General features: G+C 45.0%; 1 protein-coding gene across 1 annotated transcript; it reads left to right on the forward strand.

Moving 5' to 3' along the window:
* The first annotated feature begins 14920 nt into the window (after positions 1–14920).
* Positions 14921–22243, forward strand: EN1 (engrailed homeobox 1). Its single transcript, XM_060272483.1, has 4 exons — positions 14921–15214; positions 15296–15869; positions 21382–21758; positions 22199–22243. The coding sequence occupies exons 1-4, from the start codon at positions 15056–15058 to the stop codon at positions 22241–22243; spliced, it is 1155 nt and encodes a 384-aa protein (XP_060128466.1). The 5' UTR covers positions 14921–15055.
* The last annotated feature ends 49846 nt before the right edge of the window (positions 22244–72089 follow it).

Consider the following 72089-nt stretch of genomic DNA (forward strand, 5'->3'; position numbering starts at 1 on the left):
AATGGTCAAAGGCCTGGAAACGATGCCTTATGAGGAACGGCTTAGGGAGCTGGGTATGTTTAGCCTGGAGAAGAGAAGGTTAAGGGGTGATATGATAGCCATGTTCAAATATATAAAAGGATGTCATATAGAGGAGGGAGAAAGGTTGTTTTCTGCTGCTCCAGAGAAGCGGACACGGAGCAATGGATTCAAACTACAAGAAATAAGATTCCACCTAAACATTTGGAAGAACTTCCTGACAGTAAGAGCTGTTCGGCAGTGGAATTTGCTACCAAGGAGTGTGGTGGAGTCTCCTTCTTTGGAGGTCTTTAAGCAGAGGCTTGACAGGCATATGTCAAGAATGCTTTGATGGTGTTTCCTGCTTGGCAGGGGGTTGGACTGGATGGCCCTTGTGGTCTCTTCCAACTCTATGATTCTATGATCTTTTAAGGGAGGGGAGATTTCCAGTCAGGCCTGTAGCTTGGGTGAAGGGTATCTAGGGTTTAAGCATGTACATTACACCTGGCTGTGAGCTAGCACCATCAGGGTGAGGGTCTGGAGCAGGCCTAGGCAAACTCGGCCCTCCAGATGTTTTGGGACTATAACTCCCATCATCCCTGACCACTGGTCCTGTTAGCTAGGGATGATGGGAATTGTAGTCCCAAAACATCTGGAGGGCCGAGTTCGCCTATGCCTGGTCTGGAGCAATCTGCCCAAGCCAAGGTTGAAGGTTGCCTTGCTCACTAGGGGGCGCCTTCGCTCTCCATTCCTACCTTGGTGCTTGATTCATTGGCAGAAGAAATCAATCCCACCTAACAGTGCAACCTAGCCTGCCTACTCAAAAGTAAGCCCGACTGAGTTCAATGGGCCTTACTCCCAAAAACAACAATTGGATGGTAGCCCAGGCCCCCTTGAAAACCCATTCATGTCAAATTACCGATGTGAACATAAAAGTTATTATTTAGTCAAAGATTCCAGAGCCGGACTATATCTTACCTAGGTCCTCATCCTAAGCATCTCGAGTTCAGGGTGTCCAGGCGGCTGAACCCAGTGTGACCCTCGGGAGCTAGCCTAAGGACACACACAAGAAAGAAAGTCCCAGTGGAGGGATTTCTCACATTAGGAAGGTGCTGGAAGAGGAATGCAGCCACGGGATTGTGTTGTGCCTCTTTAGGATTAGGTTGGCCCATTGGCAGACAGAGGGGGCAAGCCAGCAGCATTTGACACAGGAGGGTGTGCTGTGTCGACAAGTTAACGTCAGAATGGGTCCGGCCACTGAGAAGTGGACTGGGGTGTTAAGAGTGCAGACCACTGAACTCAATGGGGAGGGGACGGTACCATTGAATTGGTGAGGTGCAGATTAGTCCTTGAAACAATAACCACTTTCTATAAAACATTGCACCAGATGTGAATATCAATGAAGACTTGCTTTTTTAAAGGTCCTTCCTTATTTAATGCCATGTTGGAAATCACCCTGTCTCAGGCGTTTGCTACCTTCCTGACTGACAACTGTCCATAATTCAAATTGACTCTGGATTATTGCTTAGATACTATTTTCTTTTCTCCCCATCCTTTTGGAGGCCGATCCCGTCACATCGAGGCAATCCCATGGAAGTGAATCATCCATGCCAGTTACTCCCAGTTAAGGGAGAAGGTGGCGCTGTAGTCTGAACCACTGAGCCTCTTGGGCTTGCCGATCAGAAGGTCGGTGGTTCAAATCCCCACAAAGGGGTGAGCTCCCGTTGCTCTGTCCCAGCTCCTGCCATCCTAGCAGTTCGAAAGCACACCAGTGCAAGTAGATAAATAGGTATCGCTGTGGAGGGAAGGTAAACAATGTTTCCATGTGCTCTGGCACTCGTCACAGTATTCCATTGCGTCAGAAACGGTTTAGTCATGCTGTCCACATGACCTGGAAAGCTGTCTATGGACAAATGCTGGCTCCCTCGGCCTGAAGCGAGATCAGTACCGCAACTCCATAGTCACCTTTGACTGGATTTAACCATCCAGTTACCTTTTTAAAAAAAAATAAAAATCTACTCCCAGCATAAGGGTTGCAGCCTTAATGCTAGCACCTTTTCACCTGGAGTAAACTTTGGGGAGAAACCCTCTTTTGCAGCAGATGGGCTCAGCACAGCAAGGGTCAAGGTAGCCCCACTTGCTAAGAAGTGGCTCCTAATCCTAAACCCCACTCCGCATCTGAAAAGGGCGCGGAATGTTCTAAAACAGGCATCCCCAAACTGCGGCCCTCCAGATGTTTTGGCCTACAACTCCCATGATCCCTAGCTAACAGGACCAGTTGTCGGGGAAGATGGGAATTGTAGTCCAAAACGTCTGGAGGGCTGAAGTTTGGGGATGCCTGCTAAAACCTACAAGCAACACAGTTGCAACGCTTCAATAGAAAATGCTACTTTCGCCATAGGGACACTATTGCGATTGAGACACCTACTAGTGCTAGGAAGCCTCTGAAGAGAGGGGCATCCACAAGCGCCCAAAAGAAAAGGCGCTGCTTCTTCCCCGCTCCAATCTTGCTGGCGCACGACGCGAGTTCAGAACAGTATTGACTAGACCTCGCGCCTTTCCGAGAGCGGCCAGCAGATGGCGCTTTCCCCTTGCAAATGGCGTCTGCCCGAACCAGCTCCTAAGTTAAAAGGAAGCAGAGCGCGCTGGGGGCTCAAAGATAATGTCCCTTTGTGAGATAAAACTTAAAACTGAGGATCGGGGAGGGAAGCGAACATTTGATAACACAAGGAAAGTGAAGGAGCAAAAGTGTCAAAGTGTGGGGTGCGGGGAAGGATGGGAAAAGACCCAGTGCGTGTCCGTTAGCCTAACTTTAAATACTTCTAAACAGACTCTGGATCTGCGCTCCGTTTCCCGTGTTTAGGTTGGCTACCCAGCTCAGATTTTAAATGAATGCAAGAAATGCTTCAAACTGACGTCAGTGGAGGCTTGCACCTGCAAAATACTGCGCAATCCCTTTCAGTGTAGTGCTGGAAAAAAAACTACTCCAGCTCCCCCCCTTGTCGTCCCCCCCGCCCACACCAAAAGCTAAACATCCCTCTTCCGTGTTGCCTTTCTTTACTTTTCGTTTCTTTGGGAAATTTGGGGAGAAAGCTATTTCCAATTACTGAAATAATTGCCTGGGAGATGAGTTTCTTAATCGCTCCGTCCCTTATTGACTCTGGCGGTCATATTTAGCTTGTCTCCCTTGTATCGCGCCAAGATCACGTCCCCGGCCTCTTTTGCATAACCATCTCAAAAAGAGGGACCCGTCCCCGCCGTCGAAAAGAGGCGAAGGGGAGGACGTGACTCGAATGCGGCCGCTCTTTGGCCCGATGCAAGGGACCAGCTCTGCGCAGCAGTCCCGGCTCCGGCTCCTTCCGGCTCTCCTCTCCCCCAGCAGAGCTCCGTCGGAAAAGTTCGAGGTTTATTCTCGCTCCTCTCGCGGCTGCAATTTCCAAATGTCCACACCCATTCCTTCTAGTCCAGTTTCATTTAAAAGAGCAATCGCAGCGCTTTCAAAACAGAGACTAAGCGAGATTAAATTATGTTAAACAGTGGAACCTGAATTCAGTAAATGGGCGAGATTCCTCTTCCCCACTGAATACAATCTGCCTGCTTGCCTGCCTGCCTATCCATCCATCCATTCTTCGTCGTCATCATCATCATCATTTATTCTATTTGGCACCAACCCCTGTTGGTTTCAAGAGAAGCAGGATCAAAACTCGGATGTCTCAGAGAGACCCCACTCAGAGGCGCACCCCAAACGCGAACGGAGGGACTAATAGGCAAAACGTTATTTGCATAAGAAACAGGGGGAGGGGATTGTTAAAAATTAAACTTGCAATCCTAGGCACATTTAACTGCCTGGTGGTATGCGCGTTTGTTTATTGGGACCTGATCCCAATATTGCAAAGTTTCTGGGAATAAAGTCCCTTTCGAGTTAACAGGGTTTGCTCCCCTCGCATTGTAATGCGTCCAGTATTTATGTCGAGTTGGTTTCTCGGCTCCAGACGAGCAGAGATAGAGAGGTCTCCGATCTATGGGACACAAATGTGAAAAAGTGCGCTCTGGGGAAGTCGATCGGAATCAGTGGGGTTTGCCCAGCGACTGCCGTGAGAAGAGGAGAGAAGAAGCCCAGGTACCAAGTTGACCGCGCCTGGTAATTTAACCGAGGCTCCGTGGAGACCTCTTCCAAGTTCAGGGAAACTTGCCTTTGCTTGTACCCAAGGCGCTTTCCATCTTCCTTGCCGCTTCACTGCACTGCCGCCAGGCCCGATATAAGGCTGGTCCATTTCAGAACGAGGAAATTCACCTGGAAGATGAGATCTGTTTAACAAGGGAGGAAACGCCACCATCCCAAGCACATCTCACTCGTAGGCACACCTTTCCCTTAACAGAAGGACCCTTCGGTGGGGCAACGGCTGCCCCTTTGAAATCTTAAAGGATCCCCCGGCTGGCGGGTTTGCGGCCCCAACTGAGAGCGACTGGAATCCTCGGCCATTTCTGCGAAAGTCCCCCAGGACAGCGGCCGTCGGGTGGGTCGCTTCCCTCGGCAGCCACACGCGAGACCCCCTCGGGGCTTCTCTCTCTCTCGACCCTCACAGATCTTTCAACCCTGGGGGTTGGGGCGAAGCGGTGGGGGAAACGGGTGCCTTAGTTGGAGTCGATCAATGTATCATCTAAACGCAGGTTGCAAAACCAACCCCTACGAGCCGGATCTGCTCCAGGGAGAACCCGCCCGCCCCCATGCTAAGACACCCTTCTTCCCAGCCCCCCTATGCTTCCTTCGGGAATCGGCCCCGTCTTGTTCAATGGAGTTTCCTTGCGAGTAAGTACGCACATGTACTTGGATGGAAGGATTTATCGTCTTTGACAAGTCTCGTTAGGAGCTAACGGAAAGGAAACGGGGTGGATGCAACTGTGGTTGAGTGTCGCGACTCTGGACAGATTTACTCTGGAGTAAGTCCCATGGCGCCCACTCCTCTGTAAAGAGGCAGCGAGGCGCGTTGCTTTCCCGAGGAGAAATTAATTTGTCCATTAATGGCTGTGTCCGGCTCCCCACCCCGCTCAAAACATGTCTCCTTACGTAACCTCATCAACAACAAATTAATTACAAATCTCGTGAACCTGAATAAGGGAGAGAGGCGACTCACACCTGAGTCCTCGGCAATTGTCTGTATTTCATCCTCTTTTTATTATTGGTGTAGTGTCGAAACTTGCCCCAGCCCTCGTTTGAGGGAAATTAATAAGACACCCATTATTTCTCACATCTCTGGGTTGTCAACTGGCAGCATCTTCCGACGGGGACGGCGATCGAGGGCTGCGGCGAGGCAGGCAGAATAAAACCATCTTGGAAGGAGCCTAGGAAACGATGGGGGGGGTCGGGTGTTTGGGGAACCGGGGGCAGCCTCGGCATAGGCGGGGGGGGGGCGAGCTGGGTCAATGCCCCTGCTCGATGTTTGCCAGTCCACCCGGTCTGAATTAGGGCAAGAAGAAAGGGCAGAGACTAGTTTATCTTTGGGAAGTAATATGGAGAGATTTTGTTTATTTGACAGATTTCTACCCAGCCTCTTCTCCTCTCCCGAAAGACTCAAGGCAATGCCCAGAGGGGTTCCCGGGTGGTCTCTCCCTTCCATGCACTGACAAGAAGACCCGCACCTCCTGAGCTCCGGCAAAGGTGGTGTTACATCATCAGCTCCTCTCAGGACAGCTCTGGAATTAAGGGTCGTATTTCCTCCCCTCCTTGTTTCAAAGGGGTAAAAGCTCAGTAGCACGGCAGACATGCTGCACACAAAGGGCTCCGGGTTCAATTCTGGTGTCCGAAGCCCTAGACAGCCTCTGCTAGTCGGTCCTGAGACCACTCCAAGAGGTCTGACTTCAGGTGTGAAGGCAGTTTCCGATGGATAATGGATGTGACTCCCCATCTCTTCTGTTCATCCTGATGAGTGGAAACACCTGCTTCCCCCCCCCCAAAAAAAAACCAACCCCTGACCTGGCAGCTCCTTTCTCTGCCATCTTGCTACAGCACACCCCCGGGACATTATTTATTATTTGCCGGTTGCACTTATATACCGCCTTTCCGCCAAGGCACCTAAGGCGGTTTACAATGTAAAATATTAGAACAAACCTAACGCTCCACAAATATTCTCAGGCCAACTTCAGGAGTTGATGACACTAGCTTCCTGGCCCGGGCTTCCTCGAGGGCCGGTGACCACCCTTCTCCAGGGGTAGGAGTCCTGCTCATGTCCCAGGTGCGTGTAGAAACAGCCGGGTTGTTGCTGTTTTTTAAGCAGTTGTTTCATAACTGAGGACTGAAATCCAGGATACCTCTTATCCCATCGCTTGTTTTTTGATGGGCTTGAATCCTCTAAATTTCAGTGGAACTGACTTCCAACCAAGCCCAGGGATTTAGGATCAGAAATAGGAAGAAAATATTATTATTATTATTATTATTATTATTATTATTATTATTATTATTATTAGCCTTTTAGGGTTGTTTGTTTGTTTGTTTGTTTGTTTTGTCTCTCTGTATCCCCATCGGTGGCTGAAGGTTTAGGGCACAAGTGAATGTCATCGTCCCAGATGTCTTCCCCTTGGTGGGTGACAAATGGGTGAAACACCAGCGGGCCCCCCCCCCGCACACCCTACCATGCAGAGGAAGGGGAGGGGGAAGAGTTAATTTCGTTTCAACTAACGGGGAAATACAATGATACGATTTGGTGTCTGGGGCTTCAATCTCTGCCCTCCTCTTCTTTCTCCTTCCAAGTCGCGAGCTTCGCCCTCCTGAATGTAGCAGAGCTGTCCAGATTTGCCAAAGGCAGCCGTGGGCCCGCACCAGATCCTGAGCTACGCCTCGCTGGATTCAAAGGGGACTTATTTCCCAGCAGGCATGTTTAGAAAGTGCAGCCTCCCTCAGTCCCGCTCAAATCCGTGACACGGTCCTTACATAAATCCCAAAAAATTGTAGCTGTGGGTAAGGCTTGGGAACTTGAGACATGCAGAAAGGAGGGAGGGAGGAAAAGGCTGGCATACAAAAGTATATATATTTATCTCTCACAATACATCCCTCTAATATGCGCATATTATATCTCTCTCCATTGCTCACTAGATACACAAAAATATATTCCTACAGGACAGATCTCTCTATATCTATCATCTAGCTATCATCTATCTATCTATCATCTATCTACTGTATCTATCTCTCTATCATCTATCTGGGAAGGTATGGAAGTTTTCCACCTAGTAAATAGATTTATTATATAATGAGGGGGGTGTCATATCCGTCAGTCTGTAAGGTGAGCAATATTATCCGCTCATATTCACAGCTGATTCCCTTCTGTATCAATTGCATTCATGGGCACTAATACTTTTATGACTTTCTACCTCCCCGCTCTCTTTATCAAGACAGACAGACAGCCTGGTGGATATATACATGTTCATATTTGGTCTTAAATTACAAGCCAAGACCCATCTCGTGTTGTTGCTGTTGTCGTTGTTGTTGTAGTTTGGGCTAGGGGAACGCGTCCCTAGACGGATGTCTCCATTTTTTTTCCAGCTGTACGGATTTATTGACTGATTCCCCTCAATAAATTAGGTGTACCAACACCCCCGATTGTTTGAGAGCGTCGGCGAGCAAGTAAGGGGGCGCAAGGTTGCTTGTTAGGCTCCTGTGATTTCTGCTTATTATCTTTCTGCCATTGTCCAGATCATAAGTGAGGACCGATAACATGCCAGCCACTTTCGTTTCCTTCTCCCTGTCGCATTTATTTCTGTTGCTGCCGACGAAGTTTCCTAGCGCATCTCTATCCCGTCGAGAGATACGTATCGATGCTCGCAGACGTGGACGGGGAGACGCAAGGAGACGGACTCATTCCATGCACTGAGATAGGCGCAGCGCAGCGCAGCGCCGTCATAAAAGTGTGTATGCGTATATATGTACCCATCAATCCGTCGATCAAAATTCTGCCAACATTACCTGACACATGCTTGCTCTGCCTCCCCACCTCACCCCACATGCATCTGGGAGGCTTTCCCCTCTCCCCTGCTGGCCTCACCAGGAAAAGTGCGGGGGGGGGGAGTGAGAGAGTGTGTGGAAGCCCTGCATTTCTGATGGTGGAAACGCATGGAACTTCCAAGAACCCCACGCCGAGGTGTAAGCTACAAACGTATTATTATTATTATTATTATTATTATTATTATTATTATTATTATTATTATTATTATTATCCCCAGACTCCAAGGGGAGGAGGAGGAGGGGAGGACACATTCTGCTCCTGTCACATAGAAACAAGTCGTTGCAAAAATCCTCGCCCATTATTAAACTCTCTAGACAACCCTTCCATTTTGGGGAGAGAGAGGGGGGGAAGGGAGGGAGGGAGAGAGGGAAGCACTCATCTGTAGCGCTTCTCCCCACCCCACCCCTCAATAAGGCACTACAATGATCAAAGCTTCCACATCTAATCAACACCCTCCAGTCCGGAGACAAAAGCCAGTGAGCAAAATAAAAAGAGGGCAGGGTGGGGGGAATTCTAATTCTGTCGGGTGCTCTGACTGGGCTCCCCCAACCCATCACCATTTTGGACCAGGATCCCACTTATCCTGATGCTCTCAGGCACCGTTAGGATTCTATCTGAGAATTCCTAGACACACACACACACACACACACACACACACACACACACACACACACAACCAGGGTTAAGCCTCGCAGGGATGGATGGGCACTCCTCCCCAATGATCAGGGGTGGTGGTGAGTTTGAAGAGTGGGGAGAGGGAGGAGGAGAGGAAGTATTTGGCCGCCACGGTTAGGAGCATAGCTGCCAAGTTTTCCCTTTTCTCGCGAGGAAGCCTATTCAGCATAAGGGAAAATCCCTTTAAAAAAGGGATAACTTGGCAGCTATGGTTAGGAGCGGAGCAGCTCCGGGACCTGCCTGTGCAAACCTTTCTTCAGCCGCCGCCCCCCCCCCCCAACGTCTCAGCGTTCCTCCCCACTCCCGCCAGTAACTTAAACCAGATTGTCGGGATGGGTGCGGGGTGGGTGGGGAAGGACGCCGAGCTGCAGAATGCTACTGAGAGAGGGTCGGCTCGGCTCTGGAGAGGAGGATGTCGCCGTGGCCGCTCCGGACGCCCTCCCTGCTGGGTACCTGGGAGAGGAAAAAACATTTCCTGTGCCGGCGGTGAGGTAGCTCACTCAGGTGGCTCTGCCTGCTTCCGGACAGAGGTAGGGAGAGAAAGGGAAGGAGGGAGGGGGGCATCTCTCTCCCTCTCTCTCCTCTCTTTCTAAAACACACACACACACACACACACACACACACACACACACACAAAATGGGGCTCTGTAATTCACTTCACTGGGAAAAGACGGTGGAAAGATGTTATTGTTTATTAAAAATAAATAAAAATTGCAAACATACAGGCACGCCTCCCTTTCCATTGAAACTCCACCTTCCTTCTGTTGTTGGGCGGAAAATCAGTAATCATTCCCTGAATCTTGCCCTCATCGCCTTCGGTCCTATGAGAGGGCGAGGGCTGTATGTGTGTTTTTGTGTGGGGTGTGTGTGAGAGAGAGAGAGAGAGAGAGAGGATCGCACGCGCGCACACGCACAGATGCCTTGTTTAGAGGGTCTTCCTTAAAACGTGTTCTGAATTCACTATTCGTTTCAAATCATTATTCCAGCCTGTTCTCACATATAACTTCGGAAGCGGGAGAATTAACTGCTCATAACAAAATAGGTGCCGAGGAAGACTGGATAAGGACTGGGACGAGAGAGAGAGAGAGTTCCGTGTATGTTTTATGTATGATTGTACATGTTACAATCCGAATTGCAACAGTCTTAATTCCACGCGGGTCCGAGTCTTGCAATTAATCCGCCGATGGTCCCCACAGTTGGTCCCCCGAAAAGTTGATCTGGCCAGGGCTGTCTCCCCCCCCCCCGCTCCCTCCATCGCCCTCTCTTTCTTTTGCCTTTGCAATGAAGACTGAATCCCCCGAGCGCTAATTGAATTAGCCTATTGAAAAGATTGTCAGGTACAATGACGTGGGATCCCCCTGCATTTCTCCGGGTCTATAGGCTTTGGGGACCCGGAATGTATAGCCTGACCTTCCCGCTCATAATAATAATGCCGCACTTGTAGGAGAAATCTATTCGCATTCACTTTTAACAAAACCTCTGGTCAGCCAGTCCCTGTAGGAAGGATGAAATCTATTGTATTGCAACAACTCATTTATGTCCTTCACCAAAGGCCCCAATGAGATCTGATCTGGCCCTAGAAATAGGATTATCAGCGTGTATATTAAAGGCGGCGATATATACTTCCTAAACGGAAACGGCGAAGGCCAGCCTGGCGAGAGGCGCAGGGTACACACACGTGTGCAGGGGAGAAGGGGTATCTTTTTAAAATCTGGCAATCTGGCGTTGTCTTGCCCTAGAAATCTATGCAAGCCTGTGCAGGCCGAAGGAATCACATAAAATATACATCGAAAAAACAAACTCTAGCCATCCCTCTCTGTTTGGTTTTTTTATCCCCACTCTCCCCTGATGCTTTTTTATTATTATTATTAATCCTTAAAAATTCAAAGCGTGCCACGTTTTCGAATTTATTTTTTATTTTTGGCTCATTTTGGTTGCAGCAGACTTATTTTCCATGAAGAACTCGTGGTTAATTTAAAGAAAGCGGGGGTGGGGGTGGGAGCAGAGGGCAAAAGGGGGAAGAACACCGCACTGAAATTCTTATTTTAATGAATGCACCATAGATAGCTAGATAGATATAGATCGAAAGAGCTGTGTTCATTTAGTCTGATTTTTTCTATCTTTGGACAAAAAAAGGGTCTAATACTGATCAATGTAGGAAGAATCAAAATACCATGCAAGCCTCTGGAACTGAGAGGATAACAGTCAACACCACCTCCAATTTCTCTTGTGTTTGGCGATTATAAAAAAAATGTACAGAATGGGGCCACGAATAAGGAGCCATCCGAAATTCAAAGCGGGGGAGCAGGCTTTTGTGGTGGCCGTGGTAGTTGTTGTCCCTTTCCTACTTGGCGGGTGGAGTAGGTGGGCTTCTCTTCGTTAACTCACAACAGCTCTGTGTTCGAGAGTGTCAGATGAGCAGCCATAAAAAGTTACAATCGTTAGTTTCCCGCACCCCACCCCTCCTTGGAATCTCCTCCTCCCTTCATTTGGCCACCTATCAAACCCCAAACCCAGCAGATGCCTGCACAAGAAGGAGAACCCCTGAATTCTCCAGGACGACCCTCCTCCTCCTCCCTCCAGGAAGGACCGGAGGAGTTTCAGCAAACCCCTGGACTGGAGCTATGCAGGTAAGCGGAGGCTCGCTCCTTCCTTCCTTCCTTCCTTCCTTCCTTCCTTCCTTCCTTCCTTCCTTCCTTCCTTCCTTCCTTCCTTCCTTCCTTCCTACCTACCTTCCTACCTTCCTACCTTCCTACCATCCATCCATCCATCTAGCGGCCAGCCAGCCATCCTTCCTAGTGGCAGGTCGGGGCTGGTTTGGCAAGTTCTCTAGCTGCCCGGTTTTGGCCCATTTCGGGATGGCGCGAGTTTGAATGTGCGTGTGTGTATTCCAGTGCCTAATCAAAGCTATGGGTCCGCCAGCGCATTTATCATCCCATTACTGTAACAAATCCGGGCTCCCACTCCATGAAAGGTAAAATGAATTACCGACGTTAAGCCGTCAATAAAGTCATTTCTGTAAATGGTGTCTCCGAAGGACTGCAGCATTATTCAACCAGCTTTATCAGCAGCTGGGAAATTACGTGGAGAGGCGCGCAGCGTGTAATAGGGGCCCTGCTTACTTTGATTAAGCGCCGTGCCAGGGAATAGTGACAGTGCTTTTTGACCAGGTTTTATTCGCCGTCTTCTGATGAACGCCAAGCTGATCAGGCGGAATGAAGAGTAATTAAAACCTATAAATTATCTTTCGCAGCCCTTCTCAAGGCGTCTCTTTGCAGGCGAGATAAGGCGGCGGGCCCCCATTTACGACTCTGAAAGGGACTGAGGCGCACAAAGGCTACGCAGCTAAATGGGATATTGATAGTGTCCTAATTAGAATTTAATTAAGTACCCACGCTCGCTTTTGGGATAAAGATTTCAATTTTTTGTCCTCCCCCCTCCTTTGGCGAACTAAAATATAAATAAAACCCAAATTTAGGGAAATGGGGAGGGGGTTGGCTAAATCCGAGGAGATTTGGGAATAGCGAGATGTGGCTAATTTAATGTTGGGGTTTTTTGTGGGCTTGCGTCGAGTCTCCTCTGCCAGGTTGTATATGTATATATACATGTACATGTACATATACATGTGCTTGCAGTTGCTTTGAAAATGGGCCTCCTCGCAGGTCTTTCTCGAATAACGGCGATTAAAAGTCGTTGCGCTGTAGAATACTCTAATCCAATTCTTAAGAAACAGATACTCTTTCTTGGAGTTCCTTCCGGGGGCTGGTGAATCTCCTAGTTTCAGTGATTTTGGAGTTTTTAATTTTTGTTTAAAATAAACGTACGTGTACCTACATGCACACATATCCACATTGATTTGCAATGGACGCATCCCATAATTTCCATTCTCTTTCTCTGTGCGTATACATGCACACACACAGAGAGAAAGAGAATGGAAATTATGGGATGCGTCCATTGCAAATCAATCTCAAAAATAAAAAAGGAGAATTAAAGGGGTGGGGGAGGGATGAGAGAAAAATAACATTCAAGTCACGTGACTCCGATCTTTTTTTCTCCTTTCTATTCTGTGAACAGGTTTTCAGGCCTTTCCACCTGCAGCCTCAGAATGTTTATGAACACCTGGAATTGATGCGGAGTCACTGAAAGGTAAAGCATGTGGCCTCATAAATCGCCACCACGGGGACCCAGTGAATCCTTCTCAGCTCCTCTCCATTAAAAACGCAGTTTTAATATTTCATAACAGTGTAATGTTATGTTTTGACCAGGAAGGGGAAGCGAGTGTGTGTCCGTGAGAGAGAGGAGAATGCGTTGCAGACAATAAATGATCCATGCAAAAATGATTAAAGCAAGGATAACATTATATTAGAGGGCAACGTGGTGCAAACGAAAAGCAACAACAGACCAATCCTGTTTTGTCTGCAAAAAAATAAAAATCCCAGGGTGCGAATAGACTAAAGGAAGCCAGTTTGGATTATTGCTATTAGTTTTTATGAGGATGATTTGTTTTTCAATGTTCTTTCATATCACGTGTGTGTGTAACATTGGCCCGTCACTATCGTGTAAACGAACCAGCTGATAAATTGGCCGCTTTTGTACCTGCACGTTCAGCAGCAGGTTAGGCTAAGATTGAATACACTACTCTTTAAACCGACACTCAGCTCTCCAACTATTTTCCTGTTCTTCTAAATGCCACCTGTTAATGAGTGAGGACATTATGGGGGCATATGCACGCTGATAGAATTATCTGCAAGAAAGAAATATTGATAAATGTTCTCTGGAATTGACAAGCGTGCTTGCCCAAAAGTCAGCGTTTAACCATCGTGTTTGGTTTCGGTGCTGTTGTTGTCTAAAAAAGTGAGAGGGGAGCATGTGCTTAAGTCTGCAATCCTATGCACACACATACCAGGAAAAAATTCCACTGACCTATTCCTGAATCCACCTATGCTCAGGATTGCGCAGCCACTTTCCTATTTAAATAAATGAATCTGGAAAGTGTCGAGCCCTTTTAGTCTTTCAGAATCTCCCTGCATGGTCTTTTTGAAAAAGCTCTTCTATGTCCTTTTTCAAAGTTTATAACAAAAAAACAGCGGACACAAACCATAACTGCCACCGCAAACATACACAAAGTACTGATAAATCTGTTTGGATTGGAACAGAGATTTCATAGTTGGTGTTACTAGTCATACTCAGAATACACTTCCACCCCATAAACGTGTTTTGTTTTGTTTCGAATTTAGAAAACCATTCTATAAAGAGTTTAGCATCCTACTCTTTAGAAATAATAATAATAATAAACGCAGGAAATATTCCGAATTACTTTTCCGAATCTCAGAAGATACACACACAATCATCTTGTGGAGTTTCAACACGTTATTTGTGGGGTGGATTTAGATATTTGCTTTTTGAGAAGCATAAGTAAATAAAAAGTCCTGGGGAGGAGGGAAAAGGGAAGGAGAAGCAGACTCTAGAAAGGATGCGCCATGGAAATCTCTCTCTCTCTCTCTCTCTCTCTCTCTCTCTCTCTCTCTCTCTCTCTCTCTCTCTCTCTCTCGTTCCCTCTGAATCAGCCAGCCCCTTGGATAATGTAACTGCAAAGTTCCAATGCAGCTCATTGGACGACGTCAGGGGCGTCACAGAATTCCCGGGCTGCTCATTGGCTCTTTCCACGTGCGGGCCATCCTCACGTGCTTCCGGTCGGAATGAAAAAAAAGTGTGGCTGAGAGATTTTTTAAGGAGAGTTTGTTGCAAGATCGGAGCTGTCAGAGATTTTTGCTTTCTTTTTTACCTTTTTTTAAAAAGGAGAAGTGGGGGAAGGAAAGGTGGGAGGAAAAGATGCACGTGCGAGCTGGCGATTAAAGCATCTGCCAAGGCTGATCCGTGGGCAAAGCGGACTCTGACATTTGGGGAAACCCCAAAGCTGCGGCGCTCGGAGAAAGATGGGTAGATTGTGAGAAGACTTGGGGGGAGGGGGGCTTTGGGGGGGTTGGTTTTGTTTTGGTCTCTCTCTCTCTCTCACCCCCCTCTCTCTTTCGGAAGAGGGGTGAGAGAGAGAGGGAGGGGGAGAGAGAAAGAGAGAGAGGAAATATAAAACAACTGCCCCAAAAGCGCGAATCGTTCCAAATGTCTGAGCCTGTGGATATCTCTCTCTAGATTCCTCTGCGAGCCAACAAGTGGATTTTATTTTGCATTTCCCCCATCTTTCCAAGAACAACAGTAACAGCAGCAGCAGCAGCAGCAGCAGCAGCAGCAGCAGCAGCAACGAGGACCCAACTGCCCTGCCACCGCCCGGAAAAGTGAGGCGTGGTGGTGGTAGGTGGAGGGGGGAACCTCGAGTGAAGAAGTGGAAGACGAGCCAAGACGCCCATCTGCGGAGCTGGCAGCTGACTATGGAAGAGCAGACGGACAGTAAAAGTCTGCGAGACTCTGCTCCGACTCCCGGCAGCCGCCCCAGCAGCAGCAGCCCCAGCGCCAGCGGCAGCGATGGCGAGAGCGTGCCGCTGTCTCCCGGCAGCCACGCTCCCCTGTCCCCGGCCGCGCCGTGCCTCGTGTCACTGCCTCTCCACCCGCACCACCACCACCACCCTCCGCACCAGCAGCACCATCTCCCGCAGCAGCAGCAGCATCAGGCGCCTCCGCAGCAGCGGCCGCCGCCGCCGCCTCCACAGCAACAGCAACAGCATCGCACCACCAACTTTTTCATCGACAACATCCTGAGGCCGGACTTTGGCTGCAAGAAAGAGCAGCTCTTGCTGCTGGCCGGGACTGCGGCCGGAGGAGGAGGAGGAGGCGCCGGCGGCGGCGTGGGCGGCGGCCGGGACAGGGACCTTGACCGCGCGGCCAGCTCAGGTAGAGAAAATGTCAACCCTCTGCTCGGCAGGCCCCCCAACCTTAGCGCGGAGTCGCACGGGAGCCCCGACAGCTCCTCCACGGCCTCCAAAGCCAGCCCCGCCGCGGCGGCCGCAGCGCTAGGGACGGCCAAGCCCCCCATCTCCTCCTCCTCCTCCTCTTCCTCTTCCTCCTCCTCCTCCTGCTCGGAAGGGAGTGGAACTAACCCGGCGAAGTATGGGGAGCACGCCAACCCCGCCATCCTGCTCATGGGCTCCAATAATGGAGGAGCTGTTGCCAAGAGCGATTCTCAACAGCCGCTGGTTTGGCCTGCCTGGGTTTACTGCACTAGGTATTCAGACAGACCATCCTCGGGTAAGAATCCTCTTCCGTGCCTTCAGCGTTGCCCCCTTCCCCCTGTCTTATATATACACCTGCCATTTCTATATATCTATCTCTCTGTGATATGAGTGTAATCCTGCGGGGAGCGTTAACCATCCCACCCCAGCCACCCCAACCAGCCAAGCCCCTAAACCTGCCACTCTGACTTGAGGCGCAGAGCGCGCCTAGGGGATCCCAAACTGCACTGGATTAAGCAGATGGGAGGTGGCGGCTTGAGAATATTTAGGGGTTTTGTGGAGCTGAGTCGGCGTTTCCCCTCCCTCGCCCGCCCCCGAACCCTGCATTTTCTTAGGGTGCCCCACTCCGAGGTTTGCTGGGCTTCTGGTGTTCAAGAGCGTCTTTTGCGCCTCCCCGGCCAGCCTTGCCCTTCGGAGATTGCAGTCTTAGGCTGCAAAAGAGGGGGGCAGAGGCTGCTTGGTGATTTCCCCCTCGGCCCGAAGCAGCTTGCGGAGGAGCTGCGACCGAAATGCCCCCGGGGGATTTCAGCAACCTGGGCTGGGAGGTCCGTGGAAGTGTCTCTAGTGGAGGTAGAACCTGGAAAGATCGCAGGGCCCACGCCGCCGCCGCCTCTCGCTCTCTCGTTCTCTCCTTTTCAGGCCTTGAAGGGTGGGTGGGGTGCCTCTCTCTTTCTTTCTGTAGTTAGGAACGGGGGGAACCATAGTGTGCTTTCTAAAACTTTTTTTTCGGATATATCTATGCTGGGAGAAAATTAGTGATTTTGGTGTGGGACGTAGCTGCAGACAATCAGTGCTTTTGTTGTCGTTCAAAAACATTCGCTGGTGAGCAATTGAGGAGTGAAGGAGACAAGTGCTGCAGTGTGAAGGATGCGTTTTTGAAGGAACTGGCACTGGCGGGGGCCGAAAAAGAAAGAGGAAGTGTGTGAGAGGGACAGAGAAAGAGAGAGAGCGAGCAGAAAAGGAAAGGACTTTCTTGGGAAATCCGCGGAGGCCTCCCGGCAGCGGAGCACAAGAATCTAGGCCCCTAGGCCTTCATTTTTCCATTCCCGTCTTCCAGACCAGTTGGAGGGGAGCAATTTCCACCCCGTGGCCGGTATTTCGCGCTTCCCAGCAGCCGGTTCTCCCTCCCGCCTCAGATGCTGCAGTGAGAATAAAGGTGTCCTCCCCCTACTAGCCCCCCACACCCCCACCCCAATTAAAAAAACAACCCAGAATCCTCGATCCCGCTCGTAGGTTGCGGAATCTTCGGTTTCCAGGGGAGGGTTTAAATTCTTCCGGGAAAGGAGGTGTGGGAAAAAGAGTGACGAGAGGAGAGGAAGAGAAAGGGGGGGTCCTGTCTCTCTGAATCAGCCCCTCCAACCCGTAAGGGCGAAGGAGTCGAGCGAGGGAGCCGCTGCGGGTCAGCGCCCGCGAAAGCGCCCGAAAAGGGCGACCGCTCGCCTTTGCGCTCCTGTCAACTTCCAGGGCCGAGAGAGAAAGGCAGGCTGCGGAGCTGGGCGGTGGGAGGCTGTTGGCGAAGGAGCTCCGGCCGGGTGCGCTACCAGGTCGCCTTCTTCGCCCCACTTCACCCACCCCTCTCTCCTTTCGCCCCCCAACCTGACCAGCCCCGGGTCGGGGCTCTTTATGAACTCCTTTCTGCCGGCGACTGATCAATCCTCCGCTATCAGCGCCAGCCATCTCGATCACGCCGCTATTGACACATCCCCGCTCCTTGGAACTCAGAAAAGCCACTTTGATTGACTAAACGGATTGATTGAGTGATTGAGCTGTCAGCTCTACCTTCCGCGGCCAACTGCAATGATTTTATTACTGCTTTCCCAGGGCCGCTGTCTTGCAAAGTGTGTTTTGATAGGAAGGCTCCCCACCACCACCGGCAGCAGCACCCTGCAAAGACAGCGCCCCGGCTCCTTGGGGAGGCCAGGACGGGCCTCTCCTTGAGAGATGCTGCAGCGGCGGCTCTTGCCGGTGGGCCCTCTCCGAAGCCCTCCTATTAGCCCACCTTTCCCTGGATGTGAAATAGGGGGTGTTGATCTCTTGAGACTGGTAGTTGACCCCACAGCCTCTTGCTTCCTCACGCCCCCCACCCGAGACCTGCCCGCTTCTTGGAAACGGCTCGTTTAGAATCTGCTCCCCACAAAACAGAGAGATCCGAGGAGCGATCATCCATCCCCCGGCCAAAAATCTCAGCCCTCAAAAGAGCTTTTCGCCGCTAGGAAATTTCTTCTGGCTGTTGTTATTTTCCTTAAATGAGAGAACTGGGGAAATATCTTAAGATTTATTCAGCCAGCTCTGTTTAATCCTTTTCCGTAGTTTATTCAGCCGTCTCTCTCTCTCTCTCATCCATATATTTTAAAGCCTGGTTTTGAAAGCAGCCAGGCTTCTCAGAACCACTTTTGCGGCCTGCTGACAGAAGGTTTTCCTCACGTTCAAGCGACTGACCCCAAAGTTGGCGATCTTTGGAAGAAGGCTAAATTTCCATTTTGTATCCTATTTAAAAAATCTTCGTGTTTGCGTAATTTTAAAAATGGCGTTTTAAGGTACTCTTTTTGAATTCCCTTCACGATATAAATTGCTTTGAAGAGGAGAATCTTACCCACGTATGAATATATTCCTTCCCTAAAATAATTTGTATTTGATACATTTCTCAACAAAGCAAAAACAAGGCGGCTTTGGAAAGACGATGTCCGGTCTGAACGACAACGACTTAAACTAAGGATATGTCTAGATTTATTCCAGTACTTATTCGGGACACACTGTTTCGGAGTCCTTGGCTAATGCCTAAAGTGCTCGTATTCTATTTAAGGGAACGATCTCTCCCCCCCACTTCTGCAATTTTTTAAAAAAGTTTCCCACCCATTTCCCTTGAGAGAGAGAGAGAGAGAGCGCTTAGAAACGGGAGGGATGCAGAACAACTTGCCTTAATTTCCGAGGGCTCCACCAAGGCCATGGGTCTAGTTTTGGAGTTCTGCGAGGCCAAGATGTGTTGATATTAAATTGCTGGGAAGGGCTTCTAAGCGGAAACGCGCGGACTTCGAGGAAGCAGCCTTGTGCGCGTGTTCGTTAGTTTAAAGAGATGTGCATTTTGAACGTGAGGACACAGTCTGGGCCAGATCTCTCAGAGAAAGATAGTGTAGGACATAGCTGCCAAGTTTTCCCTTTTCTCGCGAGGAAGCCTATTCAGCATAAGGGAAAATCCCTTTAAAAAGGGGATAACTTGGCAGCTATGGTGTAGGAACGCCCTCCACTTGGAAATATATTTACCCGCGGCTTTTACTGGAGGGGTTTTGATGGAGTGGAGACCAGCGGTTTCAGTGAAATGTTTTCCCAGTCATTGTAGGAGATGAGGGTTTGTCTGGCATTGCGTGTTTGCGTTTGCAGAATATACATTTGCGGCAGTAGCGTCAGGCTTCAAAAAATGAGCATCTAGCGCGATTTATTTTCCATTATTATTATTATTATTAGTAGTAGTTGTATCTAGTCGTTCGGCAATAAGGCCTTTGGACCAACTTGCAATAGGGGCTGCTTAGTTTCCCAAAATAAGAAATTTATTTTCTGTCTGTGAGGGGAAAGATTTATGAGTCTACAGCTGAGCACACATTGAAATAGGTATTTATAATCCGAGAGCCTTGCCTAAATTTATTGCCTGGTGTTGTTTTTTAAAAAGAAAATAATGAATTTCAAAATTAAAATATTAAATATAAATTAAACACACACACATACAACTTCTCAGGCTTGCTTTGTCGAGGGACGCCTTGGGTTGATTTGGAGGAGGAAAGTCTGGGTCCCGCTGCGGATCAAAACAGATTTAAAATCCGGTGTTGTACCGGCGCATAAGAACCTCTAGCGCCGTCTGAGCAGCTTCTACTCCGAAGCTGATCCTGCCGAATTTAATGGGGCTTAATAGAATTCGGTATGACTTGCTCTCGAGTAGACAGGGTGAGACCTGCGCTATTACTCTCCGTGCCTGCTAGTGGTACCGTTAGGCCCAGCCCCATGGAGCAACAACAGAACCCGCTTCGTACACCGCTTGCAGTGTTTGTTTTGGGTCCAGTTTTTAAGTCTGTTTACCTCGATGCTTATTTATCCTTACAGTTCAGCGGGAACTTTCTGGTTGCGTTATTTCAAACGTGTCCTTGTAGCAAACCTTTATGTTGAGGATGAATGACGTTGGGAAAGGTTTCCTGGGGTGTTACCTCTAACACGTACCATTTAACTCTAGCAGCGCCGGAAATGCTGTATGTTTGATCTGTGGGCTTTTAAAAAACAAAACAAATCCAGGAACCCCGAGCTTTTCTAAATAAATATAAACTGCAGCGAAGGCCCATAAGCGAGGAGCCCGCTTCCCTAACGCAGCCATCTGCCGAGGAAGCTGTGTGTGTTTGTTTGTTGTTGTTTTTAAAAAACTTTGATACTTTTTACTTTTTTCTGAAGCTCATAACTAATTGGTCAGACTTCTCCCCCACTTTCAAAGTGTTTGCTGTAAAGTTAAGACGCTTTGCCTTTAAGAGATGAGAGCTTTTAAGAGGAAGAGGGCCAAAACACCGCCCCTCCCATACGTATATTTTGTGTATTAGAAATGTGTGCGTGATTCCAGCTGCATCAGACTTGATAAATCCAAATTAACTGATTGATCTACCTCTCAGTCTCTTTCTCAAACTGTCTATCAACAGATAAAGATAGATGGATAGGCAGATAGGTGGTGATCAATAGAAAACTGCTTTAGATCTGGTGCGATCAAACAATTGAGCTTGGGCCCAGGCGGGGAAAAGTCAGCAGAAGCATCCCCGTACTTGACCAATACCTATCTTGACAAACGTTTCCCTTTGGATTTTCTGCCCCCCTCCCTTTGTTTCTTTGCTTCTATCTCGCCCCTCTCGCCTTTCTTCCTTGGAGTATTCTGGGCGATGCTGTTCTTCTATGTACTCGCACAGAACTTGGGACTAAGAAGGGCCTAGAGCCCTTGTTGTTGTTGTTTAGTCGTTTAGTCGTGTCCGACTCTTCGTGACCCCATGGACCATAGTACGCCAGGCACTCCTGTCTTGCACTCCTGTCTCCTGTCTCGCCTAGAGCCCTAGACTGTTTTGAAAAGCGCCGGGGTGGTGGTGGTAGTGGAAACAGGCGTCCTGAAAAATGTGGGGTGGGGGAGAAATGGATTATGGACCCACGTTTTAAACAGTGGAGGAAAAGACGTAGGATATATGTGGGTTTGGGGGGGAATCCAAGCAGACCGCCCCCCATCCATCACGGTTGCCGGATGTCCCTTTTGGAAAGGGGAAAGGAGGCGCCCCCCTTTCCTTCAAAACAGAGTCTCCCCATTTCCCGGAACGCCCGGCGTTGTTCCCTTGTGGCAGGCTCCCCTTTATGTGTGTTGCATGTGTGTGTGCTTTGGGAACGTTTCTGACCTGGCAACTGCTGTCCCCTTTTCTCTCTCGTGCCCCTCACCCCCTCCTCCTTCCCCTTTGTGTGTGTGTGTGTTTTCTCTCTCTCTCTCCCTCCCTCCTCCATCCCTCACACCCCCCTTTTTGTAGGTCCCCGCACGAGGAAGCTGAAGAAGAAGAAGAACGAGAAGGAGGACAAGCGGCCTCGCACCGCTTTCACGGCGGAGCAGCTGCAGAGACTCAAGGCGGAGTTCCAGGCGAACCGCTACATCACCGAGCAGAGGCGGCAGACTTTGGCGCAGGAACTCAGCCTCAACGAGTCGCAGATCAAGATCTGGTTCCAGAACAAGCGCGCCAAGATCAAGAAGGCCACGGGCATCAAGAACGGCCTGGCGCTGCACCTCATGGCGCAGGGACTCTACAATCATTCCACCACTACCGTGCAAGACAAAGAGGACAGCGCACCTCATGGCGCAGGGACTCTACAATCATTCCACCACTACCGTGCAAGACAAAGAGGACAGCGAGTGAGCCCTCCTAGAGAGCACAGACCTTGGGTTTATTTTGTTTTCGTTTTTTGATGCTTAATATTATTATTATTAATATTATTATAATTATATTATTATTATTATTATGAACCTGATCGCCAGGGAAGACAAAGAATAACCATACAAAGCAAAAGAAAAGAAAAGACAAGAGGAACAATTAAAAAGAGAGAGCGCGAGAGGACAATTTGGGAAAAGACAAAACACACGACAAACACAAAAGGACTTCTTTCCTGCAGTGACACACATTTGTGGGGGACTTGGAAGGGTGCTATTTAAGAGAGAGAAAAGAATCAAATTTATTGTCTATTCATAGTTATAAGGATTCCGACTTAAAACAAAACAAAAACCCCGAACACTTACAAACAAAAAGTTATCTATATAGCCAAACATCGTATGATCTTGTATATATTTAATTTCAGGTAAGAAATTATGATGATGATGATGACGATGATAATGATGTGTAGCGTTTTTCTATTCGCTCAGCCGTTGATCTCCCCCATCCCCGCCCACCAGCTCCACTTTGGTCTCTCCCCCCCTCTTCTTTTTCTTAATTATAGCTCTCAACTCCTCCAGCCCCCCCCTTCAGCCTCCTGATTTTGAAGAATTTGTCTAGCTCTTCCCGACTTCCCTGCTCCCCCTTTCTTCTTTTCCCTGTCGCGTTTTCGTGTGTGCCTTTCTCCCTCTCTTTCATTTCGTGCGTGTGCGTGTGGTGTTTCTTTTTCTTTTTCTTCCTTCCTTCCTTCCTTCTTCTTCTCTCCCCACCCCCACCCTACCGAGTAAGAACAATAACACTATGACCCACAGACTGCGAGACTGAACCCCTTGCTGCAAGCCAAAGATTTTTTTCTTATGTTCAGAAATCTGTAGTCTGAAATAAAGTGTAGATTGTGTTCAGGATATATACCGATTCTGTAATTCTTCTCTGTTCTCCAACCCCACTCCCCCTTTAATACATTAATATATTAAAATACCCTGTTCTTCTTATTCTTTATATACATTTATCTCTAAAACTATCTGGCATATATGTCTCCCAGATTATTGTTATTAACTGAGGAGAATTTTATTTTTTTTAAACCAACGTCTTGTTTCCCTTGCTTATTTGCTCCCAACTTCTTTCTCTGCTATTGGATGCCTGGGTGGGATAGTAGGGCCCCAATCCAATGAGCTGTAGTCCTACTAACTGCCCGGCTCTGCGCATGTTTACTTAGAAATGAGTGTTACTGAGTGCAATGGACCTCCCCCCCCCAAAAAAAAACCCACACCCAACAACAACGCAAAATCTCAGCCTTAGTCCCTTGGGAAGAGAAGGGACTCTTATCTTCCGGGCTAACTTGTTTCAATGGGAAATGCTCAGACTGAGCTAGTCCATAATATTTGTGGAGGAAGCCTGAACACCACCAAAGATCTAGAAATAGGTGCTTCGGTTCCAGAGATGATATATTTGCGTGTTTGTGTGTGTGAATATGAAATGAATGAAAGCTAATAATGTCATGAAATTTCCTGGCTCCTTCGAGTTCCAGGATGGGTTGGAGAGAAATTTGTCTGACAGCTCCCTGCCTCGCATCCAAGATCATATTGAATTTCTACTGAGGCGCTTTTTCGCCAGGAAGAGCAATAGAGGCAGGAGAGGGAGAGGGGAGGAGGGGAGGGGAAATGATCGGTACTTTGCAGACGGTTGCTTAGCAGCGCGGCATAATGAATGGCGGGGCGGGGGTGTGTGTGGCTTTCCCTCCGCGGCCTTCTTCGAGCAGCCATTGCCTTTAAAAATGTTTAAGTAAATTCGGCCTTTTAATGTTAGGGCTTTTTTTTTTACTCCTCTTTCCCCCCCACCCCCAACACTGAGATGGAGCAAATGGCCTCGCTTTCCAAGAGAGTTCCTCCGTGCCCATGAGGACGGCCACTTGAACTAACAGTTACGAGCAGGTGGATAAATCCGCCTTCTCTGGCAGGCCAACATTATTAAGAACAGACACCATTTTTAATTTGATTGGAGATACCGCGGTCGTAGGAGCTCAGTATTAATTTTGTGTTCTGGTGACTCTTCCATGAAATTGTCAAGTACCTTGTGGGCATCTGGGCGTGACCTAAAAGCCGGGCGCTTGCTTTCTTTCTTTCTTTCTTTCTTTCTTTCTTTCTTTCTTTCTTTCTTTCTTTCTTTCTTTCTTTCTTTCTTTCTTTTTCTTTTCTTGTCCCGGATCCCAGTCGTTTGCAAAGGGGCACCCTAAGCACAGCCATCCCCACTACGTTCAGGAACAGAGCTCATGCTTTGCCCTCAAAGTTCCCGAGTTCCTTCCCTGGCAACTCCAGGGTAAATTTTCAGGCAGTGCGTACAATTACTGAGCTACAGTACGTAGACCAATGATTCAGAGAGTTTGGGCGGCCTTGTTCCAAAGTATACCCCCCGATTTCAGTGGGCTTTGCTTTCAAGGAAAACATGGCTAGGACGGCTGCTTAAATTCTGCTGGGTGGGTATGATTATGGTTAGCCGTAATGGTACTGTGGTGGTGGTAACAGCGGGAATAGTGGACGTAGCATTCGGTAAAGGGCCTTTGCTCAAGGGTAGGACATCTGATTTTGGTGCAGAGGGTCCCAGTTTTACTCTCCAGTTAGTATCACCAGTTTGGGCTGGAAGAGGCTCCCATCTGATACCCTTGGGGAGAGCTGCCAGCCAGTAAGTTCGGTGCCCCAATGGTCTGACTCAGTATAAAGCAGCTGTCGATGTTCCTATGTCGCTTCCCTTCCACTCCTTCATTTATTCATGTATATATTAAAAACTGACCAATGTGGAATTCAGTTCATGATGCTTCGCTATTAAAGCCATCCTTTGTTTACAAGCGTCTATTTCTCTCCCCTTGAAATGCCCGGGATTTGTAAAAATAAATTCTGACTTAACGCAGAAAACCACCCACCCCGAAAGAAGGGAATGCACTTCTCCACCAAGGCACTTAAATGCCCTTCCTTCCAGTGGGAGAGAGAAGGAACTATTTAAACTTCTCCCCCTGAAATCAAAGGGCCTCGGCGCCTGAAGGTGCAGTGCTACTACAAGCGTGTATGTATCCCGGAGAAAGTCCCATTGAGCTCAGAGGAACTTAAGAGGATTGCGCTGCTCTTTTGGTCCCGGGCCACGCACGGAAAAGATAAAAATTTAAATGTTTGTTGTTGCTGCTGAATGGCAACGTTGGCACAGCAGGAAAGTCACGGCACTGAGTTGGAACGAAATCTATTCCCTTAAGATAGCATTAACCCAACCCAACCCCGCCCCCCCAAAAAAACAACTTTAAGGGAAATATTGTAGTTTAATGGAACTGTTGGCATGTTGACTCACAGTCTTGCTGCGGACAATGGAACTAGCTCTGCACAAAGCGTGTTAAGACTTATAGCCCAAATTCAAGTGCGCCCAGCCTACGAATATTCCGCTACGACCCGTCCAGACTGGGGTGTCTTGGATGCATTGATAAAGTCCAGTGACTGAAATTCTGGAGACGTGTGTGTTTGCGTGTGCGTGTCTGCCGTGGCTGAAAAATATTTTATTTTGTGACACACACACACACACACACACACACTGACACACACACTGACACACACACAAACACACAGCCTCTGTTGCTCACCATTAATTTTGCATGCCGTTTCACACTGGCCCAAAGAAGTGTCCCCCCCCCCAGTCCCTCTTCTGCTCCATTTCCAAGTAAAGTACAATACTTGCAATGCAATCCTAGGCATGTCTACTCAGGAGTGGACCCCACTGAGCTCAAAGAGACCTTCTCCCAAGTTAAGTGCACATAGGACCCGGGCGGGACCATTGAATTCAGAGCGAAAGGATTCAGCAGCGCTTTCCCTCTCCCTCCAAACAGGGCATCCTCTACCCTCAGAGAATGACGTGGAGCAGCCTTCCCCAATGTAGTGCTATAGCTTCCTTCAGTTGCTTTGGACTACAACTCCCATCAGCCAAATGGGAGTCCAAAGCAGCAGGGTAGTGGTGGCAACGGGTTCAGGAAGGCTGGGGACAGCGTGGCCCGTGAAACTGATGAGAGTTTTGAGGTCTTCAGTTTTGAGGTCTTCCATAAACGTGGCGGGGGGGGGGGAAACCCCATCTGAATGAGGCGATTTAGATTCTGGTCAAAGCTTATCCAACCTTTCCTTCCACTGAGTTTACGTACATGCGCGCCCTGCCATGTTCCCTTCACAACAATCGCATAAGGTAGGTCAGGCCGAGAGATGGCCATTGGTGAACTCACGCAGCGGATTTCACGGCTCAGCAGGGGAACCACGAGGCCACCATCTAGCTTATTTGTGCTGCTTAACCTTAAAAGAGGCTAGAATTGGTCTCAGGTGACATCGGGGTGGCAGTGAGAGCTGTACTTCATAGAAAAAACAATACTAAAATTTGACTCCCCCACTTCCTCCTCCTGTAGGAAACTCCACTCCTTTGCCTGTAAAGTTTGATCTTCTAGCCCCATCTTTTTTTTAAAAAAACTAACTAACTAACTAACTAAACTAACAACACCCACAAAAGCCAATGGTCTAACACACATTATGCTTAACTTTCTTGCCTTTTGTTTGTTTCGACCCAATTCCATTTCTCTGTGGAAGGGACGTAGAACATGTCGCCCTCCAAATGTGGTCAGGATACAGCACCCCTGAGGTTTGGCGAAGCTGGCTGGGGCAGGCGGCACTTGAGCCCAAGGACATCTGGGAGGGTCACAGGTCCCCTGACCCTGCTCTATGGATTTGGCACCTAAGCTTCCTAATCATGGTCTGGGCCTTGGTTTTTTTAAGGTGCACCTCACAGCTGCAGTCCTAAACGCATCCACTTCCGGTTAGGCCCTGTTTCCTCTTTCTGGGCACTGATAGTCTGCAATCTTATGCACACTTACTTGGGAGTAAACCTCAAAATTGGGACTAAATTCATGTAAACCGTTTAGATCTTTGTTGTTGTGGTTGCTTCAGGGGTACACATAGGAGCCAACTCCTAGGGGCAGTGGGGGCTTCGGCCCCCACAATAAAATATTTGAGGGGACTGGGCCCATGAAAAGTTGATTGCCACTCTCATTCAGATAGTGTGCGCGCGCACTGCGTCATGTGATCAATTATATGAGGCGGTCTTACCTAGGCCCCCACAATATTTTATTCAAGTTGGCACCCCTGGCGGTATATAAATCTTGTTAAATCATAACTAAATAAATTCCCAGTTAAACTCTCCTAGGATGAGGCTGCCCTGCTCTTAGCTTTCAGCTTCCAGGCTGTTTCTGCATGGAGAGAGAGATATTGGGCAAAATCACGCAGAAGGTAATTCTGAAATACGTAATTCTTCGGAGCAACCTCAAAAGGATGGACTTTCTTTTTTACAGTGGCAATGGCCTTAGAACTGTGATGAAGGGGTTTAAAATAAAAATTAAATTAAAACAAAACAGTTGAACCTGAAGCATCAATTCCTACTCAATCGCTTCACAGAAGGAGAAAGTTAAATGGAGTCTGGAGTTCAAACATTATCGATTAAAGTCAAATGATGCGGGTAAACAAACAAACAAACAAACAAATATTAATTTCTGTCGGAGCTGCTGCTTAGTACTGCTTGCAGTTTAAATCATAGCTGCCAAGTTATCCCTTTTTTACAGGGATTTTCCCTTATGCTGAATAGGCTTCCTCGCGAGAAAAGCGAAAACTTGGCAGCTATGGTTTAAATAGCCGCCCTACCCGCTCACACGAAAACCGACGGCCTTTTGCAAATAGGAGGTGGGGCGGTGCTATTATTGCTCACGGAGAGATATGCAGGCGCTTTAATTATTTCTCTCCTCTCATAGCCTCAGGCATATTTATAGAAAGGTAAGCCCCACCCACCTGCCACACCTTCCCTTTTATTTGCTGAACTGGGAGGAAGAAAGGGAAAAAATAACTACTTGCTGTCGTTAAAACGCCGAAGAGAAAACCCCTTCCCCATTTTGGGACTTTGTTTTTTTTTTAAAATATATATAATCCTTACAAATCCAGCTCTCAGTTTCTTCCTGTCGACTGCCACGCCTTTTTCCTGAAGCTGTGAAGGAGACAATGCACTTTCTTTTTATTTACTCAGAAGCCAGGTCCAGTTACCAACACAAGCCTAATGCGTGCAGATACATAAAAATGTAAGGTGGCCGTCATAGCAAAATGCCCGTTGATTTTAAACAGAGCAAGCTTATGTATCTAATCAGAGAAAATTTTGCTATTGACTTCAGTGGGGACAGAAATATATTCATATCCACAAACATAGATCTTTCTCTCCAAAGTACCATATGCGCACATGAATGTATGCAGGCGAATGCCCACTTTATAATTTAAACTCTTTACATTTTTTCAGCACATGAAAGTTATCTTATATCTTCTTCTTTTTTAACCCATCCCATGCACACGCCCTCCTATCTCCTCCAAGGAGCAGAGATGCGTTGACTCATTTGTTGTGAATCGCGGTTGAAACGTGCTAATCACTCAGGGCTTCCCCTCTTCTTCTGTAGCGGCCTGCACACATGGTAACAAAGGTTTCTATTGCCCATTTGTTTCTCGGCATGTTGATCGACACCAGGTTTTTGAGAAGACACCATGACAAGGTTTGACTCTGTGCCCACTCTGAATTTGCCAGAAAGCTGAATACCAAAGGGGAGAGCTTTCTTTCCATTGAGGAGGAGGAGGAAGGGGAAAAAGAAGGAACCATCAAAGCCCAGTTGAAAAGGGACACGTCCCCGGCCGGGTTCGAATGTTCGTAAAGTTCCAACATTCCACCCCCGAATGTTGGCAAAGTGGAAATGATCAGTGGAATTTTCGACTCGGGCCTGTGCAAAACTGCAGGGAGGCGGAGTGTGGCCGCAGGACAATCGAAATGCCACGTCTTTGGACATGCTAAAAAGAATGTTCGAACACACCTCTATACAAATAGTGTGCAACGTGCATCCTAATTTATTTTTAATGTTAAAATCCTTCCCAATGGTTTTAATGGACATGTGCGTGAGTGATCGGAATCAGAGGAGGGTAGCCCAGTGTTTGTCCTCCCTCAATAAATATGGCTAACACACACTACATAAATCACGAAAATGTAGACCAGTAAAGAGGACTGTTGCATCCAAAGAGCCATTCGGAAAGGGGCGAGTGCACTTTGCGTCCTTATTTGGTCAAGCTCACGTCCATGAGAGGGCAACAGAACACAGGACACGCAATAGATACCGGAGTAAGAAGCAAGGCCAAGCGTTGCTCACGTGAAGTGATCCTGGCTGACCTTTTGCTTTGGACAGGGTGCAGCAGTTTCTCTAGCTTTCGAGGGCATAGGGAGGCCGGAGGTGGCCCGTCGCTGCGCGTGGCAAGTTAGAGAAAGAAGGCAAATGTTGTCTCAAGTGGCGAGGCCTGAAATAAAAGATCAGGGCGCACCCGGCGAGGCGAGGCGAGAAAGCGGAGTGAGCATGGCCTAGTAGCCCCGGGATGTCTGCTAGGCACGGCTCTCCGGTGGTGATTCCTCGCCAGCGGTTCCCGTGGACAACTGCGGGCGATCAATCACACCCATCTGCGTGTGAGACTGGTGAACACACACGCACGCGCGGGGTTGTTTCCTGTAGCTCGCAGAAATCCATTCCCGAGAGTTGTTAACAAGTTTCACGGCAAATAGTTCTCATAGCAGAATAAGTCTAACCCCCCCCCCGCTTTAGCAGTGGACGCAAAGCAGTTGCTGATGCTGAAGGCGGAGTCCCGTTTGCTAACATTAGCCAAGCAGGTGGGAGGAGGGAGCCGCAGAGGCTCATGCGGGGACAGCAGAGCAGCCACAAGACCTGATCTTCCTAGCTTTGTTTGCAGGGAAGGTGGGGGGAGAAGGAAGGAGCGGGAGGCACCTGCCCTCTTTGCCACAGTCTTTCCCCCTCAGGGTCACAGGGAGCCAGGCTCACTCTTGGCAACCTTCGGAATGCTTCACCTTGAATAATGCACCCCTCCCCCTCCCCAAATTGCCAGCTCTAACAAGCAAACAGGAAGATGAGCAGCATCTCAAGAGCCACGTAAAACCAACTGAACTTCAACCACCTGCTGTTTCCACCTCCGGCGCTGTGCTCGCCTTGTCCCGTCTTTGCTTTCCGGAGAGATGTTCCCTCCCCTCCCGATACCTCATCATTTCCAAGAGATATTAATTCCCGTTCACCCCAAAACAGCAACGTTGTGTGTGTGTGTGTGTGTGTGTGTGTGTGTGTGTGTGTGACGTTGCAAGCTGAGAGTGAGAGACCCCAAAATATCACATCGCCAATGCACGCTGATCCCATCCTCTACTACCCGTTTACACTGTGTGTTTGTGTCTGAACTGGGAAGCTGACACTATTTCTTTCTCAAGTCAAAAGGCATGTAGGAGAATCACTTCTCAAAGCGGCTCGTGGAATTTTAACTGACCCGTCCCATCATCTACCAATCAAAGGCAATGAGTTTTCAGGATATTCAACTGGGTGGTATAATAATAATAATAATAGTCTCAGGGCGATTTATAAGCACAAGGTAAAAATAACTAAAAGGAAGTTTAAAAACACCACAGAAAACGACCACAATTAAATCTGAAGACAACAAAAAGCGGCATCATAGGCAGAGACCTAAAAACAAGCACCTTTCTCTCTCAGCTGGAAAAGCTGGCGGCAACAGAAATGTTTTCGGTGGTTCCCACAAATTACAAATAGTGGGTGTCTGTCGCAGCTCAGCAGGGATGCTTTCCCACAAAACAGGGGCAGCCTTCCTGAAAGCCCAGCTGTTGTGATATTTTAGGGACTTTAGAAGCTCTCCTGATGAAAGTAGTGACCCCCTGGGTTTATAGGGGTCTCTCAGGTAACCTGGCTTCCTGCTGCACAGGGTTTTATACGTTAGTAAAAGAATGTTGAATTTGGCCCATAGTAGACTGGGAACCAGTACAGACCCCGCAGGTAAGGTGTCAGCTCCTGGAAGTAGTCTGTTCCCACAAGCAGCCCAGCCTCAGATTTCTGTAGTGGCTGCGGCCTTTGGGCCTTCCTCACATTGCAGTAATTCAACTGTACCAGGGTCACCAGAGCAGGGGCAACTGTGCTCAAGCCATCCCGGTCCAGGAATGAGTGTAGCTCTCTTTACTAGCTGGCAAAAGGCAATCCCGGCAACGGAGGGCAACTACGCTCTCAGTGTCACAGCTAGCGCCATGACACCTTGCGTTTCACGTCAGGTGAGAGAGGGAAACTGTCAGCCCTGTACTGTGGGGAAGCACCCCAAATTCAATGGGCTTTACTTCCTGCTAAAACGGTACACAGTATAGCATTGCAATCTAACTTGATGAGTCCGATTGCTTTTGGCAGCAACATAAATTAAGAACCTTTTTTTTTTGCACACTAGGCAAAATAAGATGGCGAATTAATATGGTGGGATTGTGGGCATCTGATTGCAATTGCAGGAGCATCTTTCTCAACATTTCCCCGCGTGAGGGCAAGTTCTCAAACGAGCACTGCGGGGAGAAGGCGAAGCCAAATCTGTCCCACCCCCATGCCTGTTTACAACATTAATGGACGTCTAGGGTTGAGCCTACACGTGTGAACCAGCCATTCTTCAGATTGGGTACTCTGCACGTATCCTTCAAGACACCTATCACTCGTCTCTCCCTCCATCTCATGCATCCACCTCGCCCAAGTCTCCAACACTCCAAGCGCCCCCTCCTTCCCTCCCTCCCAGCTCTCCGGCCTTTCTGTCCTTCCTTGGCAAGAGGTTCCTGCGTGGCACGGAGCACAAGGTCGACCAGTCCGCCGCTATTTTACATATTCAGATCGGGGACTGACTGGCCTCGGCCGGGCCCTTTGGTCTTCCCCGGGAAGGCCACGCGCTCATTTGTCCCCGCCGCCCCCTTCCTCTGGAGGTGCCTCTACCGATGACTTCTGTCAAGGAGCTTGTTCCTTTGTCCCTCCTTCCAGGAATCAAAGCAGACACTATTGTGAGCTCTGTCTTCCCCGGTCAAAGGTCAGATTTCACCGTCCCAATTACAATGATTTGCTAACGATGTTTATCTTGAGCGCGGCGGCTGTTTTGATGGCCAAACAATGTGAGGGAAAGGTGCGTGTGTGTGTGTGATCTGAAATATTGCTTCCCCTCCTTTTTAGTTTCTTGTTTTTAAGCTACAAAACGTTTCTCAACACAGATAGCAAAAAGGGGGGAAAGGATTTCCTTTAACCCCCCAAAATCACAGAAATAAAAGTTTGCGTGTGTGAGAGAGCTGGGGAGCATGAGTTTGAGAGTCCCTGGGTCTACTGCAGCGGGACATGGAAGAAACCGAGAAGGTAGAGCGAGTTGTGAAGGCCGGCGCTTTGTCACCATCCCTAATGACACCCCCGTGTTTGCTTAAGGTGCCCCACCCTGCCCGTGCCTTTGAAAACAGCTGCCTGGTTGACCTTCACCTCTAGCCTGTATTTATACGCTTCCTTAAGAGGGAGGGATAAGGAAATATTTCCTAGGAAGTTGAAAACTTGATGGCTCCTTAAGAGCCCGAGGACATGTCAAAATAAACCTTTCTTTCTTCGCAAAGAAACAACTCGTTCCTGATTATATATTTTCTCCAAGTAAATACCTTACATGCAGGATTTGAAAAATCCTCCTATATGCAGACATATAAGGAAACAGACCTGGACTTTAAAGGTGGCTGTTGGAGTTGTTGTTTTTATTTTTAAAAAACCCATGCTACGTATGGTTGTTGATTTCTTGTGCACTATAGCTATTACAAAAGGCTGCAAAATGCAGCATCTATCTATCATCTATCTATCTATCTATCTATCTATCTATCTATCTATCTATCTATCTATCTATCTATCATCTATCTATCTATCTATCATCTCTATCTATCTCTATCTACCTACCTACCTACCTACCTACCTATCATCTATCTATCTACCTATCATCTATTTATATCTATCATCTGTCTATCTGTCTGTCTATCTATCCTATCGGTGTCATGGAAAAAGCTGTTCACTGTATAAGGAATTATTTGTATATTATTATTTTTCCCTGGTAATGAAGATGGGCAGAGGTGAAAACATACTCACACTGCGTCTCCGAAACGGAGGTTAAATTTGTCTGAGTGTGCAGAAGGAGAATCGCTTTTTCTTTTTCTTTTTTAAAGTTTGCCCGGGTTAAGAGATTTCACGAATTGATTAGGTGTCAGCACAGTTTTTTAAAAATAACATTCGCTGAGATTAGGGTGGTGTAAATGCAACTTTGCGCAAACTTTGTGCAAAGTCACCAGGAAGTGGAGCAACACAAGAATATATAAGCGTGCCTTGTATATTCAGATCATTTGCCCATTAGTCTTCTCCAACCGGCAACATTTTTTTGCTGGTTTGTAAAGAAATTTTATTTTACCGAATCAATCAACGACGGTCACCGAACAGGAAACACGATTTTGACTGGACATGAGCTTGAAAAGAAGTTTTCAACTGAAGCCTGAAAACGTCGAGGAAAAGGCTACATAGGAGAGAATGGACGTTTCAGTACCGCCCCCCCGTAGTACTCTTAAGGCTTAAAGTTTCTGTGCTAAGTTGTTAAACTCAAGCAAAACATTTAAACATACCCCCCCCCCACACTTATTCTTGGAATTGTCAGGAGCGGGACGGGGAACAGTAGCCTACATTGGGTCCTAAATAAAATGCCTTCAAAAGAGGGTATGCAAACTTGCTAATGAAGCCTTTCTCCGGTTGAGTAAGCCGGGGAGCTGAGACGCTGCTGGAACTCAATGCCATTTGCTCCGAGATCCGAGGATGACCAGGTGAGCAAATCTTCCATGTAAAAGGAGCGCGCGATTCCCCATCTGCCTTCGAAGGAGCGTGTATTATTTACATAATGAAAGTTTTGATGGCTGGAAGCGACGTAGGGCCAGGAATACAAAAGAGTAACTTGGATCGCTTTGGAAAAGGTGGCTTTCAGCATTAAAAGATGGGACGATCGCTAATGGCAAGGATTTTTTTTTTTAATGTCGCTTGAGGTGTTACCAGAAAAGTAAAAAAGGCTCCAGTTTCTTAAAATATTATATATGTGTGTGTGTGTGTGTGTGTGTGAGTGTGTGTAATAGAAGTATACGTTTTATGCGGCCCATCCAGTACCAATGCACTACTTTGAAATACTTTAAAATAGGTTTTGGCGATTTGCGGGAGCAGGGAGGGGACGTTTATCGAGTACTTGGCTTGAGTTTCGAGAACACAGGTTAACGACCAGCTTGACTTTCCTGCAACTATGAGTGGGTGGGTGCGCGCGCGCGCCTGTGTGTGTAATTTTAGAATGAGCGGGTCCAAGCGACAGCTCTTCGCAATGTGAAGGCTGCAATCCGATGCGAGAGTAACCCCCATTCAGTTCAACTGCCCCCCCTCCAATAAATCTCTGCGCAGCGTTGGGTCAGCCTGCCTTCTCCCTTTATTTTTCCGGTCTGGATTTGCATGATGCTCGTATCAGAAGAGCCACAGTATTGCAGTATGCTTTACTAGGAAGGAGGAAATCGCGCTGTAAGGTAGCGGTGTAACGTTCAGATAATTTGAGCAAATAATTTAATGCGGAGAGCGAGAAGGGATAGACAGATAAAGAATGTTTTATTTTTATTTTTGGATAGAGAATGATTTTGTGCGAGAAGTGTGGCAGGTGATTTAGGCCCACAAGGCCACGTTTATTAACTAGAGAGAAAACTCTACTGAAGTATACAGTCTTTACTTCTGAGTAAACACGCACAATATCACATTGAGCAAGTGCTTTTATTTCATGACTTTAAAAGGAAGGGGGGAGAGGAAAAAACTCCACTGTATGTGTGTGTGTATAGTGAGGAGAGAAACTATCCCCGAAAGTCACAAGGCCTAGTTTGCTCTAAGCTCCAGATGATCGAAAATATCCTCGTTTTGAAGCGAGACACTCGCATTTACGCCCTTTTCCTGAATGCTGCTAAGCAAAACATTGATTACTTGTCTCCCACAATGAACAGAAGGCGAGCCTTAGGAAAATTAAAGGCGTCCTCTGTGTGTGCGTGCATGTTGGTGTGCGTGTTCTCTTATTATTATCAAAACCAAGACAATAAAAACCAGCTGAAGGCACATATTTCGAGAGCTCAGATCTCATATTTTCTTGGACGTTTTGATAGATATATTCTCGAAATCTTCAGATCGTCTATTAAAACGTTTTGATAGCTGTCGGTATTTTTTGCTTTATTTTTTACGGGAAACGCCTTTCCGAAGGCAGAGGGAGGCTCATTTCGATCGGAAGAAGTTGAGTGGTTGTATAGAAACGGGGCAAGGTTGTGAAATCGCAAGCACGTTAACAGAAACCATTCCAGGAGATAAGGATCTGGAAGTTCAAACCCAGGAGCGCTGCAAACCCAGCAAATACCACCATCGGAGTGGTGACACCCCCGGGACGGCAAACTTCCCAAGTTTCCCGGGGGTGGGTGGGTGTCTCTCTGGTTTGGAATCGCCCACTAAGGATGTGCCATTTGGAGATGTGACAGAGGGGCATTCAAACATCAATGGATGATCATTTAAAAATAAAACAAAAAGGGGCCATAAACATATCATCATCATCATCATCATCATCATCATCATCATCATCAAGATTTTCTTGGTTTTCAAAAGTACATGCCTTGTCTCTTTTTTCAAGTTGCACAGTCTTTTTTACAGATAAGTTACATTTGTTATGAGACATTAGTGTTGAGTACAGTATAAGTCCAGGAAGAAGAGGGGGGGGGGAGAGGAGGGGTGGTGGTGAAATTTATATTTTTGCAGTGTACACGTGGGGTTTTGTGTCAGTGTCAACTAGATACATTCTCTTTCTATTTGCTTGTTATGTTTCCTTGGTAGTGAGAGAGGTTGGGGGACCAGGGTGTGGTTGGTTGTCTGTCTGTGGTTGTCTGCAACGGGTCTTGCTTGCCTTTGTGGGGGTGGGGGGGAGGGCTTGCTGGGTCAAGTAAGCCAGATTGATTGGTATGCTGTTGGTGGGTTCTTGTTCTGGTCTTGTTGGGCTGTGTATGTGATAAAGGGAGGCATACTGGGGTGCAGATGTCCTCTTCTATTTGTCCCAGCGTCAGTTTCAGTTTATTGCCTAGCTTTTCTAGTAAGAATGTTTCCCAACGATTTGGTACCACTGGTCCATGTTCACCCCGACAGGTCTCTCCAGTGTCTGGCTATGAGGCTTCTGGCTGTTGAAAGTTATAAGCTCTGTATAATGTGAGTGGTCATTATGATCTTGGAAGAAGTTCAGTAGGGCCAGTACTGGGGTGAGTTCTAATTCCTGTTTCGTTATTTTGCATATTTCTAGGTTCCTAACCACCTTCAAAAACCTTCTCCTGACAGCAGGGGGACACGGCGAAGGGATGGTTTCCACAATATACAAAATACTGCTCCAAAATCCCACAGACCCCTTGATGCAATAAAAAACAACAACAATGGGAGCATGACATAGGCTATGAAATTAACCCCACCCAATGGACTAGAACAGGCACCTCCAAACTTCGGCCCTCCAGATGTTTTGGCCTACAACTCCCATGATCCCTAGCCAACAGGGCCAGTGGTCAGAGATGATGGGAATTGTAGTCCAAAACATCTGGAGGGCCGAAGTTTGGGGATGCCTGGACTAGAATGTGGTTCAAACATCCCTTTAAAACAATCTCAGCTAAAAGAAAAGAACTCACCTTGAAACTCACCTACAGGTGGTACTTAACACCACAGAAACTGGTACTGATACACCCAGGAACCTCACCAAAATGTTGGAGAGGCTGCACCCCCCACAGACACATACCCCCAGATGTTGTGGGAATGCCCAACCCTTCTGCAGCCATAAACATTTTAAAGGCCCGAGTGTTTTGTATTCATAAGTAAATATCAGCCAGAACAGATGCACCTGCAAAGGGTCCCCTTTGGAGATGGGCACACCTCTCCAAAAATCTTTTGTCTTTTAAGAAACCATGTCAGCCTCCTGTTGGCAGATGGATGAGGTTCAATACTAGGCAAGAGCATAGGTTGCAGCTTGGCTATTATTAAGCAAAAGCTTCTGAGAACCAAGGAGAAGTTGCTTACAGGCTGCACAGGGTGAAGTTTACATACAAGCTGTTCCCTACCTTAATGTTGGGATGGAATATGCCCTCTGCCCTATGTACTTCAATATACGCCAAGATATGTGAATATTCACAGTAAGTAGCTTATGGTCTATTATATTCAAGGCCAGTCCTAGCATCAGGCAGAGTGAGGTGGCTTCCTCAGCTGATTTTGGGTGTCCCAAAAAACTGTAGTCATTTAATTAATTATTACCGTATTTATACTGACAGGGAGAAGTCAGTACCTAGCCTTGGGTTCTATTCACTGGGACTTAGGCAAGGGGTATGATCTGTGGTTCTGACTCAGGTAGCAAATGCCTGGGGCTGACCCCCGGTTATGTTTGTGGGATATGCTAGTTAGAAGACCTGGCTAGCAGTTGTTCCACCACAAAGCACTTGACTATGATTCTATGATTGCATGATCTTCACTCGGGAAAGTGTGCCACATGGGTTTTCTCCCTTAGCAGAGATCCATATGGATGCTTCCTCGCAAGTAAGTGCCACTGCATTCAACGGGCCTTACTCCCAAATAAGTGTGCACAAAGTTCCAGCTTTGAGCAACTGAGATGCTATTAGTGCGCACCACAATGCAAAATTATCAGTGGATTACAGGGTGGCAGATCTAGGGTTGACTTTGGGCCTCTGAATGGACATCTCTTCGCTTTTCTAATTAGGGCAGTGGTTCTGTAATGGTGTTTGACACCATTTTAGCTCATGGAGGCTGCTTGTATTATCCAAAGTCCAATTAAGCAAATGGATTTTCAATTCATACAGTTCCATCAAAGGAGGTGATAGGGCTAACTTCCATTAACTCTGGGTGGGGTCAACCAAATATATTTTGTTGACTGAGGAGAAGGACCAGAGAGCAGTCCCCTTCTCGCTCCATGTGCAAAAGCTGACTGGACTGGCAGCTGCATCTTGCTTCAGTGCCAGTGTTGGGACAACAGACTTAACCACACCTGAAGCAGCAGGTAGATTCAGGAAGTCCAGGACAGGCTGTGTGGCAACAGAGCAGGATGCTCGGGAAAAACATGAGCACTTGCTGCCTGAGATTAGGTTGCCTCACTCTGCCACATGGTACGGCTGGCACTGACTCTGGACATACTTGCTTGGACACTGAATTGAAAGGTTACCATCCATACCTTTACAATGCAAGCCTACATGCATTTATTCCAAAGCGAGTGCAATTAAAAAGCAAGATAGGTTTGCATAGGAGTGTATCCTTGGACTGTAAGCTCAAGGATACAGTCTATGAAGTGCCGTCCTCTCCCTTCTTGCCCGTTAACCTCAATGGAGGTCTCCATTCTCAAGTCAGCTGACAAAGTGGGTTTGCTTGCTCGTCTTTAAGATCCAAGTGCCTTTAAATCCCATTGCCAATTTGCATCTCGCTCTCCCTTCACCCACTCAAAATGATATTAAGAAGAGCTTGTCATTAGCATTAATTTAAGCTTTTAATGTAAGCCTGTAATTAGCATTCATCAGAGGGAGGAAGAACACAAACTTCACATGAAGCTGAGGATTCAGACCTTGCAAAGCTAAATGGAACATTTTGGGCAGGAAAAAATTAACAGAGAAGGACAGACCATGACTCCTTCAGCATCATCCAGGGTGTAAGTGTACAAGCAATTAAGGTGCTGCTATTTCTCTGGAGATGCCTTGGGATGCAGAATGTGTTTGTCAACCATGTTGCCCTATCTTCATTGCTTCCATCATTAAATGCTTCTTTGGCCCACCCAGGCAGGCCCTGGAAGGAACTTTGGTGTGGGAAAGAAATTAAGTGATTCATTAAAAAAAAGGAGGAAAGAAAGAAAAACAACAGGCCTGTCTCAAGTGCTTTGTTATTATTTTGAAGTGGTGACTAAAAATACAGGTATATATAATGAAAAATGGAAGAATGGAGGATGTCACTTAATAGTATGAGAGAGCCACCTCTTCAAAAGAACAAGGCATCTTTTAAGCCCCCACCAGTAAATCAATCATAAACGTTTGGCAGTTCTTCATTACAATAAGGTGAAGAAAAAGCCTGAAACATTTTTGTTCTATGCTTTCTTGGCTCTGATAAGTACCTTGTTAAACATGATTAATGTTAACATAAACTGTGTAGCTTGCAAGATCTTTATTGGCAATGTTTAACTGCTTAAAGACATCACCATTCCTCACCCTTTTATCACTTCCCAAATAATGTGGTATTGGTGCAACCAGACACTGGGATATGAGGTGGGCTTCTTCTTCTTCTTCTTCTTCTTCTTCTTCTTCTTCTTCTTCTTCTTCTTCTTCTTCTTCTTCTTCTTCTTCTTCAACCTCTTCTTGCTGAGGACCAAAGTCATTTCCAAAATCCTGCCCAACATCATCTCCAACATGCCAAGGCATCTTCATGCATTCCATTTTTGGTAGGTGTAGTCAAATACTTTTTCAGTGTACATCTGAACATATGGATAGAGAAGGTGACAAAGACTTTTAAAAAAGCTGTGATTGATTGAGGTTCTCTTATGAGTATACATGTGGTGGACCTCCAGATTTGTAGTTACCTAGTGTGTGAAATTGCCCTGGGGCAACTATTGTGGGGGGTTGGGAAAAGGAAATAGATAGAGGTCTTTAGACACTCTGGTTCAAGCCAAACTGAGCATCTTAATAAGAGTAGTATTGGTTGAGGAAAGACATCCAAGACAAGGTCCCAAATGGAGTTGGGTCTTTTGTACAGTCCCATTGATATTAGTCCTCTTTGCTCTACTCATGTTCCCACCAAAGCGGAAATCACAGCTACTCTCTTGCATTGCCACAAAAATAACACATCTACATATTTTTGTAGACTTATAGCATCATGCATATCACTGGATACTTGGGCATACTTATTCTACTAATTGGTTGAACAGTCATTCTCTCTTACCAGGGAACCCTGGGTCATATAGCTTTATAACCAAAGGGCAGGGCAGGAGCAGTCACTGTTGTGCCCTCCAGATATTGTTGCACATCAATTCCCACCAGCCCCAGCCAACATGGCCAGTGGTCAGAGGTGATTGTGAGTAGTCCAACAACTGGGGGTCATTATGCTGCCTACCTGGGAACTAGGGAATGCCTTTGACCCATTTGTAAAGGTTGCTAATCTGCTGTTGGGTCCTGTTCAAGGTTCTTGTGTTAATTCACAAGGGTCCTAAACAAAATAGGTTTTTGATATTTTTAATACTGATGTTATGGTAATATTGTGTTTTTGTGCTGTATACCACCCTGTTAAATTTTCTAGTGGAATGTGTGCTGTATAAATATTTAAAATAAATAAATAACTTTGAGAACAAAACCACTCATATCTATCATGGCTTTGATGCCACATTCATCACAGCTGAGATGCACAATACACCTAGGTACGTAGTTGCACGGTCATTTCACATGGATGAATTTCAGTTATTGTGACCTGAGGATGTGGACATGGTGCTCTGAGGAGTATGACTTGGCAACATTTTACCCAATCCTTGCCTGCAACGGCTTAGAACATCTGATAGGAGTGTGATGACTGGTTGGTTCCAAGAGACTGTAAATGCTTCATTAGGAGAGAGGCAGAGAGAGGGCCTGTCTGCCTTGTAGGAGGTGGTCATGAAGCCACTCCTGAAGAAGCTGAGCCTGGAACTGGAGGATAGGCTACCCAGCCAGTTGCTAATATCTCTTTCTCTTGACTGGGTTGGTGGTCCTGCATCTCCAGGCACTCCTAAAATAATACAGGTTACCGGTACCTTGATCACTTTCATTGTGGCTTCCGATCCAGGTTTGCCACCAAAACTGCCTTGGTTGTCTTCAGGGTTATCCGGACCTATGCTAGAAGAAGGATGGGGTGGGGGCAGAATGTGGCCATGCTGATTGTTTTAGATGTCTCAGCAGCCCTTGACACCATTAAGCATCCTTCTGGATCAGTTAGTCAGGTAGGGACTAAGTGGTACCATGCCCAGATGTTTCCACTCCTATTTGACAGTCAGTTCCAGAAGCTGTGGAATTTCATTTTATGAGAAGTTTTATGATGTGACACTTAACACTTGCCAGTAAGGCTCCTATAACTCTGCTTGAAGATGCGAACCTGGAATTCACGGGGGTCTCCTCACCTCTGGAATCAAACAGTGATAGATCAGACAATTTCAAATGTTTTAAAATATTTATTGTAATGTAACTTAACTATAACAAAATGAAAAGTAAGAAAAAACAGAAAATGAACAACACATGCATAGGTTCTCATGTGTCTAACACCAGGTCCTTCTTGCTTCATACTTACTCATTTAGTTCCTCCATTCCAGAACTTACCCATATCTCTGCCACTTATATCTATCTGACCACAGCCTTTTAGCCCCTTTCCCTATCTCCACCCAACTTGCGGTGTCCTTTCTAGTTGACTCCCCAGATCTTTGTCTGCTCCTCAGTGTTATAGATGGCATGATGCAGCCATAATTAAGCTCCACTGTGAAGTTCCACTGTGATCCTCGGATGAAGGGCGGTATAGAAATTTAACAAATAAAATAATATGAATAATAATCCCTTGGAGCTGAGAATATGTTTACATCCTTCCCATTCAAAACAGCGAAACTCAAAAGTGCCTTGCTTTGGCTGGAGCACAGCCAGAATTTTCTGGAAATATTTTTCACACAGAAAGCAAGGATTCAAGATATAATATATTAAAAGGATTATGAACCCTCCAATGTATCAAAGAACATCATCTTCAGGCAACACATTTATTGCTATCTCTGTGTCGGTGTCCTGCAATAAACTGTAATTATAAAACCCCCAGCAACCTGGAAACCTAGTGAATGCTTATCCCAAACAGACCTATCTAATATCTAGACATTTGTTTTACGTTACTACTGTTACACGATAGGCATCTTCGAATGATGCCAGCCCATGCTAGAAGAATTTGAATGTTGGGTTTGCAGCAAATATTTCTGCAAAATCAAAGGGGTATATGGCGTTGCTTCTGTAACTAGAAACCTTTGTTCTTCGTGCTCAAGCAACTGCAATCATGAGAATCTTTGAATGACAACTCTAAAAGGGCCTGTCCAGACCTGGCACCACTTACTCGGGAGAGTTATCTTATTAGCATCAATGAGTTGAATCACTAATTGGGGGTGGCACGCCTCACTCAAATTTTAGCTTCACTTTTGGCTGTTATGAAGATATGACTCTGCAACCGATCATCAGATCCAGCCCATGGTGTTTAGATTGAAGAATTGCTCTGAGCTCTTCACCATGTGTCACAAACCAAACTTCTAAACATGTCTTCCTGGATGTACCTTGGCATTTGCACTGCTGAAGAGTTGTTCTGCTAATAATAATAATAATAATAATAATAATAATAATAATAACCAACAACCATCTTCTGATCTTGTTTTTACTAAATTCTGTGACATTTCCCCCAACAACTCTGAAAACTTGTGGCCCTCTAAATGCTGTGGGAATCCAGCTCTTATCAGTCCCCGCTTGCGGGGTCATTCGTCAGGGATAGAAGTTGTCACCTAAGAACATCTGGAGGGCTGCAGGTTTTTTACCCCTGTTCTAAAGGATCAGAATCTTGTGTTTATTGTGCATGCTGGATCAGGAAGTTTACGATAGCTTCGTAGGTGTGCAACACATTTGTGATTTTTGTGGGTATAGCATTACTAACATTACTAGTATTTTTGTTTTGTTCTGCTTGCTGAGTTTAACATCTATTTTGTACTTTGGAAATCTTTCTGACAATCACATTTTTCTTCTTCCTGGCATAGTTCACCACTGGTGTGTTTATGTATGCATCTCCCTCCCTCCCTCCCTGTGTGTGTAAAAACATTTTTACTAAGAACTTTTGTATTCAGGGAAAGCCTACCCAGACATAATATTATTTTATAATGCTTATTTTTAAAACTATGTGTTTTATTTACATTGGGAAAGTTTTTTTTCAGGTGAGCTTGCTTTTAATATCTGATTTTTATTAGTAATTCTAAGGCATGTTTTATATTTTACCACTGAGATGTTTGGATGATGAAGCTGTATATAAATCCTATTGAATTAAGTAATACATATTGAGCCAGAATAGGGAAGTTTGTATGTGTTCAAGGAAGGACAAAAATAAAAATGTCGCAGTTGCCATCCATAGTAGACATAGATATACATTTCCAAGATGGTTCTGAATTGTTGGTGATTTAGCAGCATGAGGGCGGCTGCACTGACCTCAATATACAGTATGTGTGGCAGCAAGCAGCATTCATGAGAATCCACAATGGAACAGAATACTACTAGGCACAGTCCCTTAGTACACCTTGGGCAATTTGAAGACTCTTGTAAATAACTGAGATTCTTTAAGTCATGAAAGATGGTCTGAACAGCAGTTGCACATCTCTATGTTGTTGCAGGAATCCTATCTGGACTAGGGAATGAGCACGGTTAATGTCTGATTTCTCCAGCACCCCTGAGTTGCCAACCTGTTAGTCCATGGGGAGTGCAACCTCATCTAAAACAGGCTGATGGGACCTGATATCAGAGATGTGCAGTCCGTGGGCGGGTGGGTGGGACGACTATGCTAGTTGCCTAAATGTAAATTAGAAGGTGGTGCGATGCTCTGACGGGGTCCAAGAGCGCTCCCGCCATCTTCCCAAAGCCTTCCCAGCTTGGGGAAGGAGGCTGCAGGGCTCCAGAATCCTGTCAGATACTGGGAAGCTTCAGCCTGGGAAACTTCAGCCCAGTGACACTGGGATGTCACTACATCACACACGCAACTTCGCCCCCGCCTCCCCAATTGCTCTTGTAAACTGGCCCCTCTGACCCTAACTGTTCCCCTACGAAAAAATTCACCACATGCCACTGCCCGATACCATAAGCCCATCTAGCTCAACACAAGAAGCTGCTCTCTAAGGTTACAGACAGATTTCTTTCCAATACCTGGAGAAGCAAGGCGGAGGGGGCGGTGTTTAAATTGGGACCTTTTGCACGCAATCCATGTGCTTTTTCATCGAGCTATGGTCTTAGCCCCTCTGTCTTGTCTGGATTAACATTTCCTTTCTGAAACCTGACACAACTCATGGATCTAATTGGCACGGAATATGCCACGGAATATGCTTTTAACTCAGAACCTTTTTTTGCTTATTTGAGGAGTTTCTTTAACAAAGTTTCTTTAGGGAGCTTAAAATCGTACGGCTCTCTCAAAGTCGTAAGGAATTAAAGGTAGGGGATGCGAATGTCACCCTTTCTGCAATAAGAATGGCCAAAGTAGAAACTTAAGGCCTGCACAGCAGTGTAAGCGCATCCTTCTTGCACACAACTTCTCATTAGTACAGTTGCTAATGACTATAAAATGCACTTGACTTAATGCTGCAAGAGTCCAAAGGGTGGCAGAGCCTGTCTCACTTCTCTTTAATGCTTCCATGGCCCGCAACATATTTTATGCTGCTTCCTTTGCTATTTCCAGTGCTTTCATTTTGGAAGTGCACATGTTTTGGTTTTACTCTGGGACAAAAAGGGGCTGTTCACAGAGACATGTGGAGATGGTTTGATAAGACACAAGAATTGCCCGCTTGACGATTTGGAAAGGCAAATCCAGCCCTGGTTAATTTAGAGCGCTTATCATGGCCGCCGAGAGATAAACTGCATGTAAAATTAACACGGCAGATTCACGTGCACATGGTTACTTACCTGAGCTCAGTTGGACTTCTGAGCAGAGGTGGATTTTGGGGAGTGTGACTGAATTGCCTGCACTGGGCACTGAGCCAAGAGGGCACTGCAACCATGACTTAGAATGGAAGGTGAGAGTCAGGGCCGGGTGCTAAATGTTGGTGTTACACATGGTGCCGCTGAAATTTGAAAGCCCAAAGTCCACCACAGTTCTGAGTAAACATGCAGGGCACAGAGCGCATATCTTCTAATATATAGTGGTTCTTGCCCCACTGTGAACCCTAAACTTGTTGGAAATGGCTTAGGGAGTTGCTGTTAGGAGGTGCTGTGGTGCTTTTGTTATATTTATTGTACTGTGCCAATGCACACACCTTAATTTTCCCAACGTAATTTGGCCAAAAAAGGTGAGCATTGGATTCGAGTAAATATGTTAGCCTAATTGACAGCAGAAAGTAAGCAAGACAAAAACGAAACACCCCAACAACTTTCAGAACAGTCCTTCAGACCTCAAAGACTACTGGCTTGTTAGAGCTTCTGCTCTAGTCCATTGGCTCAGCTGCTGAGGTGCAATAGAATGCTAATTATATGTCAGAGCTCAAGTCCCAGGAATGGATAGGCTTTGTGCTGCTGATGGGAAGGAGCATGGCAGGAAAGAGACTAGAGCACCCTGTTGAGATCAGCTGTTGGACTGTGAGTGCCTATAGTGTGTTTATGTGTGAATGTGGTAGGGGGACTCTAAGGAAAGATAAAGGGAGAATTGCTACAGGCCACGTTCACATCATATGCTTAAGTTACTAAGATACCCCTTTGAACAGTTATGGCTTCCCTCTCCTCAAGAATCCTGGGAGCTGTAATTTTTAAAGGGTGCTGGTGTTGGTGCAAAAGGAAAATAGGTATAAAAGGAGAATTCCTGAATACCAAGATCCAAGTTTGAGGCAAGTACTCTTTGGGGAGTGAACCCCAGCAGAGATTTAAAATATCAATATATGCAGCAAGTAAAGCATGGAAATATAGGCTGTTAGACCTTTAAAATCTGTGCTTTAACGTGAGTTCCAAAGTTCCCCTCTTTTCCTAGCATAGTAAAAGACAACATGTTAGGTAAGTTTAAAATTATTTACTTACAAACTCCCCAAAGGTCAGATTCATGTGCTTTTCCATACAGCATTCAGAAAAAGTTGCACAGGCAGTAAAACTTGTTTTAGTTACAAAATGGTGAAAGTTCCTAAATAACTGTTATAAGAACTAAAGAGTGGCTGATGAGAGCCATGTAGTCTGAGCTGGAGCAACCAGCAACCAACAACCTGAAGCCTCTTCCCTAATTGAACTTCTCAGGTGGACTGGGAGGTTAACAATAGGTTTGCTTACCCATTTCTTCCCAAGGTAACAGGAAATGACCTCACTAAGCCTGGCAGGACAGCTTACTCTATGGTATTAACCCCTTTGTGCATTAATTAGATTGAAGCATGTTGGTTATAGGAGATTGGTTATCCCACAGTTCGGAAACCCCACTCCCCTTCAAGAGCTCTGATTGTTAAGCCATTCTGAGAATAGTAGCTACTGCAATGCACTCTATGTGGGGCTACCTTTGTAGGTGACCCGGAAACTGCAACTAATTCAGAATGCGGCAGCTAGAATGGTGACTGGGAGTGGCCACCAAGACCATATAACACCGGTCCTGAAAGACCTAAATTGGCTCCCAGTACGTTTCAGAGCACAATTCAAAGTGTTGGTGCTGACCTTTAAAGCCCTAAAGAGCCTCAGCCCAGTATACCTGGAGGAGTGTCTCCATCTCCATCGTTTAGCCTAGACACTGAGGTCCAGCTCTGATGGCCTTCTGGCGGTTTCCTCCCTGTGAGAAGTGAAGTTACAGGGAACCAGGCAGAGGGCCTTTTTGGTAGTAGCGCACGCCCTGTGGAATGCCCTCCCATCAAATGTCAAGGAAATAAACAACTATTTGACTTTTAGAAGACATCCGAAGGCAACCCTGTTTAGGGAAGTTTTTAATGTTTGATGGTTTATGGTGCTTTTAATTCTGTTGGGAGCCACCCAGTCATAGCTGCCAAGTTTTCCCTTTTCTCGCGAGAAAGCCTATTCAGCATAAAGGGATTTCCCTTAAAAAAAGGGAGAACTTGGCAGCTATGCACCCAGTGTGGCTGGGAAAACCCAGCCAGATGGGTGGGGTATAAATAATAATAATTTATTTATGTATTAATTATTATTATTAGTCTGGAAGCAGACTGGGGGGGTCTCCTAACACAACTTAGCATCCTTAAGAAATCTTTGGAGGAAACTATGGCTGTTTAAAGTGGTATTGAAGTGGTTTAATGGTGTGGTTAATGGTGGGAGTGGTTTATTTTATGAATGGGGCCATAGAGTAGTAGTGGTGCACCTTTTTCAATCTGAGGGCTGCCTTCCCTTCTGGGCAACCTTCTGAGAGCCACATTCTAGTGGTGGGTGAACTTCCCTTTTGTACAGTAGTCCAGTTTTCTACACACACCCAAATACATTTCACTGTCCTCCGTCCAACTAAGCAAGAGGCATTATCAGAAGTTGAGGACAGATTTCAAGTACAATAAAAACCATTTGGACAATGGGAGCAGGCAAAGCAGGGCCATTGAGGAAGTGTGGCTTGAGAAGTGTTCTGAAGGTCAAATAAAAGGGCCTGAAGGACAGGATTTGGGCCTGAGGTTTCCCACCCCTGACACCGAGAATGTATATACATCCAAAACATTCATAAATTGACACAGGTCTTCGCTTGCATATTCCTATTTCACAAAGCTCCCTCCAGACAAAACAATGACTTTAAAAGACAAGCTTAAAAGACTCGCTCATGTCGGGACCATCCACCTCAAATGTTAATTAGGACATATTTCAATACATTCACTTAATACCAGGTTGCTAAGATAATTTCTTGCGGCCGTTGCCACAGCCAAACGTGTTAAAAGAAGGCATTTGTTTTTGAATCAGGCTATAAAACCTGTCAACGTTTTTGTAAGCCCATTGGAGGACAGTGGTTTGTGTGGCAATTCAAAGCGGGTCTATTTGATGTCTGACTCGTACAGTGTGCTACCTTGGGACATATCCAACTTCTTCATAGCGTTCGGATTCCTCGCCTCCCCCCCCCCTGCCGCTGTGTATTGTATAACTGCAAGTATTTGGCAAAAACCATGTACAGTATTGATAGGATGCCGTGTAGTAAATCAGCTCCTATCCTTCTGCGTGGGGCGAAGGAAAAGAATATGGTGTATTATGAATGGAAGGTGTTTTAGGGGATGTCTGTGAAAGCTCAGCACAGCCCTTCTTCTTGGCACATGGAAACGTAACCAAAAAGCCCACCTGCCAACATGAGTCATGGCTTGGTTTTTAAATAAGGTTACTGGCAGAAAAGCTGTGGATTTAAAGGAAGGAAAGGGACTACGATTATTGTGCTTTCCTGCATGTTGTTATATATTTGCAATGGTAAGAAGCAATAGAGCGTTCTAGCTGAGGCACCAGTTCTCAAGACAGTGGGCCTTTTATGCCTTTAAAAAAACCAAAAACGTATTTATCTAGGCCATCTAAGTGTGTCTGTTGAGTGTTCACATGTGTGGCCAAAGAGCACCTTGTGGCAGAACAAAAACGATTTAAGTTTCTCTTCATGTATGCCATGTAGAAGGAATATGCGCTTCACTTTTTGGGGATTATGATTTGTATTATGAAATGCTTATCAAGTTTCTCCCCCTCCTCTTCTGCAAGATTAGTTTAGTTTTAATTAAGTAAACCTTTCTCAGGAGGAAGCTCCCCGACTATTCTTCATGCCCAGAGGCAACCCTACTTGTTGTTTTTAATTATTTTTCACTGTTACCCTAACTGCTTTGGGTACTCCTGCCCAATTAAATCAAAGGCACGGGATCCTCATACACAATATGTTTAATATTTAATTTTAATTAAATTAATTAAATTGTTTATTTAATTTTATGTCGCATTATTGTGTGCACCAAGTAATGCAAAATTTATGACAGGGAGAATTTTGAGGAGGGGTAAGAGCTGGGTGGGGTGGGGGTGGGGAGCAGGAGAGGAAGCTTTCAAACTAGCTAATCACAGCAGTCAAAAAGAGCCTTCTGCATCATTTCCAGGGAATAAGCAACCAAACAGAAGGAGATAACAAAAAACCCCCCACCAAAAACCCAGAAGTTGTTTGGATAAAAATAGGACGGGTGCACAGCATCAAGAGTGGTTTGTTTTATTTGAGTTATCTTGCTGCTCTCACTTGCAGCTGTTACAATAGCACAATGGCATTTCCTGAATTAAATAGGTAATCAGGTCACCATTTAGTGAAACTACAATTTAAGCTTTATTTCCACCTTCCAGAGGGCCAAGGACAACAAATATGTGATCATCATTACAGGTTACCCCTGGAGGTTCGCGCTCAGCAGTGCTGCCTACAACTACTAGTAGTTAACTGCTACTATTTTTCACTCAATTCCCACAGTTCTTCCCTCTCTACTCAAATTAATAACAGGGAGCTCAAGTCAGCATTTAGAGAGGTACATTGGGAACATAATGCAAAACCATTACGTTTATTCGCTTATCAAGTCCAATTTGTTTTTATTTTTTAAATGTACCAATAAGAGAAGAAAATAAACACAAAAAATCCATAGCTCCCAGTCAAAATGATTAGTTCTCTTTTGTGATTGCATGTGAAAGGGAAATATATATATTTTAGTGAGCAGAGATTTCACTTTAATAAGCAAGTTTTCACCCTTCATTTTAGTTATTGCATCATAAATTTTCCTGAAGTTTGGTTTCGTGCCTGGATCATGATCTACGATATGGTATGATGATAGGAACGTAACATATCATAACATAAATTACTGCTCACTCCAATATCTCTAGGGATGTATGGATCTATATCTGTAGTTATATGAAAGGGGATTTCATATAGCATTAATCTATGTTATTGCAGGAAGCAGTTCAAACTTACTGCAAATATGTCAGGGCGCTGCGTGATATTTTTTCATAATTTGGACGGAGGAGGTAGTTGACATTCAGTTGTAAGGAGATAGGACAAATGCATACTTGTACAGGGAGAAACCAGCAGATTCCTGTGATGACAGAAACTTAGGGCCTGATTCTGCAGGACTAAGAGAGATGCCTCTCTCTGCACTTAGCAGGCATTTAGTGGGGATCTTTCCCATGAAGGGCAGAAGAGTTACTCCCGCTTTCTTGCAACCTGCAATGTTACGGTTCCTTCAAGCTTCCTCCACATTGCAAGATGTTGGCTGGGATTTCCAAATTAGCTTGTCGCCTCTCCCTACCTATATTTATCCAACCAACCTGTTCCAACTCTTCACCTGGATTCCCTGGATTCCAGCATTCCGACAGGTGTTCATGCACTGCATTCTGGAATCTCCACAGCCAATAGTCAGCTCAGGGTCCCTAGAGACTGTTGGTGTACGTATTCTGCAACACATCATTGACGTAATAATAGGGCATTAGTGATTGATTGATTTCGGATCGTTCACACACCATTCTGCAATGTTGTTCTGCAATGCTTCCCCAGTGTTACTGCATTATTGCCACCCAAGGGACATTCTTGTGCTATAGGGCAACTAAAGTGAGACCCTTGCCCTGAACATCTGTGGTATAAAAAATTACAGGATTTCAGCGGGAAGCTATGGGACATGCTCAGATTGGAAACGAAGAAGCATGCCCACCCAAAACTTTAGCAGGCAATATTTGTGTGGTGTAGTGGCAGGGCAGTATCGAGCAGGTCGGCCGCCCTGGCGCTGAGGGGCGGAGATCGCTCCGGCGCCCTCGCAGGGTGCAGCATTGTTTCCGCGCGGCTTTGCCGCGTGGCGCCCTATCTACCAGCCGGGCGCCCTGGCGCACCGCGCCACCGGGAGACTACCTGTGTAGTGGTTAAGAGCGGTAGACTCGTAATCTGGGGAAGCGGGTTCGCATCTCCGCTCCTCCACATGCAGCTGCTGGGTGACCTTGGGCTAGTCACACTTCATTGAAGTCTCTCAGCCCTACCCACCTCACAGGGCATCTGTTGTGGGGGAGGAGGGGAAAGGAGATTGTTAGCCCCTTTGAGACTCCTTCGGGTAGTGATAAAGCGGGATATCAAATCCAAACTCCTCTTCTTCTTAAAACAGGATGGTGCTGAGGGCCTTCTGGCAGTTCCATCACTGCGAGAAATGAGCTTGCAGGGAACCAGGCAGAGGGCCTTCTCGGTAGTGGCGCCTGCCCTGTGGAATGCCCTCCCACCAGATGTCAAAGAGAAAAACAACTACCAGACTTTTAGAAGACATCAGAAGGCAGTCCTGTTTAGGGAAGTTTTTAATGTTTGATGTTTTATCGTGTTTTATGTTGGAACCACCCAGAGTGGCTGGGGAGGCCTGGCCAGATGGGCGGGGTATAAGTAATAAATAATCATCACCACCACCACCACCATCATCATTAATGTCCATCAACCCATTAGCACAAATTGTCCTGAATGCCCAATAGAAAGGATGTCTGTAGAGCTTCTAACTAACAGAAAGGCTGCAATCCTGTGAACATTTACATGGAACAAAATCTCATTATACACCGTGGGACTCGCTACTGAGTCAACAGGCAGGGAGGGTTGAGCTGCAAGCTTCCTATTCGCCCTCCCATCAGTGCTGACCTAAGTATTGCTAATTTGCCCTTGCACATAAGTACTGATCCCAGACTGTAAGGAGGGATGCGCTTTTAGCTAAACAACTCTGACCAATTTTGACAGCGGTTTGCATGCAAATCCCTGTGGCAGCCCTACTGAAATGGACAGAGGCTGTTCAGCAGCACTGGTGCAGCAGATTGCTTACAGTACAAGCCGCCCGTGTTTTATGAGTATAGTCCTCCTTTTTGAACAAAATGGCTGAATGCAGAACAACTGCTGCTACGTACTACTGTTGTGGCAAAACAACAGTGTGTGCTTCCCTCTCCTTGCGATGCCCATTTCCCAGACTTAATTGTTAAGAATTGATAGAGATATTCAGCCCATTACTTATTTTTAGCATCATGACAGTAAGGCAAATATAAATATATCCACATATATTATTCATACTGTAATGAGCAGTGCCTCATCCCTCAGGAAGGAATGGCTAAACCCCATTCTCTCTCCAATATTATAGATAGTCATAGGGCACTAGTTTTGTTTCTGCAGATTAAATATTATCATAAAAACAGCTGATGGTGCATTAAATTAAAAATCTGATTGGGGTAGACTTTACAGAATGCTTTTCAAGACTAATGCAATTACCCGTTGTAGCTAAACATTAGAATTAAATGGGCAGCACTTGTCAGAATGACCCCCCCCTCCTCTACAAAATTAATGTGAGGACAATTTAGGATCAAGCCAGATTTATTGTCATAGAATATATGGCAAATGCTTACTGGGAGGGGAGAAAAGGATTTAAGTAATGAGAACGTTTCCTTTATGCTTTCTATATTTACAGTGTATGTATTGGTAAATGCAAATTTGGCACTGGTTGGAGTAAATTTACCAAACTAGAATATAAGGCATGCTTCATTTAGAGATATACTGTAGATTTTGTTTTTCCAGTTTCAGATTCATGTTTAACTCCACATAGTTCAAAGGTGTATGGGTGTGGGAGAAATACACTCTTTTAAAGTAGGATTAGGTTTTCTTTTGGATTTAACAGCAAATGGGATATTTGTATAACATCTAGTATTCATGTAACCAGTACTTTTTTCCTGGGGGTATGCAGGGGTACGCATACCTCTAAACATTTTGTGAATCTAAGTTTGGACTCATTCAATATGGGTAGGAAAATGAGAGTACCCCTAAACATTTTTTAAAGAAAAAAAAGCACTGCATGTAACTGAACACAATACTATACAAAAAACAAAACACAGTTCTAGATTCAGGTAGGTAGCCGTGTTGGTCTGACCTGTTGGTATCTGAAGAAGTGTGCATGCACACAAAACCTTATACCAAGAACAAACTTAGTTGGTCTCTAAGGTGCTACTGGATATATATTTTTTTATTTTAAACAAAACACAATGTTTGCTTTCCTTGCCTTCCTGCAGGCAAAAATGACTGAAACGTTCTTATCTCTTTTCTACCCCTCTTTCCCTACATTTGGGGCAGAGATGGTGCAGAGATGCCTGTCAGCAGGCTGTATATGGCCTGCAGAGGATTTCCATCTGGCCCACGGGGTCTGTCTTCATTAGCCTTCCCCCCTCCCCAAATCTATCTGCAAATTGCAAGCACAGAATCCCCAGTCCAGGTTTTGCCCTCTGCTGTGGTCTCATCCCTAGGATACATCCCTAATGGGCCCTGCTCTGTATTTTTCCTTTGGCTAGAATGTGTCCTTGAGCTCTGCTAATGCCCCTTGCTCACCTGGATGGAGGATGCAGAGGTGTGTGCATGCGGAAACCTTTGGCGTTTGCATGGAATGCAGCCTACCGTACAAAGGAAAGAGTCATAACTGTTGCTCTGCCCACTTTCACATCTGGCCACATCCCCCAGAAGGTTATCCATTCGGCCTTCAGAAGGTTATCCATGAAGGAATGAGGCCCTCAAGCTGGAAAAGTTCCCCATTCCTGCTCTAGAAAGTACTCTACCTACTTCTGTCAAAGGGACCTCTAACTGATTATCTATACCTAAAAGCATACTTTAAAATTTCATGTTTTTAAAGGTATGGAAATTGCAGGTAGGAGAAGCAAGTAACATGTGGTCATAGGGCACTAAGCTTCAGTTTCTAGTCCAGTAGTTTTCTCCTAATGGTTAGAAAAACTTTTACTGAATCTAGATTTTGGGACAAAATAAGGCAGGCCACCATCCTTGAGGTCACATCTATACCACATGGCTTCCTCCAAAGATTACTGCTAACTGTAGTTTACCCCCTCCCAAAGCTACAGGATTCTTTGGGGGAGCCATGCACTTTAAATGTATGGCATGAATGTGACTTGAGTCCCGCGTTTCAAAATGACTGTTAAGCAAATGGTATGAGGAGGGCAGCCTGGGGTGGGTTATTATTACACGACACATTATTTCTTATCTAGAAGAAAGAAAACATTTATCTGAAAGACTAGATTAGATAACTGGATTTACTGAAGCTATTTAGACTGGTGAAATAAATCCCATTGATATATGAGTGGGCAGCAGGCCAGGTGGGGTTGTAATTGGTATATGTGTAACTGATCACATAACAAACATTCACCATCAGGTGGCTGTGAAATTTACACTTGGGATTTATAGGCCTGATGACCCAAATACCTCTGATGGTTTCTTAGTGATTTGATCATGTAAGCAATTAGCTACTTCAAGGAATATGTGGAGAACAGAAGTGTTGGATGACATTACAGGGACCTCAAGCGAGTGTGTTAGTTGTGCTAATTCAAGATAATGTTTATCTTCACAGTCTGCAGTCACATTTATGTGTGTGTTTTAGTTCTAGCACTATAAACTAGTCTGGATCATGCTAAAAGAGAGGGTGGGATCAGGGCTGGATTTAGGTTTGATGAGGCCCAAGCTACTGAAGGTCATGGGGCCCTTTATCTGTCCAGCTGTCCTTTGTCAACAACCAATTGTCACTATTTTTTGTGTTGAATATATTCTATATGGTAATTTATGGACCTAATAGGTATCTAAAGCCATTTGCACATGTTGCCATGCAACCAGTCCATGCAGAATGTAGGCACCCTATATATAGAAATGAGCAAATCAGTGATATTTTAGGGAGCAGGCTACCATTACTTACATCATAGGAGCCTACACAACACAAAACACTGTTGCTGTGTGTAGGTTTTATTGTATTTGTTTTTATCTTATATTTTGGAAATGTACATCCAGTTTTTTTCCTTTAATTTTTTTGGGGGACCCCCAAGAGAGTGGGGCCCTAAACTATAGCTTGTGTAGCTTATATGTAAATCCGGCATTGGAGAGGACCACCCTCAGATAAAGGAGGACACATGGCCTCCCCTCTCTACAAAGTTAGCTCACTAACAAAATAGTGCTGGGAGAGAGAAGCAAGACTTCGTGTGTGTGTGTGTGTGTGTGTGTGTGTGTGTGTGTGTGTGTACATGCTGTATGAGGTTCATATATTTAGCTGGGATGACACTGAAAGAGGATGGTGGAGAAATGTCCTACAAGTCCTTCCCTCTCCACCATTGTGTGGGACACCTGAAATGGCATGCTGCTGTTCTGGCCAGCGTATCACTGAACAGCGTATCACTGAACTACAGCTGGCAGCCCTTTTGGATGGACTCCATCCAACCAGGTTGGACGCTGGATCCTTCAGGACAGGAAGGAGTGGAAAGGGCTTCCTGTTCTAGCTCGAGCAACAAAGTCTTCCTGAGCTCTGGTGGGTTCTTGAATTCTTAATAATAATAATAATAAATTTTTATTTATACCCCGGCCTCCCCAGTCAAAACCGGGCTCAGGGCGGCTAACACCAATAAAATTATAATAAAACATAAAAAGAAATTAATTAAAATACAGATTAAAATACAATATTAAAATTTAAAATGCAGCCTCATTTTAAGTAGTCCATAAATCCAAGCCATGAGGGAGGAAAACACAGGGGTCAGACTAAGTCCAGTCCAAAGGCCAGGCGGAACAGCTCAGTCTTGCAGGCCCTGCGGAAAGATGGCAAATCCCATAGGGCCCTGGTCTCCTGGGAAAGAGCGTTCCACCAAGTTGGGGCCAATACTGAAAAAGCCTTGGCCCTAGTAGAGGCCAATCTAGCCACCTTATGGCTCGGGATCTCCAGAGTATTGTTGTTTGTGGACCTTAAGGTCCTCCGCGGGGCATACCAGGAGAGGCGGTCCCGTAGGTACGAGGGTCCCAAGCTGCATAGGGCTTTAAAGGGTCAAATTCTTGAGGGTCAACAGAGCTCATCAGCTTTTTGTAGACAGGTGTGTATAGTTGTAAAGATTTGTATCAAGTGCTTAGAAGCAAACTTTGCAGATGGGTCACTTCTGAACAGACCCCGTTACTTCCCTTGCCCATTTTGTGTTGCGTTGCAATGTAGTCTCCTTAGCTGGTAAATAACAAACATGAAAGAGACAAGTACAATGTGGCCCCTACCATAAACGCACACTTATGCAATGCATGCCAATCATACAAGCATGATTGATATATATTTCCTTCTCTATCTAGAATCTAGACATCAAACCTGCAGTGCTATGAACACTACCCCAGAATAGCCCCATGTATACCTGATACGCTTCTAACACAGGTGTGCTGGAAGGAGCAGGTGGCCAGATGCTAAGGAGCCACCAGCAATGCAAACTAACACAGAGATTGAGTTAGCGTTTAGTGCAGCCTTTGCCATAAATAAATGCATGTATCATTCTCTCTCAGCTTGTGCTCAACCCGATCCGCGTGGCTGAGCTCCAAGCTGCTGCATTCAGAAAATTCCCACATACTTCCCAGAGCTGTTAAGGCTGTCCTCCTCAGCTTAGCTCTCCATTTAGCTTTACAGGTGTCCCTGAAAAGAGGGGACTCCCCAAAGTGGTTGAACTGAAACAGCGTGCGGAGCTGCAGTTTGAAGAGAGAATTGCAGAAGCCCCCAGGAATGCAGGAAGAAGCAGAGGCAGAAAGGCCCATACAGCAAAGGGAAGTGACCATTTTCAGGCAGTACAATGAGGGGAGTAGGAACTGGAATCCAGCAGTGGCTGATGTGGGAGCAGTGCTGCTTATTTGACCTCCCACCACCAGTTTTATTGTGACTTACTGAGAGGGGGAGGAGCCACGGTGGTGGCGAGGTTGGTGTGGTGCAGATGCCCTGGTTTGGCTCTGACGGTGTGTTTGCACTGCACTGACCATGCCACCACCTCATCCCTTCCCCTCTTCTCCCTGGTAAGCTGCAGCAGCAATGGTGATGGAAGGTCAGGTTCTAACTAAAAAGGCAAGGGGTGGGGCAGCTGATAGCAGGCTGAGGTTGGTGGGGCAGTGTTCATTTGCTGCAATGGACCAGCCTTCACTGTTATATCACATCCCTGCCCAAGGGTGGTGGTGGTGATGGTGTTTATTTGTCCTGATGAATTTCAAAAGCTTGCTGCAAAGTGGGTCAGTTTCTTCAAGAAAGGGCTTCAAAATAGCCAAGGCGATCTGTATCACCCATACCAATTCTTTAATAGGTTTGTTTGTTTTTTAAATGGCACAATATCTGAAAATATTTTTTTTTGTATTTATGTAAGCAAGTATGTAATTAGATGTCAGAGCTTAGGGCAGGCATCCCCAAACTTCGGCCCTCCAGATGTTTTGGCCTACAACTCCCATGATCCCTAGCTAACAGGACCAGTGGTCGGGGAAGATGGGAATTGTAGTCCAAAACATCTGGAGGGCCGAAGTTTGGGGATGCCTGGCTTAGGGCATCTAAGGTAAGTACATGGGATTGCATAACAATGTAATCACTTTAATTTAAAATATATTGAAAGTTTCAAAATGGTTAAATTTGGAGTGGGAAAACTGAGCCTCCATAAGCATTTAAAATTATGTGCTGTCTTTTATGATTAATATTTATATCTGGGAAAATAAGCTATCAGACAGTTCTGGTCCTACTGTCTGCTCAGGATAGGATGAGAGGGAGATCCTTGAATTCAACAGAGGGCCATGGGGACTTCTGGTGTGCTTGCATTCACCTAGGTCAGCACCAATGATCACAAGCTTCAAGTAGTCTTTAGAGTTGGTTAAAGAGATTGATCATGCCCTTTCCCTCCCGTATATCTTGGAGTTTTTCCCAGGAAAATCCTTTTCACTGGTTCCAGCAATTATTTTGTAACAAATCTGGAGCCATGCACGTTTAATCCTAGCAACTACTGACAGATGTTCCTCATGCTACTTTTTGTACTTGGGCGCCCAAAACTGAATGCAAAATACATGCAGATCACACAAAATATGAATAAGAAGAGCATTTATTATTTACAGCTTCCCTCTTCCAAATACCTCTAATCAGGTCACCAATCCTTTCCCTGAAAACACTCCATAACGTGCATAGGATGTTCATTTTTCATGTGACACTTGTGGACATGTGTACCCAAATACAAAACAATTTTTGAAAAGTGAAGGGTGTTTCTCAGTGTCTAGGGAATTACGATGGGGTTGGGTGCGTGTAGAAATAGCTGAATTGTTTTGATGCATCATTATGAGCATATTTTCAAACAGTCCTTGGAGTAAACCTGCAAATTCCTCTTTGATTTATTGAAGTTTTTCTGCAGGTAAACAGATCAGTTCAAGTCATTTGGCAAGGTTCATTTGTTTCTTTTTGAAGGCAATTATTTGTAGAAGCACACAGAGCATTATACACATTTGAGATAATGTTATATTGGATTTCAAAGATTTTTCCAACTGTTGGTCCCAATCCAGAGTTTATCTCATGAAACTGCGAGTTTATTTTACAGCATCTATAATGAAGTGCCTTCCGCTAAGGCTAAACTTCATGCTATGCTTAATGTATAATGGGCAGTGATGGCTCTGCACCCCCCCCCCCAAATTAATTGGGTGGGTGGGGGTAAGGGAATTGTTACCAGGATTGCAGCATTGATCTCTTCCCTCCACTCTTGTGACCCCTCCCAAATTTGCTCCTTGCACAGTTATGAGGGTTCCAATGAGATACTTTTCAAAATCTCATATCTGTGTGGGCTCCCCAATTTTCAGTGAGAGATAAACTTCCCTTCCCCAGATGCTGCAATTCTGATAAAAAAAATACCCCCAAGCCTATAATTAAGAAAATCCAGAGAGATAGTTGCATGCTGCAAATTACATGTCGTGCATAGTTTGACCCCGATTCAGCCTCTGATTGGTCTAGTTCAGTGGTGGGAAAGCTTAGGCCTATCTGCTAAGGCAGGGCCTCCAAGCTTCTGTCAGAGACTCTCCTTCCTCACCCTCCTTAAGTGTTTTTGCCTGGCCGGAATATGTCATTGAACTCTAATAATAGTTTTGGTTGCCTGAGAGGGGTGAGTGAGTATCTATAGAAACAGGTCTACTGTTCAACACTAAAATTAGTATGTATTGCTCCACTCCAGCTGAACTATTTAAAATTTTAAAAGATGATGCTGTCAAGGTGCTATACTCAATATGCCAACAAGTTTGGAAAACTCAGCAGTGGCCAGAGGATTGGAGAAGATCAGTCTACATCCCAATCCCAAAGAACGGCAGTACCAAAGAATGCTCCATCTACCGCAAAATTGCGCTCATTTCACACACTAGCAAGGTTATGCTTAAAATTTTAAAAGGCAGGCTTAAGCAGTATGTGGACCAAGAACTCCCAGAAGTCCAAGCTGGATTTTGAAGGGGCAGAGGAACCAGAGACCAAATAGCAAACATGCGCTGGATTATGGAGAAAGCTAGAGAGTTCCAGAAAAACATCTACTTCTGCTTCATTGACTATGCAAAAGCTTTTGACTGTGTCAACCACAGCAAACTTTGGCAAGTTCTTAAAGAAATGGGAGTGCCTGATCACCTCATCTGTCTCCTGAGAAATCTCTATGTGGGACAAGAAGCTACAGTTAGAACTGGATTTCAAAATTGGGAAAGGAGTACGACAAGGCTGTATATTGTCTCCCTGCTTATTTAACTTATATGCAGAATTCATCATGCGAAAGGCTGGACTGGATGAATCCCAAACTGAAATTAAGATCGCCGGAAGAAATATCAGCAACCTCAGATATGCTGATGACACAACCTTGATGGCAGAAAGTGAGGAGGAATTAAAGAACCTTTTAATGAGGGTGAAAGAGGAGAGCGCAAAATATGGTCTGAAGCAGGGTTCCCAAACTAAGGCCCGGGGCCCAGATGCGGCCCAATCGCCTTCTCAATCCAGCCCGCGGACGGTCCAGGAATCAGCATGTTTTTACATGAGTAGAATGTGTCCTTTTATTTAAAATGCACCTCTGGGTTATTTGTGGGGCCTGCCTGGTGTTTTTACATGAGTAGAATGTGTCCTTTTATTTAAAATACATCTCTGGGTTTATTTGTGGGTCATAGGAATTACGTTCATATTTTTTTTTTAAATATAGTCCAGCCCCCAACAAGGTCTGAGGGACAGTGGACCGGCCCCCTGCTGAAAAAGTTTGCTGACCCCTGGTCTGAAGCTTAACATAAAAAAAACCAAGATCATGGCCACTGGTCCCATCACCTCCTGGCAAATGGAAGGGGAAGAAATGGAAGCCGTGAGAGATTTTACATTCTTGGGTTCCATGATCACTGCAGATGGTGACAGCAGTCACGAAATTAAAAGAGGCCTGCTTCTTGGGAGAAAAGCAATGACAAACTTAGACAGCATCTTAAAAAGCAGAGACATCACCTTGCCTACAAAGGTCCGTATAGTTAAAGCTATGGTTTTCCCAGTAGTGATGTATGGAAGTGAGAGCTGGACCATAAAGAAGGCTGATTGCCGAAGAATTGATGCTTTTGAATTATGGTGCTGGAGGAGACTTTTGAGAGTCCCATGGACTGCAAGAAGATCAAACCTATCCATTCTGAAGGAAATCAGCCCTGAGTGCTCACTGGAAGGACAGATCCTGAAGCGGAGGCTCCAATACTTTGGCCACCTCATGAGAAGAGAAGACTCCCTGGAAAAGACCCTGATGTTGGGAAACATTGAGGGCACAAGGAGAAGGGGATGACAGAGGAGGAGATGGTGGGACAGTGTTCTCGAAGCCACCAACATGAGTTTGACCAAACTGCGGGAGGCAGTGGAAGACAGAAGTGCCTGGCGTGCTCTGGTCCATGGGGTCACAAAGAGTTGGACACGACTAAACGACTAAACAACAACAATTGCTCCACTCACTTGTGCCTCTGGAAGGTTCCTGGGAAACAGCTCTTTCAAATCTTTTCAGCCAATAATGCCAGAAACTAAAGTTAATAACTGCTGCTTATAAAGTATGTGCACTGCTACCAAAATTATGGCCCTCCCTCTGAAGGTGGATTTGGTCAATACTGAAGAATACTTCCAGGGCCAGTATTAGTTAACACTGAAGAATCTTTCTTTGATGTTCAGCACTGCCATTTTAAATTATTATTAAAGCAAAAGCCTAGCTCAGCACTATAAAGCCATTACTGTATACGTAATGCCGACCCATTTTGAAAACTAGAAAACCCCTTGAATGAGATTGTTTACTAACAGGAGTAAGGAGATATGGAACACCTTAAATGGAGAGCAGGATGTAAGGCCCTCGGATGTACTTGCCCAGGGAAACCCAAGAACACCAGTCTAACCAGGGCTTCAAGGATGCAGCTGCAGATTGAGAAAAATTGTGGCAGCTCAACTGTTCGCCTGGGCAGAATATTGCCAGCACATGACATTGCTGTTGAAAGAATTGCACTTCCACTTTGAAACTCTCTTCCATTACATATCAGACAGGTGCTCTCTCTATTGCCATTCTAGGACTTATTGATGGCCTTCCTCTATAACAAGCCTTTTAAGTAGAGATTTGTGTGGAAGTCTGTATCTGTATTAGACTTGCAATGGTTCTGAAGCATGGTTTCTTTTTTATTGTCAATGTTTCTGTTGTTAAATTGTTTCAGGATATTTTGTGGAAAGCGATTCATAAATGAAATAAATAAAACAACAGACAAGTTGTCGTGAATGCTAAGGTATAGCACTATCCCAAGGGGAGGCCAATGTACTATATTAACTTAGGGAGCTGTGATGACTTTAACTGAGAGGTAAACACACTTGGACCCCAAAAGTCTTGCCAGTTCGCTATGGCTATGGAGAATGGCAAATATATATTAGTAACTACAGTATAGGAGTAGCTGCAATGACAGCAGATGTTTATGTATTTATAAGTACTGATGGTGTTGTGGAATAGGTAAGAAGCTGTTAGCCATTATACTTCAATTTCTTCCATGGCACATAATTCTTTCTTTTCTTATTGTGGAATTTACATTTATGCTTTATCTTGCAAATAATGGGTTGCCCCATTTCCCCACTGTTGCAAGTGCTTGGTGAGAAATGAAGCTCATTTATTTGTTATGTTGATGAAATGTATCTCCAATTTAAGCTGATTTATTTAAAAGTGCAAATCCTCATCAACACTGCATTCATACAGAAAGTTCTGGTGTGTGTGTGTGTGTGTGTGATAACGAATGTTATTGAACCCATGGATGGATGGCTGAAGAGCACCATTGCATGCAGTGGCCAGCCAATGAATGCATACATAAACACAATTTTGGACTGGCCATGCAATATCACACTATCGCTCAATGGGAGATGAATCAGGATAAAAAAGTCAAAATAATAGGTGCCCGATTGCACCCAAACATGTTTTCTAAGATTCATTCAAGGACCTGAAAAAGCTACCAGTACCTATAAAATTGTTTTATCTTATACATGTCTTAGAAGTTAGTATCATTGAGCTCAATGGAGCTTACTGACAGCAAATAGCATAGTTACAGGTAGGTAGCCGTGTTGGTCTGAGTCGAAGCAAAATAAAAAAATTCCTTCAGTAGCACCTTAAAGACCAACTAAGTTTATATTTTGGTATGAGCTTTCGTGTGCATGCACACTGAAGAAGTGTGCATCTGAAGAAGTGTATCTGAAGAAGTGTACCTGAAGAAGTGTGCATGCACACGAAAGCTCATACCAAAATATAAACTTAGTTGGTCTTTAAGGCGCTACTGAAGGAATTTTTTTATTTAGCAAATAGCATAAATATACTCTTTGCTTAACTTGTGTTGAAACAAGGACTGTTGACCAGTTGTGGATTTTTTTGGTTGATTTCCACCTGTCCTTTAACAGATAGATTTAATCAATTAAATTTAAATAAATTTGCTTATGATAATATCAGCCTTTATTCAGATAGTCAAGAAAGCATACTATAATTTGCAATTTAATGATCTAAGGCCTCCACAACCTCTTAGAAGGAAAGGACATGTCCTCATTTTCTTTTTAATTCCCTGCCACAATTACCCATGAAAACCAAAATAGGCTAAAGACTAGACAAGCATACCCCTAACTTACAGAACCATTTAAAATTTGCCCTCATCAGTTACCTCTGATTAATCACCTAAAGCAGCGATGGGGAACCTGTGGCGCTCCAGATGTTGTTGAACTGCCACTCCCATTATCTCCGACCATTAGACATGCTTGCTGGGGCTGATGGGAGGTGGCAGTCCAACAATATTGGGAGGCCCACAAATTTCCCATCCCTGCTCTAAAGCTGCAGCGGATAGATATACCAATTAAGCCAATTACTGTTTGCAACTTTGCATAAACTTGATGCGATAGCCTTGTGCAAAATATTTTAGGTGCAATCCAGCCAGAAGCAAAGGACTGATTAAGTCTCACTGATCTCAGTGGGAGAGTTAAGTGCAAATTTAAATATCTCCCACTGAAATAATTGGGACTTAAAACTTTTACTTTTAAAGAATGATTTGCGGATGAAAATCCTCAGCATGAAGGACACGAAGCTAAATATATTTGGCTCATATTTCTCTGGCTGCAATCCAGGAAAATTGGAGAATGCTTCAAAAGAAAGATGTGTGTGGGGATCATCTGGAGTATGTGGTTAATAGAGATGTGATGAAGAATGTAATGTGTGATAGAGATGCTCCTTGCATATGTTCACACATGCAAAGGCCTGATGATTTGGTCAGTCCCTACTGCTTAGTTCACCCTGTGGGCACAGTCTAACCAAGCCAATTGTTGAGAGTTCTCAGACCTTTGTACAAAATTTGGCATCTGGTCCTCCCTTTCCCCCCTCTTTTCATGCATGCCTCGATTTATGGTGCTCAACCACCAACATGATTGACCTACATCCATTCTGACTGCCCCAGTTGTTTTCCATGAGCTGTTTCCACTTTCCCCTCTTCAGTTACCTGAGAATGGATGGTGTTCCTTCTTTCCTTCTCCCTACTTTGACTTGCCTTGTGAGGACAAAGATGACCTGTATTGTCTGAGCTGATTTATTTTAGTTTCACTAGGATTGTCTTCTGATTGGAGGGGTCCCTGGGGAAAGTGACCTCTCTCAGGCTTCCTTCTCCTCTTCTTCTGTCGGTGGCCCCTGGTGGGCTTACCGAGTTGCGATGGCAATGCTCCAAGGCAACAAACAACAGTGTCTTAAGGTGACATGAAGTTGGAGGTATTGTGTGACATTAAAAGGGTGGCTTGACCCATCCACCTGGTGCTGTTTGTAATGCCAACCCAGGAAAAAGAAAATTAAAGGGAACCCATGGCAGATATCACCAACAGCCCTGCCAGGGCACCGGGACCCTGGAAGCTGCCCAAGGATGCCAGGCATTGATCCTGGCTCTGAGCTTCAGCTTGGGTAATTCAAACTCTTTTGGAGAACTAGAAAGTTTGCACAATTGTGCTGTTATCTATACAAATGACTAGTAATTGTAACACTGAGCCACTTTAGAAGGGCATTGCAAAAATGGAGGGCCCCTCAGACATCCCTTTTACTGCACATTCAGGATAATTTGTGTTCATGTTGGTATTGGTAAGGTTATGTACGACCTTGCTTTCGATACTGTCTGCACCTGAAAAAGCGCTGGGGAGGACATACTGCTTCGTTTCAAATTCATGCATATCTTGCTGAAGTCAGGTGACTTCTTCTTTTTTTTGCCACACATTTCTGGGTGTGTATGTGTGCCCTGCTTTTTTTACACTACAGTGCAAGAGTGCTGCTCCAGATGACAATAATGTGGCAACATTGGAGAAGCATCGCAGAACAACTAATAAAAAGGAATGATTTGTGGGTGGTCCGGTATACATTTAACCCTAATGCATTGTTATTGCATCAATGACATGTTGCAGACTGGCATCTGCATAAAACCCCCAGCAGTCTGGAGAGGGTTTGACTTATTCATGCTCATGTATAAGGCCTTTAAAATTGGACAGTACTCACAATTCAGAGAGTCACAAGTTTGGCTCGTGATCTGGACTGGCTGATCTGTCTTATTAGGAGTGTCAAGACTGACATGTCTGGAATGCCTCTGCTAAAAGCAAACAATTTCATACAAAACCAGGACCAGAGCAATCTCACAAGGTGTATGGAAAGGGTACCAAGGATGACTCGTAGACTAGATCTCGGAAAAGGAACAGAAAACGAGACGAGCTGTATCAAGGGATAGTCAGTGGGACGGGGTGGGAGGGATAGTATTTGCAACCAGAGTGAGCCTGAGGAAATTCCAAAGAGAATCAACACTAAGCATCTTTGAGCTTAGCAGTGCTAGCACAATTTGTACTGTCCTGAGAGGCAGCACCCTGGTTGCTTTGTTGCCCCCCCCCCATGTAACACCCCAGGTCAGAAGGGTGCATCAAAGAAGCACAACGGCCCCCTGGGTCACCTTCTGCTATTTTGCTTTGCACATTGGGCAGTAGGATTGAGGGAGGAGTAAGTGTGTGCATGTGTTAAACATCTCACTTTCCAAATATTTAACTGTTTATAAAGAAAAAATGCAGTAGACATCACAAGTGGATACAGCTGGAATACACATAAGGCTACTAATTCCCGTGAAACATGGGCTTTGAGGGTAATATCTGGGACCAGTTATTCTGGAGGTTTTTTGTGTGTGTGCTTAGTTTTAACCTGTGTTTGGGCAAACCCAAGCATTATGCAGTTCGAATGAAGCAGGGTTGGGCTTTTATATTGTAGTCAGAAGGTAAGGCATGACGTAACTAACTCTTAATGGCAATGTGTATAACCACCATCACTTATAGAGGCGGAAATTATGTAGGGATGAATATACTTGGCAAAAATAGACGAATGCATAAAGAGCTGCTCTTAGCTCACAGGAAAGAGCGAGCCCAGCTGTATTTTCTGGTCTTCCTTAATCCTTTGATTTTGTTATCTCTCTGTCCCCCCACCCCCGAGTTTTGATTTAGTTGTTTCCTAAAAAGCGGCTCAGTGGTTGGTACGTATTAGGGCAACAGCCCAAGAAAATAACGATGGCAGGTGGTGGTGGGGGTGGGGAAAGCACCCCTGCCCCACATACTGTGCCTTACAAAATAATTTTTGAAACAAATACTTTAAGGCATCATTTGCTTCTCGTTACTCATCTCCGCAAACATTGCTTGTCTTCCCAGGCTGTGCCCTGATGGGTTAGCAATAGCAGCCTGTGGATTTCTGAAAGTTGCCGGAACAAAAATCCATGCAGAGCCAAGGTAGTTTGCTCACAGCCAAAAGCACAAAATCTTAAACAAGAAATCAAGTGAGAGAAATGACATCCATTTATCTCCCTCCCCCATTTCTTGGGGGAGATTTCTTGGACCAGTGCAGTTTTTTTCCTTCGTCAGCTGGTTGGTGGGAATAATGATTACAACTCCTTTTTTTTAAAAAAAAAAATGCATTTAACAAATAAGATGCAGTTTGCAACGATTAAAAAGAAAATATTTTTTCTTTAATTATTTTTGAAGTTCCGTCTACAAAGATTCCAATATCGCTATTGCCCTAGGCTCATAGACATGGTATACCAGGAAGTATATTTTGTAAACAATTTCTCGCAGCGATGGAAAATGCTAAAATATTAATTTGGTCATAATTGGCAGGGAAGCAATTAAAAACACTACTAAGCTGACTTGCTCCCTTTTTCTCCCCTATTTCCCCCCCCCCAATTTATCCACAATGTAGGAAGTGAATGTAAAACAATAGATCCCTGAGCTGCCCAGAATTCTAAGCTGAACTTGCCTTAAAGCTACAATATGGATTTAATTTATATGCAAATGTAAGCAATAAAAAGGCAGGCACTGTCAAAATTATAGTATTTTTTAGGAGCTGCTGCTAAAGTGGCACGTAAACTGGAATTGTGATTTCAGTGTAGGAACTAATTATTATCGGTCACAGTGTTACCTTTTTCGTTTAATCTTTTCTCTCTCCCTCACTCTCTCTTTTAACAAAGTGGAAATTACTTTCTTCAGAAGAAGGGGAGGAATTGTGGGGGGGGGGAAGGAAAAAGAAAAAAGGAAATGGGGATGAGTGACTGAAAACAGTCAAGGAATATCTCGTGTGAGATTCAGCATCAGGATAATTTCACAGTGTCGCTTCTCGACCGTTGTGTCCTGAGCTGACCAGCACCATGCAAGGCTGATCAAAGGCCCATCGGAAACATCAAGTAGAGCTAAATAGAGGCTAAAGTATGCTAATAGAGAAGCTAAATGTACTTTAATCCTGTTATAATACAAGGTAACTTGGAGGCAGCGAAGGGCCTTGCTGCTCCCCCGCCCCACCCCCAGTGCTTCCAGGACCCCTGCAAGCCGTGAATAGAGGTTGCTTCCTATTCTTTCTTCTCCTGCCCCTGGTGCAGCTAGGCTATGGCTTTCTCAGATGCACACATAGGCCCCTCCTCCGCCGTTTACTAAGTGTCAACAGTCGGGTGAGCAAGCCTTCTCAGCTCCTTAGATCAGTACCCTGTGACCTTCCACATTTAAGCACAGACCATTAGGCTAAGCTTTCCAGCTGTTGCCTGAATTATGAGGGATTTTTTTTTTCAGAGGAGGACAGAGCTTAGTGGAACACTAGGCAACAGTTTTATATTATGTGCCCATTACCACCCAGCTTGCCGGGCTGAGCATTACACGGCGAAGGGCCAGCGGGGGCTGCTCTCTTTCCACACTCCCCTCACAGCCAAACAGGAGCAACTCTTTGAAGTGATGGATTAACAACAATAACATTTTTAAAAAATTAAAAAAGGTGGCTGTCCAATTTCGATTTATCGTTGCATACCCCTTGGTGGACTCTTGGATCAATTTCTTGATAGTTGTTGTTTTTTGGGGTGGGGGAAGAAGCCCACAGTCAGCAGGATGTAATTGTGCTACACTATGCTCTGATAAGAAAATGGTTTTTTCCCCCCGTCACAAATGCAGTTTCTTTCTTTCCGTCCTCTGGTTTACAACTTTTGCCTGAAGCTTCCCTAACGAGAGAGAGAGAGAGAGAGAGAGAGAGAGAGAGAGAGAGAGAGAGAGAGAGAGAGAGAGAGAGAGAGAGAGAGAGAGCTGGGGTAGAAACCCTGTATAATTATAGTTCCGTCTATGAAATGATATGTTTTGGTGGGGTGGCCCCAAATACTGCATGTGAGCCCCAGATAATAAAAGACTGATGTAATTTCCAAGCCAGCCAACTGCCTCAGCAACTGTATCAGAAGATTAAAAAAAACACAAAGGTTTCATTGAAGCATTACCTCCCACCATGCAGCTGAAAATCTTATGGCTGGAGTAAATGATCCTAAATATCATTCTCTTAAGTACAAATTACATACTGGATATATAGAGTTGTAATGGTGTATTTCCAAAAGCCGCTCTGCTTGTGTGAGAACTCCAACGTAATATATATATATATATATATATATATATATATATATATATATATATGCATGCTATTGCTCAGATATCTATCATTGCCCAGATTGTCCAGAGAGAGAAAGAGAGAAGGAATTTGGCCTTTCATAAAACTATGTTTTGTTAATATTAAATGCTTTTTTTCATATTAAATGCCTTTTACCACCCCCACCCCAACTACCCCTGGGGAAATCTTGAGGTCTCAAATGCCATAAATACTCCATGCAGTAGATCCTTCTGAAATGTAGGGCAAAGATATCATATCCCAGCCTAGTGAACTATTAATCTTATGTTCCCAAGCCTCACCTCTCTCTGTTACTGTAGAAGTCTTTGGATTTCTTCTAGGCCTTCTGAAAATATTAATAGGGGAAAAAATTAGCCTCACAATAGGACTTTGTAAATGTAGCACTATCTCCTGTTTACATCAGGCTGCAGACCCTGAATGGAGCACTGTGTGGTTTTAAGGCTGCGTACGTAATAAAAATAGTCACATAACTCCAAATGATTAGCATTCCTTCTGATCTCTGGAATGATCAATAAAATAAGTTAGCACTGAAAGTGCAGGGAAGTCCATGAATGTGCTTATGCTTGCCTTTCTTTGAAGGCTGTAGATTAACTACTCTATTGTCTCTGTGAAAGAGTGAGGAAGAGAAAGCGATCACAATGCCACAGAGTTCTCAAAAGTGGTGATAATAATGCGATGTTTATTCCATGAGCTGCCTAGCTTTCTCGCGAGTTTTACTTCAGGAGTCAACATCAACCCAAACCTACGCTGTGCAAACAAGACGAGGGAAATAAAACAAAAGAACCTTGCCAATGCCAGCTCAAACTTTCCCCCCCTGTTCTTGCTATATGTGACGGATTGCTCGGGGGAAATCTTAGCTGAGAAGGACTTCCAAAAGAAATTCATGGCAACATATGAATAATGGAAAACCAACAGAAATGGGATTTATGGAATACATTGCATGTAGCAGTAACAGAATCATATGTGTGTCTTTGTGTATGTATGTGTCCGCACTGCTATCTATATTTGAATGTATATACAGATGTGTGTATGATTTAATGTATATACAGATGCCTTCAGACACACAAGTAATACAGCAGCATTATAGCTGGCAGAGATGTAATGGCTCTGAGCTGAAATGTTGAGTTGCAAGTTTTTTGGAAAACCATCTAGCTCATTGCTGTATCTCTTCCCATATGGGTGTTGGTTCACCCTCACTGTCTCATTAAAATCAACTCCGGAATAGCCCTTTTTGGTTTCTCTGTTACAATTGTATACAAAATATGTGCTAAGACTTCATTTTCCTTTTTGCTGTTTTAGTAGTCGATGCTGTTGTATGTGCTGTATACTTTGTAAAAAAATATGTCATGGCTATCTTTTTTCTTTAACAAGCTTAGAAAAATGCCATGCAGTATAAATGAAAACTGTACACAATAGTGGACTTGTTTTCAACTTTTAGAAACGGTTTCAGTTTACAGGAGAGAGTTTTCATGCACTGGCAAATACATCCAGTAGTTTGTTAAAGAGGAGCGAAATATTTATTAGCCTAATTTGAGTGAAATCATTTCCCCCACTTCCAATAGGGATTTATCACAAAAAAATTATAAAGCACTTCAGGCAAATCAATCTGATCTAATCTATCATATTTTCTTTGTTCTTTTACTCTTTTTCAGATTTATGGTAACAAAAGAACTAGAGAGCAAATGTTGCCCAAATATCTACAAAACATAATTTGTCAGATGATTCCTAATAGTTATGGATAGTCAATGCAACACTACTATATGAATTTTTTGATTAATGTTTTCCCTTTCATTTCATGAAATACATATTATCATTTTAAGAAATATTGCTTTCACTTTTAAGTAGGTTATATGCTTTTATATCTGCGATTGTGTGTGACCCTTGTGAAATTATCTGCCATAGGAATGGCAAAAATGCAGGGTACATCAACTTTGCAATGTTTGTGATTTCAGTGCTAAAAGTTAAATAGCAATAACTGCTGAGGATGAGAGCATTTAGGCAACATTTCCTAATTAAGATAGCATCCCTGTAACGCTGCATACACAACTAATACAAGGTGAGTTCTTGTGATAAGCAAGGGGTTTATTACATGTGTTTTGAATGTGTTTATCTGGCAGGTACCAAGAGCTGAACCTGATGTTACACCGGAGATCTGTGATTGGATCTAATCGGTTCTTCCTTAAAGCACCCATGAGGGTGGGAGGTCCTAATTTTGGTGGGATCCATGGTGCTGGGGATGGAGATTTTAGCCCTCCCCATGCCACGGTTTTCCAGTCTAAATCCCATCCCCTATCCAAGCGCTGTTATACAGGAGGGAATGTAGGCACAAACCATGATGGAGGTACCTATACTATTTGTCCCAACTGAGAAAAGAGAAGTGTTGCTCGTGGGAGGTGTGGCCCAGGAAAACAGTGTAGGAGGAAAAGGTTATGGGTCCCCTTCCCTTGCACTGTCACTCCAAACAAAATTAGAACTGCTTCAAAATGATTTTTAAAATATCAAATGTCATAGTTGTTTTTAGCAAAGCAAGATGTAAACTGCATTTCTAAAGGCTTGCAAAATTGGTGAATACAATAGCTAGGGACCAAGTTGCTGCTTTAAGTTTGTCCTAGGGCTGAACCATGCCCAGTAATTTTTTTGAACCCCGACCCCCCTTTGAACAGCAAAGGCACCTGCTCCCCAATACATGCCATATTGCAAGCTTATTTGGAAGACCCTGCTGTTTTTGGACTGCTTTCACACGTGACATGGTGAGCTGTTTTTTTTTTTAAAAAACAAACAAACCACCAGTTTAAAAGATAATATAGCCATGTTGTGCCATTCTTTGGATTCCAACTCTTACAATAAAATGTGGCGAGGGACACGTTGTCGAAGAAACAATAGTCCCCAAACCTAAAGAAACAACGTGTCACTCCTCAGTGATTTTCACTACGCTAAAATTTCTACAGGTGTTCAGATTACAACTCACCAGCTAGCATTTAACTGGCATCAGTTCCTATACGGCAATGTCCATTTTCTTCTGAATCATGACCATGCTTTATTATCCTGGGATCGAGGTTACTAATCCTGAGGAAATCAATAGGGAGATGAATAGAAGGCCGTTCAGGCTTTGTCTGTTTTTGTAGATATATGTATTCTGTTGTAACACTATTCAAAAAAGGAATGGTTTCGCAATAATAATTTTGCTTATAATATTACATTAGGAAATGTATCTCCCCACCTTCACAGGTTGGTAACAATCGGGTAGTTAGTGAGTTAAATCAGGACTTGGCAAAACTGAGACTCCCTGCTTTCTGGAAGATTAAGTTGACACTTTTAATAGGACTGATGTCAGCTGATGTAAAATTACTCATATTTTTGAGTTCTGTGGAAGCCTTCAACACAGAATGAACAAAGCTCTCAGCTATATGAACAGGAAAAGGTTTGTTTCTATTAAAAAAAGGTCAGGTGGTTTAAATCCATTGATGTTCCAAATACATTTGCAACATAATAATCATCTTGTTGGTGAAATGTCACAACTGTTCAATTTAAAGGAGATCCAGGATTTTGCACTGGGGCATCTGGGGGTGTAGACAAGCACGTTTTCAGGAAGGACTCTCCCTAGCTGGTGGGTCAGTCTGCAAATCTCCACTTTTGAGCATTTATGGTGTGACTGTGTTTGAGTGGTGCCACCTAGCCAACTCTGCCTGGAGGTCATAAAAACAGATTATGTTGAAATACATGAATAATAAAAATAATAAACCCTGAAAAAGTCATGCTTATCTTCCTTTAATTTGGTCTGGAATACTCTGTACATATTTCTGAAGTTCCATGCCTCATGCTTGAAGAATCCTCCCCACCCCTGGCCAAAACAAAACAAAAACATTGTTCCAAGTGTATTTGTGTGGTGCATTCTTGGTTTGGTTTTTAGATGAATACACTTTCAGATACACACTTTCTAGGGATGCACAGAATGTTTCAAGAACTTTGAATGCCTCAGCAGTGAATGAGCCTCTGGATGTAAAGATACCTTCCTTTTAAGAGATCAGCAAAAGCAAAGGTGGTCATGCTGACCCATATAAAATATCCCCAAATCCACAGTAAGGCAATACCTCTATTAGGCTGTCAAAGAAGTCACAAAACAGTAAAATAAAAAAATTCCTTCAGTAGCACCTTAAAGACCAACTAAGTTTTTATTTTGGTATGAGCTTTCGTGTGCATGCACACTTCTTCAGATACACACTGTATCTGAAGAAGTGTGCATGCACACGAAAGCTCATACCAAAATAAAAACTTAGTTGGTCTTTAAGGTGCTACTGAAGGAATTTTTTTATTTTACTTCGACCCAGACCAACACGGCTACCTACCTGTAAACAAAA

This window comes from Zootoca vivipara, chromosome 1 (genome assembly GCF_963506605.1).
Source record: "Zootoca vivipara chromosome 1, rZooViv1.1, whole genome shotgun sequence".
Lineage (NCBI taxonomy): Eukaryota > Metazoa > Chordata > Lepidosauria > Squamata > Lacertidae > Zootoca > Zootoca vivipara.

What these genes read in the sequence shown, in the direction of transcription:
- EN1 (XM_060272483.1), top strand. Translation starts at nt 15,056, where the DNA reads ATGGAAGAGCAGACGGACAGTAAAAGTCTGCGAGACTCTGCTCCGACT. An exon ending in CCCCGGCCGCGCCGTGCCTC is followed by an intron (nt 15,215 to 15,295) that starts GTGTCACTGCCT and finishes CAGCAGCATCAG; the next exon opens with GCGCCTCCGCAGCAGCGGCC. An exon ending in CAAGACAAAGAGGACAGCGA is followed by an intron (nt 21,759 to 22,198) that starts GTGAGCCCTCCT and finishes ATTTAATTTCAG; the next exon opens with GTAAGAAATTATGATGATGA.